Source organism: Rissa tridactyla, chromosome 9 (assembly GCF_028500815.1).
Source record: "Rissa tridactyla isolate bRisTri1 chromosome 9, bRisTri1.patW.cur.20221130, whole genome shotgun sequence".
Lineage (NCBI taxonomy): Eukaryota > Metazoa > Chordata > Aves > Charadriiformes > Laridae > Rissa > Rissa tridactyla.
The window spans coordinates 39,859,778-39,930,313 of record NC_071474.1 but is presented as its reverse complement, the minus strand read 5'-3'; the positions used below and the strand labels follow the sequence as shown (position 1 = coordinate 39,930,313).

Genomic DNA, 70,536 nt, shown 5'->3' with positions numbered 1-70,536 from the left:
TTGTGCTTGTTGAGGGTTTACAAAAGGCACATGCAACAGGAGCGGCCTGTTCCTTTCTCATCTTCGACAGGGAGTGGAGGTAAACTGGCCCCTAGAACAAAATCCTGATTTTCAGTGAAAAAATTCACTGGGGCTTCTTATCACTTCAAGTATTTCGACCTGTCTGCAGTTTTTTTGTACTAGCTCGCATACCTCAGACATTCCCAAGAGGCTTGTTCAATCTGATAAGGCTTTGTTCACAAGAAGCTACATATTTATTTACCGAAGGGAAGACAGCCAGAAGGGTTTCTGAGCAGATACTGCGTGAGCAGTTAAGCAGAGGCTATTACGACAGCTTGTGTAACAGCACGATTGACAGACAGGTAACACTTCGCCAGCCGCCTGCGTGGGGAGTCGGGATGGGGAGCGCTTCGCCCCAGCACTGTCTGAGACGTGGAAATCACCCAGCCTGCTCCTGCCGGGGTTTATGGGTCCCAAAAATTACTTCTCCTTTCATCTTTCCTCTTTACTGCAAAACTGCTCTGTTCAGGAAATGTTAAGTCTCTGTCCTTTCTAAGAAAACACGCAGAGATGGCGGGCAGTCATGATATAAAAGCGCTCAGCACGGAGATGGAAAAAACCCATCCAAAAAATGGGTTTTTTTGAAAAGAAAAAATCCAAACTAAGGCCTGAAGTCACTGTTAATTCTTGGCAAAATTCCCCACCCACAGAAGCACAAAGGGTTAAAGCCACCCCTCAGGCAAAACTCTTTCTGGGCCACCAAGGCCACTATATTCAAATGAAAAAAAAAAAAAAAAAAGAAAGTTAAAAAAAAAAAAAAGTGGGAGGTGTCCCTGCCCACGCCAGGCGGGTTGGAACTAGATCTTTAAGGTCCCTTCCAACCCGAACCATTCTATGGTTGTAGGAAATATCTATGGGATTTATATTTGTCTGTTACTTAGCCAGGGCAGCACATGAAGTGTTTCATAAGATGCTGTTAAAGGATATGTTGGCTCCTTGCAGTACCTATTGGATTACGCATCTTCAGAAACAATGTAAAATGAAAAAAAAATAAAAAAAATTTAAAAAAATCAGAAAGTAAACTATTGCTTCCATATGCGAATGGAAAATAATTTAATTATGAAATGAAACGGCTGCACAGCACTGCCAAGAGGGCAAGCAAATGAGAACTTAACCAAAAGAGAAAATTGTCAGTCTTTCAGTGCTTAACCATTTTGCTCTGAACAGCAGCAATTATGGAAATGTGCAGAAGACTGTTTCACTGATGATAAATCTGCAATATGTCAAGCAATATTTGAAGATTCATATTTAATTACTGTGACTGCACAAATTAAACAGTGGAAAAAAGTTGTCAATGATGTTTTTTAAAGTAGGGAAATAGATCCAATGCCAAAAGCAACATGGTTAACGTCGGTAACTAAAAGAGAGTGTTTCCCTCTAGGCTAAACCTTGTGATAAAGGAAAGATGTCACTTATTATGCACTTTTGAACATGTCTGGCAAGGTTAAGAGGTAAATAGGCAGAATGATGATCTTCTGGGTTGGTAATGGTTTTCTCAGCCACAGATGTTCTCTGAGCACATTCTTTGTGTTCCAGGTTACTCATAACTCTTGATCAACATTTGTCGGGGGCTTTTTTTCCCCCTCCGGAAACCATTTTAAGGTAAATAACTTCAGAAAACTCCATGTTCCACTAGTGGCCAAGGCAGGACAGAGCTTCAATGAGTTCATCTCATAAAGTAAGCGCACCCCGGCCATCTACCTTAGCGGTGTCTGCGCTGTGCTCGCAGCCGGTGCCTGGGAAGCGGTGGGTCTCTGCCCTGCTGACCAGGTGTGATTTGGCACGAGGCAGCTCGGCTGCCCAAGCGAAGTGGGGGCTCGCAGGGTGTTTGGAGCTGCGGGTTGACCAGGGTGGACAAAACAAGGACAGCACGTGCTTTAGTGCAGTCTGCAGAAGTTGAATCTGCGGCAGCATGCGTAACGCCTCCTTGCAAACCAGGGAAGACGTTTCCAGAAGCATCTTCTGGATCAAAATGTTGGAGGTCCAAATGCAACCCTTTTCCTGCAGCGTGCTGGCTGGCACGGGGGACAGTCCTCCGCAGCCAGCTGCCGCCTGGCCACACCACAAACCAGGGTTCGAGCAAGAGCAGCGTGGTGTGTTGCTCCTGTTTAATCAGAGGTAGGGATGCGTCGAGCTTACAGGAGTTTTCCCCAGCAGCCGCTCGGTCCCCGTGGTGCAGATTTTGGCTGCAGAGTGCAGGGGATCATCCCACCTCATCCTCTTACCCTCAAGTACTGGCCCAAGTGACATGGGTGTAAATGCCAATGCTCATACTGCTGCGCTGTGGGGCCTTATGTGAAATTTTTTGCCCACATTCCTCATGTGTAAAATAAGCAGAGTATTTTTTTTGTTTGTTTTTAAGGATTACCTTTGTAAAGTACTTTCAGATATAACACTGAAAGGGCTGTGTAAGAACTAAGTAATAAATAATACTAGACACCAGGCAATATCCCACTGTAAAAATGCAGAAGAATTAATCCACTGTGCTTGAAAACCCCACCCTGAATTGCTCTCAAGGACACGGAATTTGGTAGGATGCATGAATGGGAGCGGTTCTACAAGAAGATGCTCTGTGTGAAGTGGATTTTGTTCTACGCTCTGCCGTAGTTGTCATGGCGAGTATTCATATTTCCCATAGCAACGGGACCGGTAAATAACTGCATAAAAAGCTGCATTAAGTGACCAGGGCACAAGTTAATTCTCTCATCGGCATCCTTCACTTGAGCACTCTCCTGTAGATGAAACACTTCACTGAAAAGCAAGCTTTTCCTTCGGTTTGTGACATGTTTCCTCTTCATAGTTTCGTTATGATTCACCCACCAGTTGCTATGCTAGTGACACTATCTGCGCCACGTACGTACTACTGGTGTCTGAATTAACCGAAGGAGATGATGACAGGGCAGCAAACCCGCAGTGAGTGCTGGTTTTGTAGCACTTTGTGCAAGTGCTGTCTAATGCGGGTCAGCCGAAGTTCTGCAAGTGAAAGGACTGAAGCTCTACAGGAAACAACGCACTTTTTTCATTTATTTTTGGAGTCTCTGTCTCTTGTTTTTCCTCAGTTGAAATGACTTGTTATTCTGCAAACTAGCACCACCACCAGCATTAAGGGTGGTCAGGTGTATTAAATGGACAAGGGGAGGATGAAAACTGGGGGGAGCTGGGAGATGTCACTAGAGCAGCAATGATGCTCCAAAGCAATGATGCTCCAAAGCAGGACAGTCTTTCGCTTTAATCAAAAGAAATTTGTTGTAAATCCACGTTGTCCTAAACAGTGGTTTGCAGTGCTCTGAGAAGAGCAGAACCATGTTGTTTGTGTACTCTGCTAAACGCAAAATTGGGTACAAAGGTGGGTGGCGTCCGTGAGAAACACTGCAACTGGACAAAAGTCAGTTAGTTAGTGCAAAACAACTAGGAACCGTTTTTCTGCAACGAACCCCCTCGGGCTCCTCTGGCTGCCCGCAAATGTGCTGGGAAGGTGCTGCTTGGCTGGCCACAGAAGGTGGATGCTCCTCTGGAGGAAGAAAGCAGAAAGGGCTTCTTGATGTGGAGAGGACCAGCGGGATCTGTTGCTAAGACAGTCAGGGGCGCGATGGAGGGTCTTGGGGTCAGGATGAGAAGGCTGGCAGTACTTAACTGCTCGCATGGTCACCCCCATATTTAGGCCAAGAAAAGAGACAAATTGTCCAAAGAAAAAAAAAAACTCCAGTCCATTTCCCAAAGGTCGTGCTTCTTCAAAATGTGTCCTGAGTTTCATGACGAGCACGTGCATTAGACAGCTCCTCTCTTCACTCCCAGCCCCTCATTCACAAGCGCTGACCAAAACTGACCTTGATACTCCTGCTTAGATGAGCAAATTCTGTCTTGCATATTCATTTTCCATAGACACATAAGAAGGCGATCAGTCACTTAGAGCTGCATAATAAAAACTGATTTCATCGGGTCAGTCAGGGGTTTGTTTCCGCTTATTAGGACTGACTTTTTGCAACACTGCTCGTAGACAAAAATCTGTCATATAATAGTAGTTTCCAGTGTCGCAGTGCATTCGTTGATGGTGTTCAGCACCTCCCCTGTGCCCAGAAAAACCAAGTGCATTTCTGTGAGTAGAGAGTGCGGTAACATCCCACACAGTTCTGAACATTTTTTGACACGTTTCAGTATCATTCAGTGGCAAAACACAGTGATAAAGTCTCACAGACTTGCGTTTTAACTTGCTTCTGTTTAGGTATGAGCACAGCGGCACAGCATCAGCAACACGTGATGCTTTCGGTCCGTCCTGCTCCCAGGGTACAATCTCTGCTGACTACCAGGCCACTTGTTTTATGCATTCATGAATTTATTTAGAAGGTTTCTGCGTTTTTGAAGAAGGTAGAAGGAAAACAGTGGAAGTTACCTGTGAATTCTGTTGACTTTGGTGCACTTGGGATCAAGGACATGCATTGTTTTCTTTCCTGTGTATCCTAAAAGACCATTAAGGGAGGTGTTTGGAGAGCTGTGGCCTGGGGCTTGTGCTCGGGGCTCCTGTCCTTGTTAGCATCTGGGCTGTGTTGCCAGTGGTCCCTCGAGACAATCAGGCTGCTCGGTTCTTCTAAAGAACCGCTGGCACAGCTTGTGCTTAAGAAGCCGCTGCTTGACATTTCTAATTTGGCTGACTGTCAAACTATGCCCGGTCTTTCCTTGGTGGTTAAGTACGTGCAACTGTTTGTGGTGAGGGAGTTTGCATGGTGTCAGATACGTACACAGAGATAAGCGTATTGTTTTTTCAGTCTTTGCCAATCGGGAGGTCTTCTAAACGCAAACGCCCTATCTGCTGTCTACTGGGTTCTGCCACGGTCTTCAATAGTCTTGATTTTAATGTCGTCTTGGTCTTGTACAAGCTGCAAAGCTGGCAAAGGACCGCGCAGGTCACTTTGCCTTGGAGAGGAAAATTTTACTTTCCTTACAAATTAAAATCAGGCAATAGCTTCGCTCAGCACCCCGTTGCAGGTGGTTTTGCAGAGGGAGGTCTCCCCACCAGCAAGGCCATAGGAACTGCAGTGCTCCATGCCTGCAGGTCACAGCTATCCTAAGCCACTCTCCGTCCCAGTTTCCGAAGAAGATTAGGATGTAGTTGAGAGCCCTCTGGCTGCAGACCAGTCCAGGCAGAGCACAGGAGGTGAATGTCAGTATCTGGGAGACAGGCGGGAAGGTGTGGATGGAGGCAGCTGGTCCCAGCACAGCCTGGTGGGCCCTCCCAACACACGTGTCCTTTGTCACCCACATCTGCAACTCGGCGGCCTGGTCAGACCCTGGGTTATAGTAAGAAGATCAGGTGACAAGGACAGCTTCCTCTCTGCTGCGTTTGGCCAGGAGCACGTTGCTTCTTGTCTTGGAGTCAGCCGTTGCTGCTCTAAGCCATGATGTTGAAAACTCCATCAGATGACACTGTTAACATTGCATTTGCTCTGGGTAAAGGCCAGAGAGGAGAAGTGGAAACTTTTCAGTGCAAGGAATAGTTGACCTGCAGAATTCCCAACTGCTATGTATGGGATCAAGTAACGAAGAACGGGCAAGGACCAGAGAGAAGATATAAAGTGTTACCACCTTGTATGAATAAAGCTTAGCATCAGCAGAAATATTAATATGAAATACCCATGTTTATCAATGTGGATTTAATGCGCTAATTAGTAACAACCATGATTCATTAGGAAGGACGCACTTGCAGATGATGGGCAGTAATTCTGCACTGACTTGCCCATTCTTCCTCAGTGCCTTCGTCCATGGGTGATACTACGCCTTTGCCGTTGCCTGGTGCTCCCTCTGCCCATTTGTCCTCTCACTGCTGAATTCAGGGGAATTTGGGCTTTTAACATAATTATTATTAAGTTTCTATTTTATGTCTCTGTTCATGAGGCCCCTCAGTAGCTGATTATACTAATCAGAGGTGATTATTGCCTGTACCCACTTAACCCATATTTAAATGCAGCAGCCTGAATTTGTCTTCAGCAGATATGAACCCAGCATCAAAGAAAATTAATTCATAGGTACATTATCCTTTGGGATCGAGCTAAAATGTGGTCAAAGAGCTTCAGAGACAGTATATGCTTTCATGGAAGGATATGGGCAGAAGAAGGTAGCCATGTCCTTGTTCGTGCAAGTTTTTTCCCCCACTTCTTTGAGTTAGGCAGAACAACAGATCACAAGAATACTTACCAGAGAATATTTTACTGCAGTTAACAGAGAACACTTTTTCCTTTATAGAAATAGTAGTTATTGCTGAAAGTATGATCAGCCACATTAAAAATATTCTTTTACTCTTTTTCCTGGCCAGATCTCTGACTTGGGCACCTCTCAGCTTTTCAGATAAATACATTTATCTGGCCATGCTATTACTCCAGCACAAGGAAATACAGGGCCTTAGATACTCACAAAATTTGGATACCAATCTTGCCTCAGCAAGAACCATCTTAAACCGTTTACTACAAAATAAGGTGCTGGATGATGGAAATGAAAATATTCCAGTTGGTTCTCAAAAGCTCAGGTGGAATTTTGTCCTAAATGGTGATTTACTCATATATATTTCTAATTGTTTTAAAGCAGTTGCATAAAGATTCGAAGTGGCGCACAAAGATGCTGGGTAGGACGGCAAGCAGCTCCTTCCAGCCCACAGGGATGCAAGATTTTATGCTGGGGGGGAAATCCTGTTCACACTGGAGTAAATGTGGTTTTTGCTCTGCCTTTAATGGAGTTTCCGTTCCTTTTTCTGAACTTAAATGAGAATGGGATTTTACCCATCTTCTCACATGATTGTGGTGCAAACCTGACTTTTATTTTTGAGTCCTTTTTAAAGGGGGGAAATGAAGGTGAAACTGTATTATCCCAGAGAACAGATGCATCTCCAGAGGGAGAAGGACTCTAGCAACTGCAGGGTGTTGGTTGAAGCCGAGATGTGAGCTCTAAGCCGGGTCCCCGCAGTGTGGCAGCAATGCCAGCCGTGCTCCAGGGCTGGAGAGGCTGCTGTGAAGCCGACTGTGGTTCTCGTACAGGTGGCAGGGTTGTGCCTGCCCAAAATGCACTTCCTTCTCCCCACCACAAGCCGGGGGGTGGTGTTCAGGATGAGGAGGTCACAGTACCACAGAAGGGAAAATGCACTGCCGTTTCCAGGAGTTTTCCATGAAACTTTAGAATTCACAAACATAAGGATAGATAAAGAATTGCAGGGGCAGAGTTTCACATAGGCAAACTCTTCCACATTATATTTTTATGTTGCAAGTAAATGTGACTAAAATATTCCAGAAACCTCTAACTATATTCTTTACTTTAAATCTAATAATTATGTATTCATCTCCCAACTTTGATTTTGTTAAATAACCAATACCGTAATTCAGAGGCAAGAATTTAATCCACAGAAAATTCTGTCCTCGGAGAAGATCAAAGCAAGTCCCGTGGTGTTAAGCACACACCTACAGCACTTGATCCTGAAAAAAAATCAAGTGTGTGTTTCAATCAGCCTATCCCTTCTTACTGGTTCCCATGCATTTACTTAAGCCTCTGCCCGGACATTTTCAGTGGCAGGACCAAGGACCAGTGGAGATCTCCACGCTGGGACAGCAGAGGGCTGAAAAAGGAGCAAGCAAACGTGTGAGATCACCAGCGGGCTGCGATGGCAATGCCTCGACACTCCTCTGCATCTACAGCCCTGCAGTGAAGGACTGAAAGTCTCTTGGGTGATATAAATACGCAAGATAAGTGCGTACACCAGAACACAAAGGTGAAACGGCCCTGTTTATCAGGCACAATTAAAATGAATAGAGGATGACTAATAAAGAGGCAGTTTAAAATCTTTACATGACACAGTGTCAAGGCAACAGTGTTGTGCAATAGCACTGACACAATTAACGCTGTGTCCCTGCCTTGGGCTCCCGCCGGCCTCGCCTGCACGCTCCCATGGCAGGGCTGGGTGGGCTCCTCCGCTCCATCCCTGCCCTACGCCGCCGCATCCCGTGCTCCCAGCGGAACCTGCACAGAGCCAGCCTCTTCGGATCAAGGCAAGGGTGGGTTGTTTTTTTTTTCGCTTTGTTGCCTCTATTCTTCTCTTTCCTTTTGGTTGGCATTATCCCAAGCCTCACAGTTGGGATTGCTGCGTGGAAAGCGAGAACATCACGTTGAATTTCTGGGCACACTCCGGAGTGAGACGAGGCTGAGGTGCCTGATCCGGTACCGGAGCTGGTTCTCAGTTTAGCACCGCGCAACGCAATCATTTCCTGGCTATGAATTTTTGCAGTATGTAATTTAAAGGCTAGTTTGGACAACCCTTTGCTCCAGATGAAAGGTTGTGCACGGGAGTGTGATCTTGCAAAATACAGCTCAAGCTATCTCTCCATTTCTTCATTTAATTATGTTACTCCTTCATAGTGCCTGCCAGGCTGCGGGATTCTCCGGTGCACTGGGTGAGTGCAGCAGGCACCGGCTGGTTTATATGTGCATATATGTATTCTTTGCTGTTCTTATTTTCTGGCCAAACCCGGGTTTCTCTTGGTTTTGTTGCCGCTGGCGTGTCTTTGCAACATTGTTAAAACCTAATAATATAAACAATTCTGAGGCTATGCCAACCATCGCAGAGTACAGCCAAAGCTGCCCAACGCTGCAGCTTGCTGAGCAACGTGTGAGGGTTTTCTTGTCAGAAATGTCTGTTTCCCTACTCTTCTTTAACTTTTTGAAGGATCTTAGTGGAGAGCGTGTTCTTCTAAACGAGATAATTAAAGTCATTGACATGAAAATTCTCAGCGTTGCTATAGGAAGAGTAGCCCCTGCACTCGCCCAGCCTGCTGTCTCTACCTGCCAGGGGCTGCAGGGGAGTTGATTGAAACACTTCAAATAGAACATGATTTCTGCTCAGAAAATCATGTTATTGCAATTAACATGTAAAGTGGCGTCTCTGAGTGGTTTGCTTTATTAGAAGAGAGCGTTGACGCTGTTTGCTGTGGCTGCCAGGCTCACAGGATGGGGGGTGGCCGTGGAAGTGTCCCAGGTGCAGACGTGGCCGGGCAGTGCCAGCACAACCCGGGGCAATGGCTGTGGCACTTGGTGCCTCCCGGGGAGACCTGCCCCAGCCACAGCCCAGCCCCTCTGGGGCCACATCCTGCCTGTGCTGCCCACAGCATCCGTCTGTGGGTGCTTAATCTTACGTGCCTCAGCTGCAGAGTGCAGTACCCTCTTTATTCCTGATCTAACTCCCCAAATGTGTATCTCCATGCCCACATACGTGGGCAATGCCATCCTCTCAGTGACCGTCACTCGCATGAGTGACTGCAGGCTGCAGAGACACACCTTAACTCCAGTAAAAAAGGAGAGAAACACCACATTCAATACCTATTTGTACCTTGCCTAAAAGAGGGCAAGAAGGATTTTTCCCACATGAAGGAGGGAAGGGTTGCTGTGTTTTGCATGATGAGGCTGCGTGCCTCAAAAACCTGCTCTCAGTGGGAAAATGAGATTTGCCACTTGTGGCAGTCATCACAACCACGCTATTTGCTTTGCCTCCGATAAGAAAGAAAATAAGAAATATTAACTGTGGGCAGAGGTGCCCTTTCTCTTGTCTGTATCAATAACGGCTGATGTTCCTCAGGGTTATTGCTATAACAATGTCACTTCCCTTTCCTCAGTGGCATCAGGTTTATATTAAAAGCCTCGTAGCAAAGCTTTTTGTCCAGTGTCCCCCTTAGGTTCTGCTTTTGTCCCCTGTGCTGTGCTTTGGGGAACTGGTTTGTGTGGGGGACAGGGCCGTAGAGGCGGGCTGCCTGCCTGCCCCCTTCCTCCAGCAGAATGAAGGCTAGGAGAAGAACAGGAGTTTTGGCTGAGCCAAAAAAAAGCCAGGGGTCAGGTGTGCCAGCTGTGAGAAAGGGCTACTGGGCAGGAATGTGCTCCCAGCAGAGCACATCTCCCAGCGTTGCACAGGCTGAGGAGCAGCCTTCCAAGAGGCGTTGGGGCGGGGGGCGGAGGGGAGGGAGAACCAAAACCAACACCCACCCAAAATATCTAACTTGTTAGTTAGAGAGAGTTCACTCAGTTTTGGAAGGGGATTACATGATGCAGCTGCTTGCAGCACCCTGGGGCGTGGGGCAGGGACCCAAGCAATGTCCCCAGCCCCACGTTCCCCCAGGTTACCCCAATGGTGACATAAAACGTGCTTTTCCCACTGCAGCGCCCCAGCCAGCGCTGATCCGCTCCCAGCAGTACCTTGAGAAGAGAAAGGAGAAAGCTACAGGCCAACCTTGATGCCACAGCTTTTGGTATCTACTGCTTCCAGAGACAGGAGAAGCATAAATCAAATCCCCGGCAATCAGCATTACCTAACGAACGAGTGAAAAGCGGCCCCACCTCCGCCCCTCCGGAGCTACCGCGGCCGGGCCGGCGGGACCCGCCACCTCCTCGCCCGGAGCCGGGCACGGCTGATGTCGCGGGCGCCCACTGTCCCTGAGGAGAGAGAAAATAATTACCGGAGAGAAAGGGAAGAAAGAATGAAAGAAAAAAAAAAAAAAAAGTCGTATGAGGAAGGAAGCAGCAAATGTTAAATCAGTGACTCATGGCATGGGATGACTAATGCCGTCAAAGCGCTGCTCGTGTCGGGCATGGAACTGGTGCCGAACCGAATTGCCGGGGAGAGCAGGGAGGCTGCGGGACCCGGCGGGCAGCGGGAACGCCGGGGCCGCGCTGCCGCCGCCCCGCTCCCCCCCGCGCAGCGCCCGGCGAAACCCGGGGAGGGGAGGGGAGGGGAGGGGAGGGGAGAAGGGCCGGTGCCGGCCGGGCTCCGCGGCCGAGCCCTCCCGGGGCTCGCTGCCGGTGCCGCTGACCTACTTTCCGCCGGCTCCTCCCGGCGGAGGGTACCGGCGCCACCTGCCCTGCCCGGGCTGCGCGCCTCCTGCGCCCCTTCTGCGCCCGTCCTTCGCTCCGTCCCGGCGCTGCCCGCCCCGGTGTCGGCGGGGAGGGGAGGAGGAGCGCGCCTGTGCAGTGCCGGGGGGACGGGCTCAGCCCGCCGCCGCGTTACACAACCGCCCGCCGCAATCGCCGACTTTCACAAGTCCCGCCGCAGCTCGCCGGTAGCCCGCACCCACCGGGCGACCACCCACCTCCCCACCGCGCCAGCCCTGCCCGCCCTCATGCCATGTCTCCTGCGGGCAGCGGGACCCCGCGGCGGGCGGTAACCCCCGGCGCCGGGGGGGCACCGCGCCGGGGCTGGGCATGGCACTGAGAGCGGCTGCGGGACGCGCATCCTCCGACACGGTACGTACCCCGCTGCGGCGGGGACACGGACGCCGCGGACCCTTCGCGGGGCGGGGGGGGTGCCCCTCGGGGGGGAGCGGCGGGACGGGCTGCCCTGTGCCCCGGGAAGAGCATTTGCCGCTTCGCCTTGTCCTCCTCCAACACCTCTAGGACCGGTCCCAATTAAGTTTTGGAGAGGAAAATTTACAGCCGCCAACTTAAGTCGTCTGATTTCCACCCCCCAAAAAAAATTCCGTGTGTCGGGAGGACGGGCACGGGAGTGCAGCCCGGGCTCCCCGGTGGGTTTCCCGGTGGAGAGGTGAGGCGGGGAGGGGGCTCCGGTGCTGCCCCCGCGGCTCCCGGGCCGGGGATGCTGGAGCGCGGCCGGACACCGGGCTCATCCCGGCCCCGCAGGTGCCCGCGGACGCCGGGTTACGGAGCGGCCCGGGAATAGCACGACCGAGAGCTGCGGGGCGTTGAGGTTGGGGGGGACACACACCGCTTTGCTGGGGGCTAAAACGGGGCCTGATGGCGGTTTTCTCGTTCTGTCTTGAATTTCTGTCGTTCTGGGAATGTGTTTGGCTGAAAACACGATGGGGGGAGAAAAACCTCCAAAGTGAGTCTTGTGCCTAAATATAGCATCTAAAATCCAGGTTGAAAAGTTACTCCTCCCACCAGGGTTATTGTGTTATTTGATTTTACAGACTGTTTACATTATAAGCGGGGAATTATGAAGGCTTTGAAAGCCCCCCGTGTGTTTCAGCTGTGGATTTGTGAATGATAACTCCAAGCCTTGGTCCGTCATGGCAGAAATTGCAAACCGATTGCTCTGGGTAGCTTGCACTGGAAGCACAGTTCAAAGCTGAGCCCAGCCTGATTCATAAACGAGGTGTCATATGCACTTTAGAGAGCACTCGTCCTTTGTAAAATGCCACAGTCCCCAAAGGCAGGGGGAGGCTCTTGAGCCATCTGCAAAGCTGGTCCCTCCTAAGTGGATTTTGGAGGAGTCGAGCAGACCAGTTCCATTTTAGGGGCAGAACTGGCATCGAAGTGCCAACTAGCACTGAATGAAGTTGTCTTCTTCAGCAGGGGAGCAGCCCTGGAGATAACGTACCTGAAATCAAAGCTGTTAAAATGTCCGGTGCTTTGCCCGCCTGCGAGGCTGCAGTATAACCTGGGAGGGCAGGGTTGTTTATTAGCCTGAGTTTATTTTGTCGTGTGCAGTGAAAGCAGGGGTGCTGATTTAACTGATGGGACCTGACCTTCTGGTGTATAGATGGGAAAGTGTCAGGAGTCACTTCATTTTTAGACAGAATGAGGGTGCTCCCCTCTCCTTATTTTGCTGGATCGCTACTCGCTAATCCCTAGCTCTGGAAATGGGAACTTGCCTTAAAGAGCCAGCTAGCTCTTCGTGTTTTGATACACAGGCTTTACAGTCTTCTTAAGTCCTGCCAATGTTGTTTGGAGCAGCAGGTGCTTTCAGGAGTATGCAGTGTGAACCCCTTGTACTGAACATACTACAACATGCGCTGGTTTGCTTGGGAATTTGTGTAATTTTTATAAACTTCCTAGGCTGCAATGCCTCACCATAGTTAGCCAGTCAGAAAAATATAGTTGGATTTGTTGGTTTTCTAGAAATTGTATTAAAAAAAGAAAAAAAAAAAGATAATTTTCCTGTAACGTGCTGATCGGAGTAAACCAGCGTGTCAGTGATGCATCGCGGAGGAGCGGAGCACCCCGTGCACTGATGCGCTGTAACGACAGCGCTCTGGCTGACGAAGTTCTGACAAATGCAGAAAGCACTAATGAGGAGAGGAAGCTGGAGAGAGTTAAGCCAAAAGTGGAAGTTTGTACGGAAGGGAGGCATTCGTATCTCTTGGGCTAAACGTGTTTACCACTGAATCTTCAGAATATTTCTGGAAGATGGAATAGGAAAAACGCAAACTGCTTTAGGAGTGGTTGCTTACTGCTCATGTATTCTGTTCATTTAGAACTGTGGATTAGACTTACTTGATCTAGAGGAAAAAGTAAAATTGGATTGAATTTTTTTTTTTTATAAACTGCAAACTTCAGTGAAATTTGGCAGTAAGGGATGTGGTGGTTCCTGGGTTTAGCCACTCAGATTACGTCTGTATTAAATTATTTCGCTGGTTCAAGACACACATCAAGTACTCAAAAATAGTTTAGGGTTAAAGATTAAAATTAGAAAATGAGTAGTTCATAATTAAAGTCTCATGGTGTTGGATGCAGCATTACATTTCAGAGATACTGATGTCAAATCCAACTTCTGCTCATTAGTAGTATCCAAAAATTGGTAGAATGTCTTTACAGTTTGGAGCTAGGGCTTGTCTATGCACAGAAGTTGCATTGTTTTGCCTTAAATTACGCAACCTCCCAAGATTCACATGTAACGATACAAAGGTTTTGATGCCAGCGTAGCTCATTCCTTCAAGACCGGGCGAATAAGCTATGTGCCTATACCAGAACAACTGAAGCCAGGCTTGTACTGAAACCGCTATGGGTTCTAGTGGAATAATATGACTTTAACCAAAATAATAAAACCTAATAGAAACCCAAAATAGTATGGACCAGTCTTTGCTGGTATTGAAACGATACACCTCTGTATCACTTCAGTTCCAAACCTCTATTAAGGAAGTCAGGCAGGTACAAAAGCTGTATTTATTTGTTACGACCTGGATGACACCCTTCTTTCATGCAAATCTTTGTTGACCTAAGGCCATGCTCTGCTCGATGTGTCCCACGTTGTCCTGCTGCAATAGTGACTCTGTGCCCGTTGGCCCAGTGGGACTCACCTGGCCAGTAGCCTGTGTGCCCAACCAAGAGTGCCCCTGTGCAGAAGCCCTGCAAAAGCGTGTTTATTATTACTCCAGCCCCACTTGAACCCCAGTTTTAAGTGAGGTTGAGGTGGTGGCGAGGCCTCAGCAAGGGCTGTGCACCCAGCTGGGCTGGCTGGCGTCTGCTTGGCCTCAGAAACCCCAGATTCAGCCAAACCGCAGAGGTGTGTACAATTAATGAGAGACTTTGACCTACTTCATATTCCATTATTGGCTTTGGCCTTGTCTACATGCGGAGATTACACCAATTTAGTTTAAGTCCATTTTTAAAGTGATTTGATTAACCTGATGTGACCTTGCGTAAGGACATTCTTATTTTGGTTCAAATGAACTTATTTGGGTTCAGCCAAAACCTGCGCTTAGTCAATTTATACAGAACTGAAATTAGCCGTGCCTAAACTGAAAGGAGAACTCATGTCTCTAAATAATGACACAACTTTCTCATGAAAGCAGAACCTTCTGTAAATCTGGAACAGAGTGTAATTACTAACAAATCTGCAGGAGACTGAAAGCTATTCATAGCAAAGTTTAAAAAAAAAAAAAAAAAAGAAAGAAAGCAAACAAGCAAAACTCAGATATCTTAGTGAGACAAATGAAGAAGTGACAATAATCCCAGTCCTGGAATACTAAAAGCAGTGGCACGAGGTTTGCAGCAAGGCTCTCCCGTGGCTCTTCAGCTGCAGAAGAGGGGAAGCATTCGTGTCCTGTACCCGGAGCCCCTGTGCAGTCAAAAAATTAAAAAGCGATGCATGGAACTATAGGCCTGCTGATGTGAATGCAGTGTACAGTGTCTCGTGACGTATTTTGTAGGAAAGAATAATCAGACATGGAAATAATGAGGAAGCAGGCTAAATTACAACAAGATTTCTATCAAAGATGGATTGTGCTGGACTAATCTAACATCTTTTTTGTATAAGAGATTATTTAGGTGGGGTAAGGCAGGAATGTAATTTATCTAAAACCAAGCATTTGATACCATGCCCCACGGGGCTTTATTGCTTAAAATGACGATGGTGGTCCAATACAAGAATTGAAAGGTGGAAAAAGAGCTGGTTAAGGAAAAGATACACAAGTTGTGTGTGAATAAAAGTTGTCTGAATGGAGAGGGGTATCCAAAGAAAGTCATGGGGCTGGAGAGAGATTAGTGCTGTCGCTCCCTTGGGACCAGGCTCACGCCTGTTGAGCGGAGCCGCTCTGACCTGTGGGCAGGATTTGGGGGTGTGCCCAGGAGCTGTGTGGGATGACACAAAGTTGGGAGGTATTGTCAATACGGAGGAGGATCGGGTCATCATATGAAAGGAATTTAGATGACTCTGTTGATCGGAGTGATAGAAATAAAATGACATTTAATAGCGTCGAGTGCAAAGTCATGCAAAGTTTTAAGCGTGGAGACCAGTAACAAGAATTTCCAGTGTGAAACAGGAGCTCGTCAGCTGTCTGTGACAGAAGGGAGAGATGTGGATGCGCTGGCTGGTCGGGAGATACCTGCAAGCAAGCAGTGAGATAAAGCCATGAAGGAGACCAATGACATCCTTGGATATCAAAGGAAAATAATAGGAGAGATTCAGGGAAGTGTGATATTATCATCGTACAAATCATCATACGGAGTGTCGGTACAAGGGCTTTCCGTTGCTCATGGAGTAGCCCATCGGGATTTTGCGTAGCTCTGGATACCCCAGCCAAGAAAATGTTAAATTGCAACAGTAGGAGGGCTAGAGATGTGGTTACACAAATGGACCGTCTGTTGTATGAAGTTGTATTGTATGAGGTTAAAGAGCATAATTTGGTTAGCTCTGGCCAGCTGAAAAAATGAAAGGACAGGTTACAGTAGGTCTTTTTCCACACAGGTGGGACTAAAGAGCAAGAAGGCAGAAAAACTGAGTCAAAAGATAGCATCCACAGAAGATCAAATTGTCTGAGTTGGTCATGAATAAGTTTGGATGGGAAATTAGAAGAAAGCTTCTACCTACCTAAGGATTGAAGTTGTGTAATAGTCTTTCAATTAGGGTAGTTTTGAGATAGATCTTGATAATCTTATGAAAGAGGTTATACAATTAGATTAGAGAGTTCCTGGAGATAGGAAATTAAGTTTGCAGAGTTAGTCCTTTGGTCTCCAGTATAGTCATATTTTTAATGTAAGGTTGAAAGGAGAATGGACCTGGTTTTGTTTGCACTGCTAACCCCATGCATCAAGGCTTCTGCTCTTTTCTTGGGAGCCAAGGCAAGAATGAATTTTCCCTGTTGCTGTAGATTTGAATCTTTTTACCCCCCCATGTTTACCTTCCTCTCAAGCACTACACATTGGAGGGTGCATTGCAGAGACTCACTCCTTTTAGCGTTAGATGGACACAGTTGCCTGCAGTTTTTTCTGGCATGCTCCCTGGTTTAACCTGTTCATCAGATTTGATGCCAGAGAGGCATTTTTCCTTCGGGTTGTGTTGCCAGTAACTGTATTGCATTTCATGGGATATTTTCTGGGATCCGCTGCTAGTGTTGTTTCATGATTTTTGCGTGGATCCAAGGACATGCAGTACTGGCAGAGATCTTCACTTGCCCTTTGCTGTGTCACAATGCAGTTTAATCTTTTGTGGTTCTGATGTGTATCGTAAGTTTGTTGTAGGATGTGAGGAAACATTCTGGGGCTCCTGGTGCACCTCGGCAGGTTGAGGAGATGTTGTGAAGTAGCCATTAATAGTGTTGTTTTCCAAGACCGGAGTGCTGGCGTTGGTGTCCCCGCCGTTCCCTTTCCACCTGATATTCCTAAAATAAGTTGCAAAGCTGGACTTAAAATCAGCTCTGCTCTGGTGCAGGTCAGAGCAAAATTCTGTAAGTTGTGCAGGATAACCTCTTGAAGAAGTAAGAGATTGCTAAGCATTAGTGATGGATTAGTAATTTTAAAAACACAGTTCTGTTATAGGAAAGTTGAATGCATGATGTGCATCTTATTACAAGAAAGAGAGAAGCAAAGAAAAAAAAAAGGGGACAGAAAACAAGCAGGCAAGCAAGAAGGAAAACAGCTTGACTTAGCCTGAAGCAGAGATCACATACCTGATAAGCTGCCTGTAAAGAGAAATTGAAATATGGAAAAATGACAGTGCAGATGAGGATAATATTGAGATGGTAGAAGAGGAAGTGTGTTAACCAAACTCCATGGAGCTGTTGAAATGCATTGAATCATCTGACTGTGACTTGTGTTCTTAGGCAAACACAATTGTATAATTGATTAATTTGTCGACATTTCTTTAGTGCATAGCGCTATGGTAACCAAGAGGCTCGCTAAACATTGTCACAGAGAACACTGTAAAATATATCTTTCCCGAAGAGGGAGGGAGGCAGAGCAAGACCTTGGAGCTCTGCCTTTGGAAAAATGATACACACACACACAAACACACCCAAGCGCACACATCAGCAGTTGGAAATGGCCTCCCGTTGATGGTGGTGGAAGGAAGACGAGCATAGGAGGGTTTGTTCGTGATGTGCATATTCTGGGTATGATTGAAGATGTGACACTGGCTAAAAACTGCCTTGAACACTAGCGCTACCCGCCTTTTGCGGAGCAGATGGACTGGGGACAACTATGCCCCCCTCCCACCAGGTCCTCAACGCCCAGGAGTCCCAAGCGGACGGGGAGAGCAAGGGGCTTGGTCTTCCCCACACCACCACTGACACGGCGTTGGAGGACTATGCCACCCTGCACGTCACCCTCGTCAGCTTCTGGGACCTCAGTCTCCCAGGGCTGCTTCTCAGGGATTTGCTGCATAAACCAGAAAAATGTGGAGTTTTACAGTGAGCACCGAGTACCCCGGGCTTGGCCGGTAGCTGTGTTGTACCTGCAGTTGCCCCCGGGGCTGCTCTCTGTGCCCTGGCTCTGGGCAGGGATTTGGGCAAGCCCCCCTCTTCCCCATGGCAGGGTCACGGCTCAGCTTACCCTGGACCTCTGTCACCCCACCACTTGTGTTCCCCCTCACCCATAGGTGACCTATAAGTCAATGTGAGGTGCTCTGTTGAGTGCCAGGTATAGAGAGATTGATTAATTGATTGACTAATAGATAATCCATTCTGTGATAAACGCAAAGATATTTGTAGGTGTGTTTATTCTTGTTTACAGACTGCCCGAGCTTAGGCAAGATTTTCAAGTATGTAGCAATGGCAGGAATCATATCCATAAAAATGCTAATCTCCTCTCTTGCTTCATCTGTTCAGCCCACAAACACACGCATACACACATGCTTAAAAGAAATTAATAAGGTTTGTTTACTCTCTTCTGGGCTCAGCCTACTTTAATCTTGTTTTAACGCACAGCACAGCGTGGTTATTGCTTCAGGACAATAAAGTTTTGGCCATAAGCAACATACTAAGTAAACCATTTTTTGGAGAAATAAATGAATGATAGATGAGCTGATAATAGCTCCCATTGCCGTTAATTATTTTGCATAGACATGGCAGCATTATAGGAAGATTTTTCAAGCGACCGCAGAGGTTTTATCTGGAGGGGATGAGATGAACCCTGGCCCTGATGAAGGCAAAGGTTCAATTTCCATCAACTTCTGTGCAGCGAGAACCTCTCCCAGAGCATCAGCTGAAGAGAAAAATAAACGTCCCTGAGAGTCAGCCCTTGGGTTTAGGCTGTTTAAGGCTCTACTGCACAAACTGCAAATCTGTTTTTATGTATGGAGGAGGATGCTGTGTGTTTGGTCCACTGTTGGCTTGTCACAGCAAACACAGCAATTAGAGAGGCTGTAATAGCTGGGGAGGGTTACACCCCTTGCTGAGGAAGTTTGACCATAAACCTGTTCGTCCTGTCCCTGAGTGCAACGTACACTGGCACGATTTACAGTAAATTAAGAATATTCACTCCGATCAAACTGTTTCCAACCAAATTTTATGAAGTGATGCATTAAGTGTGTGTGTGTTAAGCGAGTCCTGTGCGAAAAAAAAAGGTGGGACTTTGGTTGACTCTGCATGTGTTAAAGATGGATATCAACAGTTTGCTTTTTCTCTCAAATAGAATAATTGGCAAAATTGGTTTCGTTTTGGGGCAGGCTTTTAATGGAAGGGGCGCAGTAGGAAGTATTAATAAAACAAACTCTTTGTGCTAATCTTAACACAGACATTTTCTATTTAATCTTGCTTATTGCAGAGGGCTGAGCCTTGTCATTAGTGGAGAAAATGTGTCAACACAGAAAAAGTGAGTTACTTTATTTTCTTTCCATCATAAGCTCTGGGGTTTGCCTCCCGCATGGCAGCGGTGATGGGGAGCTGTGTAATTGCAGAGGGAGTATGGATTGGCCTGTGGGTGCCAGTCCTGGGACAGGCAATTCCCATTGCTTGTTCTGCTGGAGCATGGACTTCCGTGAATCTAAATCACTTTCTTTATCTGGGGCATCTTCGCGTCTCTTGGGACTTGGGTCTTACACTGCAAGACCTCCTGGTATCTATGTGTCACCGGGCCCAGAGCAGAAGCCCATTATTTGGGGAAGTTTGCACAATTCGGGAATCCGTGCTGAAAATTTTGTTACGTGGGAAAATTGTCTACAACTCCTTTTTTTCTACTTTCTGGAAATAATTTGGAGTTTGAAAGGAGGGGGTCCCAGAAGAAGGTTATTATGGTAGGGGAGCATGTATGATTCTGTAGTAGTCCTGGTGTACTGTCTGGGAAGGGCAAAGATCCATTACCTAAAATGGGAGAAGAATAAATGCAATGGACTTAAAGTGCCACTAAATCATTTGGAAACAAGAAATGAGCCTGAATCAGAACTTTGTCTTATCCAAGGCTCATGTTTCGAATCTGGAGATGAATTCCTTATCTTGGGTATATTCATAGTTAAAAAGGCAATTAGTAGACCTATCAAGATGTAGAGTGTTAGACTGATTAGTTTGTTGGTGCTAAGCTGTTGTGACTAGAGCAGAATCTCTGCTTTCGCTTGAGGGATGGAAAAAAGACTAACGCAAAGAACACCTTCTGTGTTCTGATTTTTTTTTTTGAAGGCAAGCATATGAATATTAATAAGTGATCCAGCTGGAATAGCATCTTTCTTAAAAATTGTCCTTAGAGATAGTGTATTATATTAACATGAATTTGATTGCCCAGTAAGTAAAATTTTATAAATATAATCTTATTTCAAAAGCTGCAGTGCCGAGCAAACTATTCTGGGATTTTCTAATACAGTCCGGTTTGAGTTGTTTGAATAAGAAGAGATATCGGTGAATAAATCAGATAATGAGCTGCTTTACATAGAAGGCATAATGCCTATTTATGATGTACGGAAGTCCTGAGAGAGATGAATTGTCTGCTTGATCTTCTTTGGATTGTGTTTGAAATCTACTTTTATGAGGCATTCCTGACTGTTCCAGAGATTACTGTTCAGACACTTATATAGACTTCGTTTATATTTGATTTACAGCTCTACAAGGTCCTTTGCAGGCCAATGTTCTGTTTCTTCAGTCGTTTTTATTTGGTTCCTTGACCTTGAAGTAAAATTTGCAGTGATTATAGGTGTTGCCAAAAGTTTTCTTCTGACCTAGTTGCTCTTGTCAGAACTTGGGAAGCACTATTATCTCAATGGATGCGCCTTGCCAGCGGGAGCAGTAATACAGATCATCACCTTTGTCATTGGCATCTTTGGCACAACGTTGAAGAGCTTTGCAGTTGACCTGAGAGGGGCCGATATTTCTCCCTTGCTCTGTGCAGTAACTAAGAGTATGGAGTTTGGAGCCATTGCGATAAATACTTCTTTTTCCTGCTTCTTCAATAAGTTGGAAAAGAAAGGTGGCTGTGGAAAAGAAAGATGGCTGGATGAATTAAATCCGATTAACTAAACATTAGATTTCTCTCTTTGTTTCGAATAGCGCATTGGCATTGACTGTTTATCCATAAAACAGCTATTTTTTTTTGAGCAAAAATGTGGAATTTACTTTTGTGTCTTTCCTGACATGAACATCATGTTTTATTAGGGAATTATTTCAACCAGCTTTACTAGCAGCTGATTTTCCTCCCAGCTTTGCAACACTTGCAGCAGCTTCAATCAAAGAGCCCTGATGGTGAAACGTTGCTGGAAGGATGACGTGCAACACTGGAGTCCGGCAGAGCAGGATTGCTGCTCTGCAGAGAGGAAGCAAACATCTGTGAGATATTAAAAACTTTTGACGGGGATAGGAAGATAATTCTCAAGATAATTCCGCGTCAAGCTCTGCTCTAGCGTCTGTCTCCTGCCAGGCTTCCTAAGCCCCAGGTCATAAGGTTAGAGAAAATTGTGGGCTGATTGTGTCATCCTTCACCTGTAGATAGAGAAGTTCCCAATTGCAGCCAATCGCCACCAGACCCGGGCAGCCTGTCGTCACCCTCCTATTAAGGATGACTGTTTCTGAAACATTAACATTCATGTCAGGTCTAGATATGGATCAGCACAGGCTTAAATCATTGTCAGGAGCAGATGTGAGATACCTAATCAGTTATTTCCTAAGGAAAATGAGTTTGATTGCATGAATAGTTGTAAATATTTCATTCAGCAATTCAGCTACTACGGCGACGGTAAACAAGCTTCTGAGGCTGAAGAGAAGCATTTTGTGGTTCTGTACTTGATTTCTTATTCATTTAAACCTCAGTGTAGAAGAAGACAGCTTGGGTATTTTGGATTACTTTTGTGACAGCACTGATCATAACCAGGGGCTCGCTTTGAAGAGAGCCCAACGTGCTTAACCCTAATAAACACGGCCACCTTCATCCTGGTTTACAACGTGCCGCATTTGTCTACAGGATGGGCACAAAGCTGCAGATTTTGCCACGGGGACATGATCGTGGCACAGATCTTGGCTTCAGTAGGAAGATGACAGCCCAAGCACCAAAACCTCCATCCTCTGCCTCGGTTTTGCACCTGCCCACCCGATGCCAGGCTTCGGTGGTGGCCGCAGCCCTTGGCTGGGAGCTGAGCTGGGACTGTGTGCTCTGTGCCCCTGTCGTGCCATTGCTACGCGGTAACCCCGCTGGCTCTCTGAAGCACGGGCTATACGTAAGCAATAATTCAGGACACGGCTTTAATTTCTTGTTTGTTCTGCAATTCTCGCTTGCTGAAAAGAAAACTGAATTAATTTGGAAGAAACTTTAATGTTCAGTCAGGACGGGTGTAATACTCATTTCAGTGAAGTCGAGATAGGGATTTTAGTACTGATCTTTTGCGGAAGGGCTGATGAGAGGAAGAAAAGGAAGGAGGAAGTTAACTTTTCTCTCTGCCTGATTGAATGCTTTCCCGGCTTGAGTTTTGGCTAAACGATTGTATAGTTTGCTTGTGATTCTTCTTAGGACACATGCACAAAAGCAGTGCATGAAAGGAGGAGGTTGGGATTACAGATGATATTTGCCTCTTGAACATGATGTGAAATTCTGAGGAAACTGGGGCTGCCAGCTAAAGGTCATGGGTGTTTTTAACTTCTGCTGCTGGCCTCATGCTGCTGCGTAGATGTTTGTCAGGGAACTTGCTGGCCTTGGTGGTATTACGTAGTCAGATTATCACAGAAACAAGCTCCCTTTTAACCCATGTGTTTTTTATGAGCGTACATTACGGTATGATTCTTTTCATCAGCTGGTTTTAATGTGTATTTTCTCAGCCAGCCTAATTTTGTTGTGTTAAATACAGTATGGACATTGTTAGCCTATGGATATATGGTTTAAGGCGCTTTGGTCAGGAAAGCCCTAGGTAATAAATTCATGTTTATCCTAATTCTGGAAACACAAACAAATCCCACTGTTTTCGCCATTTCAAGAGTTACACAGATGGTTAAAAAAGGAGGCATGTGCCAATGGATCTATCTAAACAAAGGGCCAAGCTTTTCAGTGCTCTTTTCACTCTGTCCCAGGTGAGGTGTGATCTCCCTCTGCAGCCTTTTCAGCTGGCCCAGTCTCTTACTTGAAACCCAGGACTATAGATGTCTATAGGCACATATCCACCGTCCTTGTCAGCCACATCCGTACAGCCAGGGGTGCTCAGCAGGGTGGCAGTATCCATCACTGCTGCCATTAACTACTTACTTAGTAGAGGAGAGTTATCCTTCGAGAGAGATGGACCCATGTATTTAATTTGCTGGTTGTATTGTAGTCTTGATTTTGACTCATACTAGGAGGATTCTTAGTACTGGACCATCACAGATGTGCAATAGAGCATATTTTAAAATTTTACGCGTGCTTGCACAATTGTAATCCATAAACAGCATTAAGAAAATGAGGAAAAAAACCCCAACCATATGTCCTTAATTTCAGAGATCCCCACCCTTGTGGGACATGACCAGTTCTCTGTCCCGTGTCCGTCCTCTACTGTCGGTGAGAATTGCCCCCTGCCCGTGCTGCGGGTGACGAGGGACCGTGCGCTCTGCAGCGCTGGTCACTCTGCGAGAGACCAGAGCCTCTTTGAGGGTACGATAGCAGAAATGTTGCTGTTTGATCCCTTCCCTTTCCCCCGAGTCTCTGTGTTTACTCAAATCTTTTTTACATGAGCATTATCTGGGAGAGACACATCTTTTCCGGTCTTCAATAGTTAAAAAAAAAAAACCCAACACAAAAACTTCCAAAGAGAATCCCCAAAGCAAAGTGGACATTCAGTCATGCTGAGTCATATTTTGTTATTATGGTTGATTATCCATCCAGCCATGCAAATAAACTGCAAGGGGGGGAAAAAAGGACGTGTGTGAATATCTTATCTACGACAGAATGAGGCCTTGGGTCTTTGTGCATAATTTGTGCAACAATAATGACCTAGTATGAAAGTGTTCCAGTGACTGACATATTTGCAGTCTAAAAAAGATAACAAAGTAATAAGAGAGAGAGAGATCTGTGGATGTTTATCTTCCCTTTTCTTCTTTCTGAAGGAAAGTTTTGCTTTCTCGTTATATTTCTAGTGCATATCAGCGGTACCATGCAGAATGATGAATATGATTGCAGTTAATTGTTTAAATATTCTTTTATTCTTGAAGCCTTCAAAACAAATAAGCGTCTTTTGAGGAGTGAATTGAGAAGTGATGTGGGCAAGATAGTGCAAAAGAGAATATTGGATGTGAAGTTAAAAGTGTCTCAGAAAAGAGAAAGAGAAGTAGGGAGGGGGTGTTTTAAAGAAGAAAAAAAAAAACAAACGGTGATATTATTAACAATACCAGTAACATAAGTAAGTGGCAGCAGTTCTTAAAAGAAATTTGTCAGCTTCAATAGTTCAAATCCATCCTTGGTGTAACAACAGTGGAATTACACTTGGATCAACATCTTTGCTGTTGCATAAGTCTTCTAGCGTTAGTTAATGCAAATGCTACAAACGAGCACAACTTTGTCCAAAATGCATTTGCTGGCTATATTTATCATCTGTCTTCTTCATAGTAAACAAGAAGAGACATCTGTGGAGAAGGTCTGGTAGCCACAGAAAATATTTTGCATCGTAGTGTCTAACTGGTGCCATTATGGGCTATTCTCAGCTCAAAGAGGCAGCTGAGACACAAATGTACATTTAGTGTTTGGGACCCTTTGCAACCGTATTATGGATTTGCAACGCAGGAAGTAAAACAGTGGATGGAAAAGAGTCACTTCAAGACAACTGTGAGTGATTTTGGAAATTCTGAGTAATGAGATGAGTTTTCTCACCATAACACTCGAGTCCAGCCCTTAATCATACACTCGAAACAAGTGGGCTCAGACCTTATGAAAGGTGTTTACTTATTCAGCTTTAAGGCGCAGGCCAAGAAATAACTTGATCGGATTAGCCGAGTTTGAATAGGAACGGCAGCAAATAGAATCAAATGAGTGTGAACGATGCTGCTGTGCCCTCTATTAGAAAAATATCTGCCAGCTGCCGTTGTGGAGTATAATCCTGCAAGATGCTGACGCCTCCAGTTCCCATTGCCCAAGGGAGCTGGGCCAGGGCACTTCAGGCGAGCGGCTCCCATTACTCACCTTAGTCAAACAATGGTTTTTCTCTGAAATCCTTCTTTTCCCTGTTATATAAAGGCTGATTCTTTTCTGCCTCCTCTTTCTTGAAAGGCTCTTGGTGCTTACAGGGGCTGGGTGCATTGCTGGTTATTCTCAGCTGCAAGATTACAGAGATGGCAGCGGTAAGGTCAGTGGGGCATGAACACGGCTCAGCTGGAGAGCAGATGTGAGTAGATCATTTAAGGCAAGCAGCTGAAATTCTCGGAGCCAAATGAGGATAAGACAAATTTTGAAATGTAAGGGCTTTGTTTAAATTCCTTTTGACTGATGTGCACATTATACCTGGAATGCTCCAGAATTAAACACACCAAGAGGGTAAAGAAGTTTCTTATGCTTGAACTTGGACGCGTGAAGCCAAAGATGTAAAATGAGGTCAGTTAGCTCAGCTGCAGTGAATCCTTTGATATTCATTTAATGGATAAGTAGATAAAACTCTAAGTAAGCTTGCATGGGAGACTTTGAATTTTAACTACTAAAGCTTTTTATAATTTTCTCACAGGTCTTTTACATAGGCTGGACATTAGGAAGCATTTCTTTACCGAGAGGGTGGTCAAACACTAGAGCAGGTTTCTGAAAGAGCTGGTCGATGCCCCAAAGCCTGTCAGTGTTCGAGACGCATTTGGACAATACCCTTAATAACATGCTTTACCTTTTGGCCCGGCAGTTGGACTAGATGATCATTGTAGTTCCCTTCCAACTAAAATATTTTATTCTATTCTATAGAGCAGTTTTACTGTTCAGACAGCTAGGGCTGTTCCACTTCTGCTGCAGTACCACCGCGGGGCTCCTCAACCTGTCTTCTCATTTCTTCTCTCTCTGAACCAGAGGTGGTCTGCCTCTGGGAAATTTGTCATTTTGGCAGTTTTTAGGTTTGAGATTTGAGCGGAAGTCAAGATGTTGAACTCTGGATCAGGAGCTGAATTCTCCTCTGGTATAGGGAGGCTTTCAATCTGGTTCAGACCTATCTCTAATCCTTTTGTCGTAGTATTTCCTTTTTCTGAATAGCTTCCTTATGTATTGAGTTCCAGAAATTCCAGGCTGGTGATACACATGGGAAACAGATTGCAACAGAGAGCAGATTAAGTTACTCAGGTCTAGGATTACTGAGGCAGAACATTTTTTTTCTTCGTGTTGTTTGAAAAGGGAGAAGAATCTTCCTTTTTTCATTTATAGGAAGAAGTTTGAGATCAAATGACTCTGAGCTGCCCTTTGATTGGTCAGTCAGTGATCACTTGAGGAAAAAATAACGAATTGGGTTTTTTCCCACCTCCTTCATTTGAAAATCGGTTGTTACCAGTGCTGCGTATTTAAGGGAGTTCTAAGACTATAGTCTTAGATGCTTCAGGAAGCTTATTTTAGGAGGGAAGACTTGACTGAATGCCAATAGACGGAGCTAATCACGAGGACATCTGGATTCACTTCTTAACTCTGCTGCGTGACCTTGGGTCAATGATTTAGGTCGAGCTTTTCCAAAATGTGCATTGTCTGTAGGTGCTTATGCTGGGTTTCAGCATTACTGAAAATTAGGCTGTAACTGCATTTACTCTTTCAAATTCAGCTTCCCAAAACTGGGACGCTCGTAAAAAGAGACAGAAGTAAAATGCGTGCCCCCGTTTCCTCACTTGTACAACAAGGGTAACTGTGTTTATGGAGTGCACCGAGGCTTCCTGATGTAAAGGCATTAGAGGAGAGAGAGGATGGCAGCAAGCTGCTTGCAAAGCATCAGAAAAGTAGACGTTGTTCAGCACAAATCAAAGGATGCTGAACAAGAACCAGACTTCCGAGGCCTCCCATTTTACCAGCCGAAGGGCTCCCCAGGCAGCGCAGAGGACCAAGCAGATCTAAGGAAGCACAGAAATGACAGAGTCAAGGATAGCCGCCTGTCTGCAGACTGTCTGTACAGCCCCCAGCCCATCAGCTGCCTTCCCACGTGTCGCCCAACAGCAGCAGAGGAGCCAGCTGAGTTGTCCTTTCTTGGAGGGGGGATCCAGGGATGTCGCATTGAGTGTGGCCGGGGCAGCGGAGGTGTATTAAGCCGTGTGCTTCCAGGAGGTTCTGATTTGTGTCACATACAGTCAGTCTGTGCGTGCTGGAAAGGGGCAGACCTACTGTGCAGGTGTGGATCAGCTATGCTAAACATCTGGTCATGTAGCAGAGGAGTGCTGACAGTATGAGGCTCCTTTCATTAAATGGGCTGGGGAGTTGGTAGACTCTTCTGCCTTTCACGGGTGGTAGGAGTGTACAGCACTTTCGCAGGTGCATCCTCCAAGATCGACTCGGGTTGCTGTCAGGCTTTGAAGTGAGCTGAGGTACATTAACTGGGCAATGCCAGGGGAGTGCTGTACGTAGACAGAAGGTGTTCGAGTTTGAAGGAAAATCCTCCAGTCCACAAATAGCTCCCACCATCTGCTGGTCCTGCAACCTGTGAGCAGATGGACTTTGAAGCCAAGTCATACACAGCATTTTTCTCCTTGCTGGAGCAGAATAGTTTGGAAGTGTGGTCCTGGAACCACCTAGGACCCACTCCTGACCCAGTTGAAGGCCCCTGCTTTTACAGTGCAAGGCAAGCAGCCCTCGGGCCTTACGTTTATTTTTGCATTATGAGTTCAACCCCCAGCACAAGCAAACACAAAGCACAAGTGCTCATCTCCTCATCTGTACCACCACCAATTAACTTTATATACAAGACTGGGAAGGGCAAAGAAGAAACAAAGCAAAAAATGTATTGTTTGAGGAGAAAAAGAGAACAGCGAAGGACATGAATGCCACTATTACCTCTTTCAATGAACTGGTGGTTGTGGGGGGTGTTCTCTTGCTGAGAAAAGTAGAGGAGAAGGTATTTAGTTTAATTAGATAGCTGATTTGCTTTGTTGCCTCATGATTACATTTATTCTGTGCACATGGAGAGCGTAAGGCGTAAAAGTAGGTAGTTTAATGACACATAGACTTTATGTAGCTGTCTGCTTGGGATGAGTTCCACCCATAGTAAATACAAGAGGTAAGAAATTGCAAGAGGGATTTCAGGGTAACACATCCAAAAAGACAGCTTTGACGTGTTTGTCCTAGTGTCTACATAGTTGCCAAAACAAAATCCGAAACTGAAAACGGACCCAATGACCTCGCTAGATGCCATAAATACAGTTGATGCAAATTATGTCCTCTTCGTGGGAGTAACGCACGGCACCTCCCCGGGAGAAGCTCCAGCCGGTGATCCCTGAACACCGAGCACAAGGTGTCCGGGTGCTCAGCGCCCGCGTCCGGGGCAGCTTGGCGGTGGGTGAGGAAGCCGGCGCTGTCAAGTTGGCAGAGACTGGTGGTTTCTTTTAAAAACGTTCCTCGCGGGTTTGCTATGATAGTGTTGAAACTATTCTGAATGACACCCTGAAATTCGCCAGAATTTCCACAGTGGGTTTATGATTAGATGTTGTCCATATTGTTTAAGCTGCAGAATCAATGGCTTTGAGGACTTTTTTTTTTTTTAGCTTGTTGAGCCACTCTTTTCATCGCTGAAGTTTATTGGGTTAACCTTCCCACGCACCCCCCCCATCCTTTGTGATTTGCCAGAGAAGTGGATGTGATAGAAAGTGGCCTGAGGCAGGAGAGAGGGAGCCCTGCTCACCCTCCCTTCGCATGCACCCAGCAGGAACGGTTACCTAACTTCCAACATCAGGAGGCGAGCGGGGCAGGAGTCATCCTGAATGTCACCACTGCTTTCCTTGGTAGAAATTGCTCTCCTTGGTTTTTTTGGGGGGGTTTTTTTTTTTGGTTTTTTTGGTTTTTTTTTTTTTAAATTGCTCTGAAGTAAAATGTTTTTTTATATATGTGTGCCTGTGTACCCACCCACCCACATGCATTTGCACCATCAGGATCAGCCATAAGCAGAAGCAGAGCTTTAAGATCATTTGTATTTGATGGAAGGTTTGGAGAATATTCTGTTCTGACTGTTAGATTTCAATAGCGCTGCCTTCTCTTCAGCTCTGTGTGACTTTCCTGGAAATAGTCCCATGAAAACGCACATCTCGATTTCTGCTGAAGGATTAACTGTGGACAACTGCCTCTGCTCCCATCCTACACGAGGGAAAATGATGTTATTATTTGAGGATTATTTGGCTTTATGTCTGACTGAGTCAGGTGTGTTAAAGAATTGTTTACGGGTTAGATATCATCATCTCATACCGCAGCACACATTTACCTTCATTTGGCTACAAATGAACACAGGTATTCATCCAAGACTGCAGAAGAAGTATTATTTGCGTTTTTATCCTACCCTGCTTGTGCCAGGAGAAGTGCAGTTTTGTACCACTGGGAATCAGCAGTTCCGCCTTTTGCCATGTTTTGAGACTTTTAAGGGGCTATTAGACATACTGATATAGTTAATTAAATGCATGCCCTTCTTGTTACGGAAACCCTGAAGACATTTTAAATAATATTCTACAATGTTGTATCTTTACCCTGCAAGGTTCAGTAATTTGCTGGAACAGAACAAACTTGGCCAGCTATTTTCTCCAGGATCTGACAAAAATCCTAGAGGACAAAATGTTCCAGTAATCATCTTTTCTTTTCAAGTGTCTGTCAGTTTTTAATCCTTTTCCCCCTTCCTTTTGTCAGAAAACGCCATATCCTGGTTAAAAAGACCAAAAAACAAAAAAAAAGAACAGCACACCACCATTGTTCCTCCCTGTATCTTTCATTTCATTTCTGTGCTGAATCACAGTGTTCTGATACAGCCTTTTTTATGGTGTAATTGTTTTGTATAATCCATTTTCTTTGGGCACCTCTTAGCTTCTGTCTGAAGCTGTTTCTGCTATAATGAATGTAGTAATAAATCTGTCACAAGTAACAAGCTAAATTTAGAGCTCAATAAACCAGGGGAGAGTAGGCCGTAGAGGAGTGAGCACATCGAGATGCAGTAGTTACAATAGTGGCACAGAAAGTCCACTTCTGGCAGGTTAACAAAAGAGGACAGAATATTTGGTTCCCTCACTGATTCACCGCCCTTGCCCGTGCTCCAGAAAACAAAGATGCTCTGTTACAATATAGGTGCAGTCCCGGCACGTCACCCTGCCTCGACACCCCCAAAGAGGGAAGGCGTGCGTTAGCTGCCCCAGACGAGCGTGCCGGACAGGACCATTTCCCTCAGCCATCCCGGTGGAAATGGAGGTGTGGGGCCGTGTTTCTGTGAAGGATGGAGCTGAACTGAGGGGGATCCCAGTGCCTCCAAAGAGGCAAAGGGTCTGAAACTGGAATTAGGAGCTATGAGACAGGACAGGAGCCAGTGCTCCTAGAGCTGGACCAAGGCGGTGTGGGAGCTGACCATGTTGAAGACACCCATCTGATTCCCACCAGCGTGATCCCTAAGGCAGCGTGTCCCTAAACAGAATTTGGCAGTCCTGCGTGCCTCAGAGCTGGGCAAGCCAAGAGCTCCCACAGCTGAATGGCTGATTGATTGTCAACACTGAGATCGTTATAACATTTTTTTTCTCTTCTGAGAAGAGGAAAGTGAAGGACGCGGAGAAGAAAAAGCAATGGAAAGATGAAGGCAGATGACATAAGAGATAACGAGATGGAGAGAAACTATGTTCAAGGAAGATCCAGTTCTCTGAATTGCAAACCAATGGATGTTAAGTAACGGGGATAAGTGAAAGAGCAGGAAAGAACGAAGAACAACAGAAGACAAGGCACAGCATGGAAGGGAAAGGGTAAAATGCAAGCAGAAAAAAAAAATAAAAGCAAGCAGGTCAAACAATGCAGATAACGTTTTGGTTTTTGCATTTCTGCATGGCGTCTTCATGCTGATCTGTGCTGCGGCAGCGGCGAGGCAGTGCCCATGGGGTACTCCGGCAGAGGGTAATGCCGTAGCCCTGCAGAGCTCCTATTGCGCCTGTTGCTGGCTCACTGGGACAAAGCCTGTCCAGAAGTATTTGTCCCAAAGGCGGGTAACTTTGTCACTGGAGTCTGCTCAATAAAAGAGAAAGGCCATTCTCTTATAAAGCTGTGGGAACCGCTGCCGTGGCTTCCCCTCTGCTCCCCGCCACGGCTGATGCCGGGGTGGCTCGGCGGCGCAGGACGGGCTGCGGGGCCTGAACGGAGGTGGTGAGCGCTTCTTGTGCTGAACAGCAGCACTGTTTGGTGTTTCAAATGCCATTCACATTAGCATCTTATAATTGAAGCAGTAGCACTTTACTTGAAAAGGTTAAATTCTGCCTTTTAAAAATTAGATCAGCTGTTTAGCTGTCAACGACAGCCATGCCCTCCTCTTGCCTCAAGAAGAATAAAACATTGGCGTATTGACATATAAATCGTATTGCTGGAGAAGGCATTAACGCTCTTATTTATGGCTGCATTGTGCCACAAAATGCTGCGTCTTGTAATTGAGGGCTCTCTGCCGAATTCGTTGCATGTAAAATCTGTGGAAATTATTAGCACAGCACATTTCCATAACTAAAATGTTTCCTACAGTACAGATTTGAAGCCTCCCTAACTGCCGTACGTTACTCAAATGCAAAATTTTATGAAAAATTTAATGGAAGTACAACAAAGTTTTTACGCACAGAGAATATTTTTAATTAGAGCAGTTGATGTAGTTGGGAAAAGCCATCAAATTAGCTGGGTTCGGGGACCTTTTTTAGGTGACCAATGAAAGCTTTATTTGCCACTGCTCACAAAGAAATGTGCAGCGTGACACTCACAGAGTGATCTTTGTGTCACCTTACCATCAGTGACATCACCAAATAATTAAAATTAAAGCTGTAATGAAGCATTCATAGGAACTGTTGTTTCCAGGGGGTAATTCTTACTAATGTGATGTTCCATTAAGAGTTATTCTAAGGTAATGTTAATATTTTGATGATTTGCAGCAAGCCGATAAATAAACATTTTCTTTAGTGAAAACTCTGCAGTTTTAGATAGCTCCTGAAGCCAGACAGTTCTGCAACACAAAGAATTTTAAACAAGTTCCCTCTCCCATTCTCTCTTCAGTAAAAAATGTGCGAGAATATTGCAGATAGCATGGAATAGCGCTTTAGCTATTAGCTGTGTGTCTGAGAAGTCCATTTGTCTTGTTAAGGCTGTCATACTACATTACCCTTTCTGTAACCCTGGAAACAACTTCAAATACCGTGATATTTGAAAAGTCTAAAATATAACTTGCCCTTAAAATGCTATGAGTGTTTTTTTGAGACTCCCTGTACACGGGAAGAAAAATCTTTTCCCTTTACAGAGGTCATTAAGCAGCGATGGATGTGCGTTTCTTTGTGGGAGAGCTGATCCTCACCTGTCGCAGGCGGGGTGAAAAACAATGCACTGGCAAGTGTCCTCTCTCTTTACCTGCCCATCGAGTTCAGGAATCCGTCTCTCCAAGTGCTGCAGGAGAGGATTTTCAGGAGGCAATAAATAAATTTTGATCCCTCTGGTTAATACAGTTAAGGTCAAAGAGATTCTATTTAGAGCCATCTAAAATACTCTTAACATGCAGACATACTGCTGTCAGTAGTGCTAAGTGCCTTATCTTGCTGAGGAGTGTATACAACCCTTATGAAACTATTCTTAAGTATTCTGGTTACTATATTTAGCTCTGGCTCATAACAAGACAAAAAGCACTTAGCTAAATGTAGACCTGAAGTGCTTAATCCGGTTAAGAATATTTTGTCCTTAGGTGTCTTCTGCTAAGGCTTTTTGTAGCTCGCCCATCCTGCTGCATCATGCAAAAAGGGCCTGGGAATTCTTTTATGGCCATTTATTCTGTCAGAGCCTCGAAGGCTGGCGGTGTTGACTGAGGACATCTCTCAAGTTCGTTGGGGTTGTCCCACTGGGACTGTCCTGGGAAGCCTCGTTCCTCTGCCCCTTGCAGCTCACATCGGCCGTGCGGCAGCGGGATGTGATAGCTGCTGCTGGAGAGTGGAGAACTGGGGCTTTGTTTCCCAATTTAGAGCATTAACCGGACTGTTGTCTCCCTCAGTGACCAAACAGCTTCCCTCAGCTTACTGCTGTTCAAGCTGGCTGGTTGGGCAACCGCAAGTACAAGGCAGAAAACCTGCCAGGCTTCTCAGGAGTTTCCAGTTGTCAGACAACCTACGGGCAAGGCAGTGCAAAGATTTCTGCTTAAAGCTTTGCACTCAAAGCTCGGGAAGGATCCTTTTGTTTGGCTGAATTTTTGCATACTTAAGCCCATATAGAAAAAATGTTTCCTGAAAAATTGTGATAGATCTGTTTGTGTACTCGCAAGTGGTTTTTTTAGAATTTAACCCGTTGCTTTAAAAAGAATCTTCTTTATACCTACGTATCTCAGAAATTATTATGAGTTAGCAAAAGTTCAGTATGAGTCATCCTTCTAGAGGAAAAGCGACTGTGTGGTTTTGATAAACCAGCGCTGACCGATGAGGAGCAGTGACCAAGATAAGCACCTCAGCTCTATGATAGCTCACCAGGGTAACAAATAAGCTCACGTGCTCCTTTCGACCTAGGATAAAAGCTTGTAACGTGACCGGCATACGACGACCGTGAGAGCAGAAGCGTAGCAGATCCGCCCTGTTTAAACTTGTTACCTAGCTGTTGTTTGCAGTTGCGGCTTCACGGGGGATATCAGGAGTTGCGTGAGGTTTTCCCTGGAAGTTCATGTTCCAAGCTGAAAGCCATCACTTCATCCCAACTGCGTTTTTTTGCCGAATCACTTACCACTGAAACACACTAGGTATTTTATATGTTACTCCTGTACTTCTGTTGTGTCAGGAGGTTCAGGCCTCTTGCAGGTGACTTCCATATTACATTTACAACCACCATATCCCACTTTATCTGAAACATTTTTTTTGAGCAAATGGTCTGACATCATTCCATTTAGCTGCAATGAGCAGGAATTTGGCCCGTGGTCTCACGTGACCTGCAGAAAACCTTCCCTGCGAAGCATTCTCACCGTATCACTGCTCAGGATCCGAGTTGCTCGTGGTGTTCAGCAGCAGCCCCACGTTGTCAGCCCCTTCCCCGTCTGCCTGCGTGTCTGATGTGTGTCTCTTGCAGTCGTTCTTCAGCCACCTTCTTGTGTTTCCTTCCCTTTGCGGCGTTTTCACTAGCTAGAGAAACAAAGAGGCTCTTGCTAGTCCTTTAGACGGTCAAAAATGTGGGGGAATGTTTGCTTGTTCACCGTGGTTGCAAATATGTAATCCCTGGTAGCGGCAGGGAGGTTTTTTGCAGTGCCTTGAGCTGATGCTGGAACTAATGGTAATAGGAGAAACAGCCATGAACGTGGGCTCAAAGCAGGGAGGTCACTTCAAGGGCATTAAAGGCTTGTTCAATTTGGAAGCCCAGCATTTGGCTGTTGTTGAAGATATTACTGTCAGTCATGGACGGTTTCGTTGCATCCATATCCTTCCTGAGAATGAGCCTCATCTGAAGCCAAACAAATTTCAACAGTGATTGGTTCAGGGAGATGGGCACTGTGGTGTCGGTATAGCCAAGAGTTCAGGGTGTTCATTAGTAACCATTTAAATCACAAACAAAACGGAGATGTGTGTCCCATCAGCAGCAAATCTTAGTGGGAGGCCTTGAATCTGTCCACAGGTGGGTGGTTGTGGCTTGCACTGAGTTTAGGTGATCACATCCATCTTGAAGGAGGTTTTTGATTGCAAGATTGGATAGACGAAGTATGGATCGTTCATACTCACCAGTTTTCATAGCACGCATGCCAGGTAAACTGTCATACTTTGGAAGGTCACTGATCAATCCTCAGTGGCCCCAGGCTAGCAAGGTCATTCCTCCACCCTGCTGGGCTACGTGGCTTTTTGGACACGAGAGGTCAAGTTGGCCTTCCCAGGCTTCTTCTGCAGCAGCAGGTGGTGCACACAGAGCCAGGAGCCCCAGAACACAGTCCAGCTCCAGTTCCTGGAGGCTTTGCTGAGCTTTCAACAGTTGTACTTGAGCATTTAGTTTATGGCGGTAGCCGTTTTCAGCTTGAAGTGATTGCTGCAATCTGGGCTAAGTCTTGCCTGCAACTGTGTTTTAACTGGATTTGCTTTTCCTTCCAGGATTAATTTTTCTCCGTCTCTATTTACATGGTGATAAGAAGTGCTAATCCTACTCCGTCAGTCTGGACTGATGAATCTGAGGAATAGAACAGGTAATTTCTAATTTGGCTCATAGCTCTCAGTGACTCAGGCAGTGAGAACCACTCCCTCCCCATGGAGTGCATTCCTATTTTGGGACAAAAGAAATCATACAGTTTCTTCTGTCCAGGTCATCCGCAGGGAGGGAGATCCTTGCCCTGGAGCAGGAAAGGGAGGGTAAATTTTTGTAGCTTTTACTGTGAGCAGCATCTTTGTCTTCCTGTCGGTTGTGGGTGGTTTTATTTGGTGTTACTTTTATAGCCACCGGGTTGTTTGAACTTGGAATAGTCTTAAAGCAGGGAAAAACATTTGGACGTACCCATTGAAAAATGCCCCTCGCGTGGGGTGGGAGGGTTTCACCAGTGAAAGGCCTCGCTAGAGATGGAGGCAGGTTGGTGCTGATGTCGGGGACGGGTGCGATCTCCTCTTTGAAGGTGTCTGAGGTGGGTGCAAGCCAGCAGAGCTGACCCAGGTGATGCAGCATGGAGTGATGGCAGCTGGCTTGTCTGCATCTGCCTGGCGCCCCGTCCCTCAGACTCAGCCCATCTGAGTCACAAAAAGCAAGTTGCCAGTGAAGAAGTTACCCTTATGTTGAATTTTCCATCATTTCATAGGGCTTGAGGGTACCGTGTCCTTACTGGAATTGTTGCCAACTTACCTGTGCTGCAGGAACACTTTAATCACAGAATCACAGAATGGTAGGGTTGGAAGGGACCTCTGGAGATCATCTAGTCCAACCCCCTGCCAGAGCAGGGTCACCTAGAGCAGGTTGCACAGGAACACGTCCAGGCAGGTTTTGAATGTCTCCAGAGTTGGAGACTCCACAGCCTCCCTGGGCAGCCTGTTCCAGTGCTCTGCCATCCTCAAAGTAAAGAAGTTCCTCCTCATGTTTAGGTGGAACTTCCTATGCTCAAGTTTGTGCCCATTACCTCTTGTCCTGTTGCCGGGCACCACTGAAAAGGGCCTGGCCCCATGCTCCTGACACCCACCCTTTAAGTATTTATAAGCGTTGATAAGGTCCCCCCTCCGTCGTCTTTCTTCCAGACTGAAGAGAGCCAAATCCCTCAGCCTTTCTTCATAAGAGAGGTGTTCCAGCCCCCTAATCATCTTTGTAGCCCTTTGCTGCACCCTCTCCAGCAGTTCTCTGTCCTAATAAAGTAAAGGCAGCAGCCCACAATGACTGTTCTGGTGCAGGGACATGCAGAACCCAGGGAACTCTGGTCACATTCCCGTCTTTTCACTGGCTAGTGCCGGGTGAGGAAGCTTTAACTTGAAGCCTTGGGTATGAATCCCAGTGGCAGGATGCAGCTCAGATGATGTGGTGGAAGTCCACCAGTGCAAGCAGCAGTCATTGGCTGCAGGGTGCTTTGGATGAACCCATCTATCATATCACCTCTTAGACGTCCTGATAGTACCCTGCTGTTGGCTAATACTAATCCTTTGGGGGATTAGCACAGTTTCCTCCTTCCTCCTATGCCCTTCCACTGGGAAAGAAATCTCAGATGCATTTCAAGCCTTGCAATGCTTGAAGTCAGCCGGCAGCCTGTGGGATTTCCCAAAACAGGATCGGGCACACGCTGCCTAGTACAGACATCAGAGTCAAACTGGCTCTCGCACTGGCAAGGGAGGTGCTGATTCCTGTGCAGAGTTCAGTGCATCGGCAGAGTTCCCCGTCCTGTGGCAGAGGGCAGCGCACAGGCGGACCGAGGGTCTCCTGGCTCTTCCTTCCTTCCCTCTAGATCATGCTTATGGTAGCTGTATGTTTGGGCATATAGCAACGGTCTCACTTCTGAAACCTCAGTAGCTGACAGAACAAGCAAGAAGCTACGTAACGAGAGTGGAGTTTGGGAAAGGGAAGAATGAAACGTCCAGGAGGTCGTAAAGTACAAACCAGTGAGCTCCCTATTCTGACATCATCAACAAGATCAGGGAATATGTCTCAGTAAGTCCTTCTGTCTTTTCCTTCCAGAGCCCTGTGTTGTGTAGACGAACTGATGGATGAAGATGAGAAGGACAGGGCAAAGAGGTACGAAGGCATGCACAGAGCGCTGACAGTGGAAGCTCTCTCAGGGGAGAACTGTTAATGCCGTGTTGGCCGATGCCTGAAAAAGTACTTGGGACCACTGATGTCAGAGGCAAAACCCCCAGGCAGTTTACAGGCTATATACAGCAGAGCACCAACAGCATAATTAAGTCACCATTTTCAAGCTTTTCATAGTGTGTTTGACCACCCCTACAATGGGTTAATCAGCTGAATGGTCCTTAAATTACATCGTCGTGCCCTCAGAATCTCGTGTTATCCTATGGCTATTTATTATCCTGATGTAAGACTCCTGACCTGTGATTTTACTGACATCATGCAGTGCTGCCCACCCGGGGCAGAGTTCCCCGTGAGACTTAGAGAGCAGTCCTGCTTTAGCACAGGTATGAGTTAGTCTCCCTTCAGAGAAGCGTTTGGCTCAGTTCTAATTAGTCATCGTACCCGAGTGCCAAATCAGAGGTAGCTGTGAACGCAAATGCTGGATCTGGGAACCTCCAAATGCCAGCCTGAATATGAATGGAAGTGCCTCCTGCCTACCACACTCGGTCTAGATCACAGGAGGCATGTATCATCATGAATACGCTTGTAAAGAAAATTAATTACTGCTGGAAGAGGTTGTATGAAAATAGGTTTATCTCAGATATGACCATTGGAAAGAACATTTTGGAAGAAACTGAATGGATTTGCTTTCTCCTTTATTGTTTTAATGGAGGGGAAAACCCTAATAAAACATTCTTAAATTGTATTAACGCAAGCTGGAAACTTGTCTGTGGTTTCTGCAGCCAGACTCTTTAACGTTCCCAGTTTCATATATCGTGGCAGCAGATTTTCAAAACCAGATACAAGAGCATGTGTTTCATTCAACTCCGTTCTGCAGTTGAGATGTCTCTGCATGGCATTTTCTGTCTGTAAATTACTTTTGCAAGTATAAGTCAGGGAATAAGGAATCCTTCGCACTTTGACCTTTATAGTGTGTGTACTAACTGCAAAACAAAAGTTCATAAAAACGAGGTGGGCAAAACACAAGCGTGTAGATGCCAAGGCTTCTCTTACTGGAGAAATTTCACCCGTAACACCTTCACCTCATTATCACCGCTTCTGAAACAATGGGAACCGCTGCTGAAGTCTACATACGGGTATGGTCTCGCTCAAATGAATGTAAATCATATTTGTTACCTCCTTGCTAATGGTGAGCTCAGTCCTGCTCAAGGTGCTTACACCCGAGTTTGATTTTAAACAAATGAGCAGTCCCAGCAGAGTTTAGATTCTTGTATTTAAAGTGTTTTCCTGAGACAGGGCCATTTACCTCTCCCTGGGTTGAGCTGTGTGTCCATCATTTTACTTAGCGGCATTTATGTTTCTGTCACCCAGGGCATCACGCAACAAATCTGAAAAGAAGAGGAGAGACCAGTTCAATGTCCTCATCAAAGAGCTTTGCACGATGCTGCAGGGCCACGGCCACCCTCTCAAGATGGACAAGTCCACAATACTGCAGAGGACCATCGACTTCTTACAGAAACAGAAAGGTACCGGAGGGCTCTGGCTCTGCACCTGCCCAGCAGCCAGTTTCCACGCCGATGATGAAAACTGTTTTTTTCCAAGCATCCAAAACCTCCAGAGAGGACATGAACCTACGTGAGGGGCAGCAGCAGGCATAGCAGCTGGCCTCAGGACATGGGCTAGAGTTTGAATACGGTGCTGACCAGTTTATGATATACTTGAGAAGATGCAGCGCTGTATGCTTTTTAATGTAGTGACATCGCTTCATTTCCCTCGCTGGCTGCCGAACCCCTGGCACGCTTCGTATGCTCTCAAACAGAGCATGAGGAAGAGCTGAGGAACAGCACACACTGCAAAAGCCAGAGGAAAGGGGTTTCTCTGCCCTGTTCCCTGGTCTCCTGGGGTAGGACATGGCTGGGTGCAGCCTGTCCTGCTGCCTACGCACTCCCGTGAGCCTTCCCGAAACAGCTCCGGAGTCACAAACATCCTCTGCTCACGGTGATGCTCAGCCACTCTGAAATTAGCCCATTGACCTTAATTTTTTTGAAGCATTTCCTCAAACCGCCGAAAAAGTCTCCTCTTCCTTTTCTTCATTTCTAATGCACTTGTGTCGTGATGGCGTGGAAAATGACTGTTACATGCAAGTAGGCTTTGTGTGGAGAATGATCTGAGGATGATTCTTCTGAAAGCCTCTTAAAAGAAATCTAGTGTTACTTGAAAATGAAAAAAAAAATCCAACTAGCATGAGTCATGTTGCTTTTTTGATGTTTTTCTCTTTAAGAAATCACAGCACAGACAGAAGCCTGTGAGATTAGACAAGACTGGAAGCCTTCATTTCTTAGCAACGAGGAGTTCACCCAGTTGATGTTAGAGGTAAGACGAAATTAAAGCTGCATAGATTAGTGAGAAGTAATCAGTTCAGTGAAGTAGTTCAGGGATACAGTTCTTTTTCACCTGTAGGTCCCAATGTTAATGTTAATGATTTCTACTCTGCTGGCACATGGAATCCAAACCTGACAGAGACCAATGTTGTGCTAAATGCTTTGCAGACACAGAATTAAAAATACGATTGCTTCCACTTAAAGATAAACAGCTTTTCATTTAGGAATGAAGATGAATTTGGCCCAGATTTGGCCTGGTGAGAGAGGAAAAAGAGAATTTCCCTTCTCAGAAGAGCTGCTAGAGCTAGCAGTTTTAGCAAAAACTTGAAAGGACCTGACAAAAACGGAGCCGCTCTCTTCCTCCCGCATCCCATTAGCCAGGCAGCATTTGCTTTGCTGCCGCTGCTGCTGCTGCTGCGCGGTGCTGTACTTGTGATGTGAGCTGTATCTTTTGCTTGGATCGCCTGGATTCGGGAGAACAGCTCTCATACTCTCACCTATGAAATGCTTAGCTGATTTAGAAACATCCCCCCCGAGCCTATATGTTTTTTCCTTTCTGAAGGATGCTGCTTTGGGTTTGTGCTGCACGCTCCTCTGGCGAGGCCATCTCCTGCCCTGCGTGGGCAGCCGTTGCTCTTTGCCCCATGAAAATAAGGGTGTATGCTGGGCTGAGCTGGGAGGTGCTGCAGTGCCTTAGTTGTTCCTTTTCATCAGGACGTCGTGACTCACCTCCCTGGAAAAGTCTGTTCATTCTTTCTGGGAATTTCTCTCACCAAACAAGCTAGTTTGTTCCAGCTGAATCAAAACAAATTTCCCTCTTAGAAGTGGCGGGGGAAGAGGGCGCCCTTTAATAACTGTTGGCTTACTGGACTATGTTAGACCATTGACTAGTTTACTTAAAATGTTTTTTTCCAGAGAGGGCTTATTTTCAGCAAAGGCAGAGTATGACTTGTAAGAAAGACGGGGACAGACTTTTTAGCAGGGCCCATTGCAATAAGGCAAGGGGTAATGCTTTTAAACTAAAAGGGGGGAGATTTAGACTAGAAATACGGAAGAAAATTTTTACAGTGAGGGTGGTGACACACTGTCCCAGGTTGCCCAGAGAGGTGGTAGCTGCCCCATCCTTGGAAATGTTCAAGGTCAGGTTGGACGGGGCTCTGAGCAACCTGATCTAGTTGAAGATCTCCCTGCTCATTGCAGGGGGGTTGGACTAGATGACCTTTAAAGATCCCTTCCAACCCAAACTATTGTATGATTCCATGATTCTATGTCAGTGAGGTGGGGAATAACTGGCCATGGGGGAAGATGGTGAATGCTGCGTCTGTGGCTCCCTGTAGCTGCAGGGCTAAGATGCAGAGCAGCCTAACAGTGTCTTTAGGAGAGCTGGCTTTGTGCACGGTGCTAACCAGAGATTACACCTCCCAGGCCTTGGTAAGTGTTAGAGAAGAATAGGGACAGACACTGGGTCAATGGTGCAAGAAGATATTGTGAAGAACAGGGAGAACACCCAAAGAGGAAAGCACATGCAGCGACTCAAAAGGGACAGAGAACTTTGACTCCAGGACATAAACCATTGTGAATAAGAAAGGGGAAACAAAACAGACTTAAAAATGTTGTGTCACTAGCCTAACAAATGAGTACTTTATGCAGAATAAATAAGTTTTTAGATCTTGTCCCATATTGTCCATTAATTGCTAAAAATACAGCATTGTATCATTTTTCTGTCCCTGCTTATCCATCCATCCATCCATCCATCCATCCATCCATCCATCCATCCATCCATCCATCCACAATGCTGGGTTTGCCGTGATCATATCTAACACCTCCTTACGCACTTAATTGGTTAACTATTGTGTAATTCAGAACACATAATGAAGTGACTGAAGTCACTAGGATTGTGTGGGTGTGGAAATTCTAACCACCACTGTCTTGCTTCACGTTAAATCAATACTCACTGGGTGAAAAATACAAGTCAATTTACTATTAATGAGCAAATAAGAATATAGAAGAATGTTGAATTAGACAGCATGTGTAATTTTTATTTTTCTGCACTGAACTATCATTTCCATAATTGATTTATGTTAGTTTTAGGCTGTTAGCATCACCAAAGAATAAATTAGCCTGTTATATTTTAAGTTGTTCCCTTGCATAATTCTTTTTATTTTTTTTTCTTTTTGCTTGCTTTTTATCATTAGGCACTAGATGGCTTTCTCATTGCTCTTACCACTGATGGGATTATTATTTATGTATCTGATAGTGTCTCATCTCTACTTGGACACTTACCGGTAAGTTCTGACAATGCGATATGTTGAAGAATCGTTCCCCTGCCTTAGTGCAGCCTCGATGCTGCAGGGCTGGGGCTTGGTTTTCTCTAACCAAAAAGCCAACAGACTCTCAGGGAGTTTCTCAAGCTCCTGTGAATAAGAGATTCTCCGCCAGGGTCTGCGAGTTAGCAAAAAAAAGAAAAAACCTAGGCAAAATCACTGCACTCGCAGCGCACTGCTTGCAACATGTCTGAGGGAGGGTTTGGGCAGTGTTTATCCCACCAGGTATATGGAAAATCTTATGCTTGTGAAATCTGTGCATGCCGAAGCTCTTCTCAGCTAATTTAAAGATGATTTCGGGACCGAGTGTACGCTTTCCTAATGTCATTGTGGTTTTTTTCTACTTTGAGCCCATGGTCTTTAGTAACAAATATGTAGCCTCAGAGTTTTCTGGGAGAATTTCTAGACATCAGTTGGCTGTTGAGTACCAGCAGGTTCTGCTGGCCCCTCAAAAACATTTTTTATTTTTGTCTGGTGCCAGGCACGTGGCACCAGCGACGCCATGTGAGGGCGAATTGGAGCACACAGTTAACCTGGCTGAATGTCCTGGTGTGCAGAGAAACAAATACGTGCTGACATTTCGGTAGGACCCCTTGAGTCAGGATGCGTAGGTTTGTCAGCACTGAAACACTTGCAGGTCGAGCTGACTTTGCCAGATGTTCAGCCTAGAAGACAAATGGAGGATGTGAGGAGGAGCTGCCTCGCTTCTGTCTCGTAATTCCAAAGGGAAATGTTTAAAATTTTCATTTTGATACAATATTTCTCATCGTGTTGTATTCTGGTGGTACCAGGGATTCTTCTCCAGTTTGCATCTGGCTGAACCTCTGGAACCATACAGCCTTTTGCAAATAGCTAGCAAGCCTGGGGTAAAATAACTTAAGGGCTATATTGTGCCCTAGATCCATCCACAGAATGACTGGGCTTCCTTGTCTTGAGCATCCACACTAGACCAGCAGCATCTGTGCTCCGCTGCGGGATGCAAAGGCGTGTGGTTGTGTCAGGCTGTACTGCTGAACATGACAAAGCATTCTTTTGTATCAGTCAGATTTGGTGGACCAAAATATATTAAACTTTCTGCCTGAGCGGGAGCAGAGCGAGGTGTACAAGCTCCTTTCTCCACATGTGCTCATGACCGATCCTGTTGCAGCTGATTTTCTAAACGGTAAGCTCTGCTCTTGCCTGTCGGTCAGGGAAATTTGCCAAAGGCAAACAGCTCCCGGGGGAGCCTGCACAGGGCTCTCCAGCTATGTAATTCTCCTGCCTGCCACTTCTGTTTTGCTGCAGTTAATATTTCTGGTTTTTAACGCAGCACATCTTCTAATGTTCCTACCTGCTCCCAGTACTTGGTCTTTGATTTGGACAGTCTTTGTTTTACTGACTGCTTTGCACCACAGGACAGTGAAGTTGCCCTCAGTAGATATTCTTCCTAGGGCAGGATGCTGGACTGAGCCTGTGAAAGGAGTGAGGGGCTTGGGGAAAGGAAAGGAGTAGTAGAAATCCCCAAGGGGTTTGTTCCTTAGGAAGTCTGCATGTCTCAGGACGCCTGAGAAACCCTAGATGGAATTTAAGCAACAGGCGTCCTATCTGAACGGTCCATCCGGATCTCTACTGCTGGTTGCTGTCCCGCCCCCAAAATGTCCCTTTCCCCCAGAAAACGTCCCCAGCACCAGAGCGGGCAGCAGCCTCTTCCAACATCCACATTTCACCCAGCCTGTGTAGGGACCCCCCCCTTTCCCGGTGGGTTCGCCATGACTGGGCAATGCCTTCCCTCTCGGCGGCCCCATCGGCGTCCGTTGAGCCGGGCAGCCCTCGCCTCGTGCTGGTGCTCCATCCTGGGATTGGTTTCCCTCTGACTGGAGACCGCATGGCCTAATCCATGGAGTTCAGTCCTCGGGCAGAAAACTGAATAAGAGCTTGGCACGATGCCCTCCACCGTTAATGGAAGGGCTTAGGGTGACTTCAGCGCCCTTTGGATCTGGGTCCTCCCGAGCAGAGTACTGCAATATCGCTTAACAGCTTTGCTTGAAATTGTGCATGCAGGAAGTCAGGGGAAAACACCGCTGACCGATATTGCCAGGGCTTCACCCCCAGCGTAGCGGGGTGGCTGTAAAGCCATGGGAAAAAGGGTGAGAATACATTTCCTTAAGCGGAACCAGCTGATCATTGCTCTTAATAGTTATATATTTACTTACAGTTATCAAGAGCATCCCAGCAGGGTGTGCTGAGATACCAGAGCAGCAGGGTTGGTTTAAGCACCTAGACAGATTCAATATATGGAGAGTCTGCTAAAGGGCAGACTTCTACTAACATTGTGTATGCCTCCCTCTCTTTCTCTCATTTCAGCAGAAAAACAAATAGAGTTTTGCTGCCATTTAGCAAGAGGCAGCTTAGACCCAAATGAACCCCTGATGTATGAATATGTGAAATTTGTAGTGGATTTTAAATATTTTACTCATGGTAAGTTACTCCTCCAGCCTACCTTTACCTCTCTGCCTCTCTTCTTTAAATTGTGTGTTGAACTGTAGCCTCCTAAAGGCCTTGTTTCAGCTGAAAATGCCCCATAATGGGCAGGGATGGAACGACCTGTGGATAAGTTGGAGATACTTTTCATGTAAAAGTGGGGGGGAGGCTGTTGGTCAGAAGAGTGCACTCTTCTGCGTGCTGTGCTTAAAGAAGTGATACCAGACTGATCCGACCTCCTTTTGACCCGCTGCCAATTGTAAAGCAGCCTACTTATTCAAATAACCAGGAAAATATGCCATTCTGTTTCACTTGTGGCAATAAAATGACACTTTAAAAAGATTAAATAGTTTGAGAAACCTGTAAAATCTTGAATCTTGTTGAGCTGGAGAAAGGCTGACAAGAAGACTGTAGCTGCACATTGTGAGCTGCTCAAAACTGTCTTATGAAGCTTCCCTGCAAGCCAGGGGTAGGTGGTTACAACGCTGTAACTCGGAGCCTAGAGGGTCATTCTTTAAATAACATCAGCGTGTATCAGTGTGGCATCAACCTTGTGGGAAGGAGGAGTTTGTTGCTTGGGTTTCATCAGTCATTGTACCTGTCTTGACATGAAAAGAAAGCTCTTCTTCCTCTTCTTCTTAAATAAATTGTCTGGTTGTGTCTAGTGCCTACACCCTCCTGTAATGGCTTTGAGTCAGCTATTGCACGAGCTTTCAGGTCAGCCACGGAGGAGCAGATTTGCCTCGTAGCTACCGTTCGTCTTGTCACACCGCAGTTCTTAAAGGTGAGAGCTCTGTGCCGGCAGACAATCGTAGAATCACAGAATCATCGGGGTTGGAAGGGACCTTTAAGGTCATCAAGTCCAACTATCAACGTAATGCTGCCAAAACCACCACTAAACCATGTCCCTAAGCACCATCTTCCCTTCTGTGAGGGACTGACTGGTGCTCAGAGCTGCTGCTGGTGCCACGAGCTATGTGCTCGGCTGTGGCGAGGGGAGCCGTGTTACAGAATCACAGAAGCACAGAATGGTAGGGTTGGAAGGGACCTCTGGAGATCATCTAGTCCAACCCCCCTGCCAGAGCAGGGTCACCCAGAGCAGGTTGCACAGGAACGTGTCCAGGCGGGTTTTGAATGTCTCCAGAGACAGAGACTCCACAGCCTCTCTGGGCAGCCTGTTCCAGTGCTCTGCCACCCTCAAAGGAAAGAAGTTCCTCCTCATGTTTAGGTGGAACTTGCTATGCTCAAGTTTGTGCCCATTACCTCTTGTCCTGTTGCCGGGCACCACTGAAAAGGGCCTGGTCCCATCCTCCTGACACCCGCCCTTTAAGTGTTTATAAGCGTTGATAAGGTCCCCCCTCAGTCGTCTTTCTTCCAGACTGAAGAGAGCCAAATCCCTCAGCCTTTCTTCATAAGAGGGGTGTTCCAGCCCCCTAATCATCTTGGTAGCTCTCTGCTGCACCCTCTCCAGCAGTTCCCTGTCCTTCTTGAACCGGGGGGCCCAGCCTCTCCAAGAGCACGTTCAGCAGCACAGATTGCTTGTGCAGAGGGCTGGTAAATGAGAGAGGACACTGCTGTGTTTGGGAGTGGGAGGTGACAGAAGTATGTGTTTTGGAATGGCGAGATATAAAGCGGGAGGTGCTTCTGAGAAGAGGCGTTTGTGTGATGGGGTGTCCTGGGGCCGTCAGTGCAGGGAGCACCAATACAAGGTGACCAGCTAAACCGCTTGAAAAGTTGCAGCCTTTAAAGAAATACATCCCACTGTTCCTTTGATCTAAGAAGGCCACCCGCATCTTGTGTCCTGTGGCACAGCGCAGCGATGGCAGGGGTCACAACTGTAGAGGCTTCTTGCTCAAGAGGCCATTAGCCAGCTCAGTCTGAGGCTGGACCTGAGGTACTGTCATCCATCCTCAGATACCAATATTTACAAAAAGCTGGGGGATTTTGTCTACAGACTGCAAGATGAGGCCCTTGGACTATTTATCCTAGCTCTGAAATTCAGCCCAGGGTAAATTATGCAGCCACTTTTCATCAGTTTATGCATCTGTAAAACAAGGCGTATTCATTCCTTAGAGGAAAATAAGTCAAGTGCTTTAAAAGCACTGTGTTTTGCTAGGGTTTGTTGTATCAAGAAGATGCATCCTTAGTCTGCGTAGAGGGCTCTTTTTGTCGTTTCACAGAATTAAATGTCTGAATGTGCCAACTGTTTTGCAGGAGCTCTGCAATGTTGAAGAGCCATGTGAAGAATTTACATCGAGGCATAGTTTGGAATGGAAGTTTTTATTCCTTGACCACAGGTAAGAGATTTGGTTTTAGTCACTGAAGAATTAACAAACTGTCGCTTAAAAATCAAAAACTCAGTGGAGCTATTGCCTGAGATCCCAAGTAGAACAGCTCTAATTAAATGCAGATGAGGAAGTAATAATACTCTGAACTTACTTATTAGGCATCCTTAAATGCTTTGCTCTTTTCCACATTTTAGGCCAGTAAGAAGCCATATGAAATAGTGGGAAAATGTCAAGAACAATGTCTAACTTCACCAAAATATTAAGTCATTAAAACTGAGCAGTGTGGGTCCTGTTCAATGTATTGGTTTAGCGCCTCTGTTTTCCAGCTACAGCTTCCAAGAACCCTTCTAAAACTTTTGCTGTGTTAACAAACTTTTGATTTTTCACCTTGGGAAATGATGGAATTTATAAAAATAAAAGAAAAAGCAGTGGATTAGATGGTGTAATTGCAGATTTGTTTTTGACAATGCCATATGGTGGGCCAGGATTCAGCTTGGTGAATGAAACAGACTGGAACCACTTTATTAGGCTGATTAATATAGGATTCATTTTCTTCAAAAGACGCTGGAGGGTTTTGTTCATTCTTTTACTTCTCTGCATTTGACATGTACGCGTAAGCACATCGCAAAATCCTGCCCTTTCCATTATCCCTCCCTTTGCAAGCCATGCACAGGTAGTCATTACTAGAAATAGAAGACTGGTAAATAAGGCTGTAGGGGAAAAAAATATTTGGGAGGAAAAACCCCTAAATATCACCTGCACATTTAGAGCAAGAAAGAGAGAGAGCAAATTTGAATGAATAATAATTTGCATTTGGGTAGTAGACAAGACGCGCACCTCACGCATCATACGCTGAAGCCCGGAGGAACTGACTGTGCAACAGCCCTACGATTAATGCTGTGTGGTTTGGGACAGTCGGCTTATTATTCATGTTGTCAAGATCTTGCTGGAGTGACTTTTTTTAGACTTTGATTGGCCTGTCCAATATAATGCACATTTTCGGAATCAGGTGATTAATGTTAAGATTTGTAAAAGATCCCTAAGACCCTTACTTCTGTCTCACCTTGTTTTCTTATATCTCACTGTCTGATGAAGGGCTGTGTCCCAGCAGCTCCTATGGATAAGGTGAGCAGGAGCTGCTTTGAAACCTATCAAAGAGCCTTTTGATGAATCTGGGTTATGACTCAGAGAGGAATCTCTCTGCGCCGGGTGCTTGCAGCCACTCCGGTCCCACTGATATCCCCGGTGAGGAAACCATTGTTACTGAGAGTAAATAAAGCTGATGGAGATGCTGAGGTGGAATTTGGGACAGCCCCGGATGCGAGCGGTGAGGCCAGACCCAAGAAGGAGCAAGGGATCGTGTGGGTTGTCTCATTTAATCACTAATTCAAACCTCTCTCCACCGTTGTTGGGCATTTTGCTGTTTCTCACTTATTTGTGTCAGCGCACACCCCCTGATGCTGAGGTGGGCCGTCAGCAGGGGCAGAGGGTACCCAGCATCAGCTGCAGCCCGGACCTTTGCTCTCATGACGACAACGTAAATTGGGGTAAAGATAGATAATGCAGAAAGCACTCCACAGACCTGGATAAACATTAGAAAACTAGGAAAATACCTGTATTCTGGGCCTACATGTAAATACGTGCAGAGGAAGAAAACCTGTCGACTTTGATAATGATCTGTTTCTCTTCTGCGTTGTGGTCCTTGCCTTATTTCCCCTTCCTTTATGAAGAGACTGCACTCGAAGGGCTCTCTGAAGACTGTGCGTTTCCATTTGCATAGCGAGTTGCAGGCCTCAAGGCTGGAACTTCAACTAAGACCCTTTTAAATTGTTCCACAAGCAAGGCAGCTCCTTGTCAAATGACAGATGAGGAGCATTTTGTGGTTGCTTTCTCATTTAAGGAATTCTGGTGAAAGTCAGGGAAGCGTAATACTTTCCTGATCAGCTTAAATGTGTATCTGATGTGCATCTGAAAGACTTAATTGTCTCAAATATAAGCATGTCATTAAAGATAGGAGAGACACTGGTGCGTTCTGCCAAAGAGACAGCAAGAAAGGACACTTTAATAAATAGACATATTATCATCATTAACAGAAATCTGCATCACATGAGGAAAAGGAACATAGTGCTCTATGAAAAGTTGTTTGAATAAATAAGACTGATTCTGGTGGAGACCACAGTGTACTAAGCGCACGCCGTTTCAAGAGCTTTGCCATCAGAGAATGTGGAGGACTGGCTCCTCCAGCCAAGCCCTTGTGCTGGGACTGGGACCTCCTGCTGAGATCTCGATCCTTCAGGGATGCTGTTGAGCTTTCCAGGGATCTCTCTCTTTTTTCCCTGTCTCCCATTTGGTGCCAAACTGCTCATCATTGTGGGGAGGAGAGAGGTGATAGACCTGTCTGGGCTGTCTTTAGTCAAATAATTTATGCCCACCACGTCTCTCGAGAGTACAAATGTGGAGGTGGGTCGCGCAGCCAGGGCAGGACAACTTCCCATATTAATATTTGGAACAGTCAGGATTGATCCATCCAAACCCAAATGTACTTACACCTAAATAATTTTTTGCTCGTATTCCTGGCTGCTTTATGGCATTCACCTTCCTTAAGAGGGTCACTTGACACACCAAGAGAAAGGCAGCGGCGGTGACATCTTCCTCCTGCCCTGGTTTTGAAACGTTAGCCATTTCGCTGACACACCGCCGCCTTATTCCCGCGGAACACACTGAACTTGGCGGGTGAGCCTCTTGCTAGCAGCACATCCAGCAGCCAAAACAAATAGGTGGAGCCAAATTAGCACATGTCCCCTGCTTCAGGGAGTACACGCAGTGCTTGAGCTGCTGCAAGCAGGAGCGTACTTGAGCATTAGGGGACAGAAGGTGGCATGCTGGTATAGGGAGAGAGGCAAAAATAGTGGTTTTCTCCTCCCATTTCAGTGTTGTTTCACAATCATAAGCTAGGAGGCTCTGGTGGAGGCTGTGCGTAAGCTCAGTGTTGTTAGGAAACCTGCTTAAAAAAAAATAATCTCATATATTGCCTGGAAAATGGAAAATCTAGAGTTGACAGCAGAATAGTCAGGTAAGTCATTGCAATGTGCCCATCTAAATACTTCCTCGATTCCTTCTCCACCTATCATAGAAATAACCATCCTTAAAACCAGCGCCATGCCTATTCTTATCTTTACTTCCAACATAAAAACATTTTTTGCTGGTTATAATTTCCCAAGCTTTCCCACAGGAGCAATTCGTTTTTCTTTTACCCAAGCTGGTCCTGACACACTTTGCAGTTTCCCACTTACTCTTTCTTCTACAGTTACTACCCAGATGACATTTACATCCAACCTACTGGATAATTCTACTCGAGCTCCAAGTTATTATGCACACGCACAGCCGTAGCGTTTCTCAAGCTGCGTGTCTCCCAAGCATGCTTAATGAATTGAGTCACTTGCGTGCGTACATGCCTTTCTCTACACCCACATAATGAATAGGCTATGAAACAGTAAACACACACCTTTTCATTTTCTCAATTTTTACCTCTCCCTCGCTGGTTTGGGTTGGTTTTTTTGTGCTTGTGTATGAAAACACGTCGTTGCGTCTATGAAAACCCACTCCTGATTTCCCTGCCAAGTGAACGTATGAGATGGTTTTGGTCACTAGTATCGCAGCGTATCTGCCAGGATGCCAAAGTGTCAGGTTTTGTGCTCACTCCCTGCCCTTTGCTTCCCTTCTAGGGCTCCGCCTATTATAGGATATTTACCCTTTGAGGTTCTGGGAACGTCAGGGTATGATTACTACCACGCAGATGACCTGGAGCTTCTTGCTAGGTGCCATGAACACTGTAAGTTCCTCTCGCTCTGCAGCGTGCCTGTCTTTGATCTCGTTTGTCACTCGTGCAAAAACCTTTTATTCGTCGTCACAAAAGGCATCTTTATCTGGGGTACAAGGGAATTCCGTCTTCCCATGACAGACTGTCACAGCTGACGCTTACCTGGGAGGTTGAATCCCTGCAGAATTCACTCCGATCGGGAACTGATTGTGTAGGTCTCCCAAATCGGCAGATGCCCTGTTTGAACACGGGTTGTCTGAGAGTGGAATGAGATTAATAGATGGGAAGTGAGAACTATCCACTCTCTGCTCCCAGTTTGTGAGGGCAGCCCCAAACCCTGGGGTTTTTCCTTGATTGTCACAGTTCACGGGGTCTTGTTCTTCCTCTGGGCTCCGGAGTCAGCCAGGAGGCTCAGCTCACCAAAACGCCTTCTGAAAGCCACATTTGCATCGCCTGCCTGTGCAATTAGGTGTTGTGAACCTCACTTAACTATTAGTAAAATGCTTCTGGAGATCCAGACTCTTTTTTAAATGCAAAAGTACTGAATACAGGCTCCCTGTGGGTGAAGATGGCTCATTTTTGGTCGATCTGAAAGTAAAGCAGAAAAGTCAGTTCAGGCTGATATATGGACACCGGAGAATGTCTGTGAAGTTCATCTTGGTGCAAGGTGGAATACTGTGACCTGCGAAAGCCCATGAGGAGCCAGGTCAGAAGGAGCGTGTAGCCCGAGTACTGCGGCAGTGCAGCCCGTGGCTGAAGCACCATGTCCTGCTGAAGGCTGGAGCTGACCTGAGGAAGGGCAAAAGGTGGCTTCAGACGTGGTCTACTATTAGTTAGTGTGCTTTTCCTACCGGATGAGCATGTGAGATGTTTTATCCCTGTGGCTGTATTTTTCCATTTTGTTAACGTGCACTTCAGACTGAGAAACTGATGCAGGGTTACGTCTGTCCTCCAGCTGGTTTGCATGGCCAAGCACTGTAATGAAAAGTAACCGCGCGCTTTGTAAAATGCATCTAGGTGATCAGATATTTTGCCAAGAAATATTACTTATAGGCTTCCTGTTGGGCAAACTCTCTATTTGTCTCTCTGCTATCTCCCTTTGAAAGCAGAGTGTTTTGTCAAAAGCAACGAAGGACACCCCAGAGAGTGGAGAAAGTGGGATGCTGTAATTACTGTGAGATGCAAACCAGCGCGATTCAGGGACACCAAGAAACTCCAGAGCCCCCTGGCACACTGGAGCTAGACAAGCTGCTTCATCTCTGAGTTGCAAACCACTCCTATCTCTACCATGTACCCTCTACCACTTACACATATAAGGTGCTAAAGGACCTAGTAGAGAATGGAGAAAATTACTTCTCTGAATGTCAAATTTCCCTACTTTTCTGCCCTGTCAAGCCAAAGGGCTGGTACAAAACAGTGATGGGGAAGCGGGTTCCCACCTGAGCACCCAAAGGAAGATGTGAGAGGGGCTGGAAGCAAGTTGTGGCGAGTGCAGCAAGCTTGTAGATGGGAATATTAAAGGAATATTTTAATTGCTCTGAGGTACGGTGCTTTTTAGTGCTCTTTGCTTAAAAGACCGTTCAGACAGAAGTGAGCTGCTTTAGCAGACGATGTCCCTTTGGTAATATGTGTGTGCAGTTTAACGTAGACACTAACTATATTGCGAGTGGGGTCAGATCATTCAGCAGAGAATCTCTTACATATTAAAAGAGTATTTGCATAACACACCTGAAGGAAAGGATCTTTTAATCTTACTGTGGACAAAGTAAGGTGTTGGCAAAGTGACTTATAGAAGTTGCTTCAGGAAATCTCTGCCAGGACTAGGAGCTGAGTGATCCCCAGCATGGTGTCTTGGCCAGAAGACCTTTGCGAAGTGCTTCATCTAAAGCCCATCACTGTTAGTGGGATCACTAAAGAAGTTAATTCTGATATTTAACAAAGTAGAGGTGTGCAGGTGAGTAAAAACACTTGGGTTACTGTGGCTTGGTAAGTTCCTGTTCATCAGGTTGACCGCCCTGGGCAGGCATCTTGCCTACTGTGCAGTGAAATGGGTTTGCTTAAACCACGTTTGTATTTTACTTTGCATTAATTATGGGTATTTTAAGTGAGCATGTTTCATTTTGTACTCCCAGCAGTCTGGGAACAATTAACGCGGTTATTTAATGTAGTTCCCCTTATTATGTTCCGGTTGTATTACACCACTTGAGATTTTTCTAGACATACCCTGATAAAACGTACCAGCTCTGGTGTATTTAGGGCATCTCTCAGAAGAAAACTCTCAGACAAACTGCTAAAACTCCATTATTATTTTGTGCCATGATTAGGATCCTGACTTCAAGCCTCCGGTCTGTGAAATGCATTCTTGTATACTTGTGAAAGGCCAATACTTTGTTTAATTAATGCTATTTATGCTTATTTCAGAGGAGCCCAGGAATAAGTTACAAGAATACAGCTAGTTATATGGTTATCCCAATTATTAGTTATAAGAACAATCTCAAAATAGCAAAGTGCACTCTGGAAAACCAATAGCAGAAGAGAGCCCAAACAAAAGCTCAGTACGTGGTTGTGTGTCATCTGCCATCTTTATAAAGCCACAAGAGCCATTTTAGTGCAGTAGCAGACCACAAGAGGGGAATGGGACTAAGTGGTTTTTTCTAATCGCCTTTACACCATGAAATGTCTGTTTGCTATAAATTGCTTTCTTTTTCATTTGACAGTGATGCAGTTTGGAAAAGGCAAGTCCTGTTACTATCGGTTCCTGACCAAAGGCCAGCAGTGGATATGGCTGCAGACACACTACTACATCACCTACCACCAGTGGAATTCCAAACCCGAGTTCATCGTTTGCACTCACCTGGTAGTTAGGTAGGAGCAAGTGCCAAACGCTTCACAATGCATGTCATGCTCAACCATTGTTTTATTCTAGTCCTGTTTTGTGTTAGACAAATATTTGCTGTGCATGTTGACACACTAAGACGGTATGTAATTCTATAAAACTATTATGACAGGGAGCATGGGGAAAAACATAATATGTTTTCATTACTCTTTTTTTTTTTTCTTGGCAACTGGGCCAAAAGCCTGGAAGCCACCATTGGACAAGTCTATCAGTGTGTTACATTTCAAAGAATCACAGAATGGTAGGGTTGGAAGGGACCTCTGAAGATCATCTAGTCCAACCCCCTGCCAGAGCAGGGTCACCTAGAGCAGGTTGCACAGGAACGCATCCAGGTGGGTTTTGAATGTCTCCAGAGACGGAGACTCCACAGCCTCTCTGGGCAGCCTGTTCCAGTGCTCTGCCACCCTCAAAGGAAAGAAGTTCCTCCTCATGTTTAGGTGGAACTTCCTATGCTCAAGTTTGTGCCCATTACCTCTTGTCCTGTCGCTGGGCCCCACTGAAAAGGGCCTGGCCCCATGCTCCTGACACCCACCCTTTAAGTGTTTATAAGTGTTGATAAGGTCCCCCCTTAGTCGTCTTTCTTCCAGACTGAAGAGAGCCAAATCCCTCAGCCTTTCTTCATAAGAGAGGTGTTCCAGCCCCCTAATCATCTTTGTAGCCCTTTGCTGCACCCTCTCCAGCAGTTCCCTGTCCTTCTTGAGCCGGGGAGCCCAGAACTGGACACAGTACTCCAGATGCGGCCTCACCAAGGCAGAGTAGAGGTGGGGGATGACCTCCCTCGGCCTGCCGGCCACACACTTCTTGATGCACCCCAGGATGCCATTGGCCTTCTTGGCCACAAGGGCACATTGCTGGCTCACGGTCATCCTGTTGTCCACCAGGACTCCCAGGTCTCTTTCCACCAAGCTGCTCTCCAGCAGGTCAGCCCCCAACCTGTACTGGCGCATGGGGTTATTCCTCCCCAGGTGCAGCACCCTACACTTGCCCTTGTTGAATTTCATAAGGTTCCTCTTTGCCCAAATCTCCAGCCTGTCCAGGTCTCTCTGTATGGCGGCACAGCTTTCCTGTGTGTCAGCCACCGCCCCCAGCGTTGCGTCATCAGCAAACTCGCTGAGGGTGCACTCTATCCCCTCGTCCAGGTCATTGATGAATATATTGAAGAGGACTGGACCCAGTACTGACCCCTGGGGAACACCACTCATCACTGACCTCCAACTAGACTCTGTGCCCCTAATCACGACCCTCTGAGCTCTATCTTTCAACCAGTTTTCTATCCACCCCACTGTCCATTCATCTAACCCACTCTTCCTAAGCTTCCCTATGAGGATGCTGTGGGAGACCGTGTCGAACGCCTTGCTGAAGTCAAGGTAGACCACATCCATAACATTTCCCTTTTATCCCTCGCAATGACATGGCCGTAGGAATAATTAAAGCTGTTAAGAATCAGTCAGCTTTATGGGCGTGAACGGGATCGTACTTTTCCTACAAAACCTTTTGATCAGAGCTTTAAAGGTTTATGACTTGAAGTTAGCTGCTGTCCTGCTAGCCTTATTCCTCACCTGAAATTCAGCCCAGGATCCCCCCCTAGTGGGAAGCTGGTTGCGCTGGAAGACGGTGTGCATGTGGGGTGCTCTGTGATACGCACCTTCTGGAGGGGAATCTGCTGGATTCCCGCTGTCATCTCAAAAAAAAACGGTGTTAAGATTGAGAATATATTTACTGAAGGGCTTGAAAAATAGTGACACACTGGTTTTCTCTATTAACTTGCGTGGACATATTGCTCGCTGCGTCTTTCTTTACTGTCAGGAATCAATTTGTGAATTTTTTTTCTGGTCCCTCTTTTTCTCCCTCAAACATCTGGAAGAACAAACACTTGTAAATTGATATTCTGAAACACAGACTGGGAACACCTGACACCACTAAACAGGTGTAAGGGATCAGAGCTGTGTGCACGGATATAAAGTACATGTTGGGTGTTACCGTAAGCAAATGTTAGATGAAGGGATTGCTTCTGAGTTGTGTTGTTTTTGTTGTTCTTCAGGGAATTTGGCTTCACTTTAAGCTCTGAATTTATTATGCATATTGTTTCTTCTTTCTGCTTCCCCTTAATCCTATTGATATAGTCCTAAATAGATTTTGAAATTCAATTCTGTCTCATACAGTTAAGGTTTAGAATATATTATTGAAGCACACAAGTTAAAACGTGGTTTCAGGAAGCAAGGGATGGTAACTCCGATGTGGCACGCTGCACGGCGCTCTGCGCACCCTCAGAAAGAGGGGACCTGACCCCCTGCTCCCCAAGGCACTGGCTTTGGTCTCACCGAGCCACCGTGCAACACGCAAAAAACTGAGTCATGAGCATCAGCAGGTTAGAAAATGAACGTACATTACCTATGGCAGTTTACCTGCACAGAAGCTGTAGGATCATTTTTCTGCCTGGTTATGGAAAATGGGAATCTCCTTTATTAGGAAAATTGTACTGAGGACAAAGACGCCCATTTTGTCTTCAGTAACCAAGTGCACTTTGCTTTTAGATTAGTCTTGTTCGAAGGCATCCAGGGATGACAATTGCAAAGCAGTGTCTACGTTCATGCTTGGAATGATTAGTGCAATTAATCATACAGGCTCTGCCGTCCTGGGTGCAATGGGGCTGGGACGCTGCCCTGTAGTTTCGAATCTGTGGATATTCAGCGTGTGCGGTTATTCGCAGACCACAAGGCCGTATGATGATGTTCCTCTGAGCGCCTTGTACGTGAGAGAGCGTGTGTGTGTGTGTGTGTGCTGTGCAGAGCTTGTGACTCAACGTCAAAACTCCGTAGTGACCTGTGTGGTAGGATAGTCACAGTACAGTAAACAATATCCAGACTGAAAAAGTGGATTTAAAATTTATTATTCTTTTTTTTTAGTTATGCAGAAGTTCGAGCTGAGAGAAGGCGAGATCTTGGCCTTGAAGAGTCATCAATTGAACTGGCATCCTCTTCTCTAAAGGTACCACGTCCCTTCACAGTTGAATGAGTCGGTGTTTAAACCAAACTGAGTAATCGCTTACCAATCTTAGGAAAACAGCCGTTCTTTCTTCTCCTTCTCCTTTACTCCCACCTCCTTCCAGGCCTTCACTTGGGTTCTGACTCAAGTGGACCCTGAGAAGTTTCCCATTGCACGGCTCAAAAGTACCCATCTCGGTTCAGGCATCTAACTGCAAATTCAGCAGTTGCATTGCTGCTGTTCTGCTACTCGTTATCTTGCTGAGACTGTTCTGCAAACGATAGGTTAAACCACCTCAGTTCAGAAGCAGAAAAGTAGCGCTGGAGCTGGAGGCTAGATTGCTGTACCTGTCACCATTAGTAAGGCGCAGAGGATCCAAGGACAGAGTGGTGCCACATGGTACCTGTTTTGTTAGTCCCAGCTGGTCACTGATGCTCAGACGAAGATTGGAAGTGAAGGGAAAACACTCATTCCAGATTTCAGCTCCGTTTACACCATTGGGCAGGAGCGCATCAAGTGTAGGATTGTGACCAGAGCAGTAATTTCCATGGCTTGAATCAGTCTGGCATCCCAACACACCTGCCCAATTAACAAGGTCATTTTAATTACTTTTAAGTTCTTCTTCTCAATAGTTTATAAGTAAGACCAGTAATCAAAGTAATTTCAAGTGGACTGTTGTGTAATTATCATTCCATTAGCCTCATTGCTCTTCAGACATTATTTTATAGAAGCCGTTTATGGGATGTACAGGGGAAGCTGTCACAGAGACCTTTTTCACTTGAGCAAGGACCATCTTGCAAACCATCTGCTTCGCCGTCACCACAGCACACTTCTGTGTCTTTTTCCCCTTTCCACATGGTAGTCGAGATATTTTTCTGTAGATGTTAAGCTGCATCTGTTGTTGTAAGACAGCTGGAGAGAGGCAGAGCCATCGCTCCCATTGCTTGATCTTCTGGAGGGGAGTGGGAAGCTGGGGAGCACCCTGGGAGGCGTGCGGAGGGTGGTGGCGCGGCCATCGGGATCACCCGTATCCCGCAGGTGAAACAATCACCTACTACCCAACAGTCGTGGGCTGTTTGCCGTAAACCATCTGCCAGGTGGCATCTGTCATTTGGGTGTGACAGCTCCAAAGCTGTTAATATTCACTAATGTGGGCTGTTCCCCTCTGCGGATGTGCCGCCAGGCTCCTGCCCACAACAGCCTGCTGGGACCGACAGCTCCCCAGGCAGCGGCCAGCGGGGTTACAGCTCTCAGCGCCACCCGGTACCTGTCCCCCGCAGGAGCTGTTTGCTGTAGGTTCTCCTGGGGCTGCAGCTGATGTCCCTCTGCCACTGCTCCATGTCCCTTCCCAGCCATCTCTCTCCCTCTCCCCAGTGAATAAAACCATTCCCCAGCCAGCCCCTCCTGCCGCCTTCATTCGTTACCTCTGCCACCGCTCCCCAGTGTGCCACAGCCAACGAACTGTGACATCCCTGAGGAAATCGGGCAGAAGGAAGCTAATTATAAAAGCATATTTTCATTTGCAGACAGCTCCGGTGGCAGAGGAGCAGGAGGGTGGCACGCCAGAGCAAAGGGCACAGGCAGCAACCCCACGGTGTTTGCCGGACTCGTGGTGCGTGTCCCCCACCACTGCTCGCTGCCACCAGATGGGTGTCCTGGGACAGAAATGTGTGGCGTCACCCCAAAGCCAGCGGTGCCCAGTGTGTGATCCTGAGGGTTCTGTCGGCATGGGGAAACCTGAAGGCTTTAGGGTGAACATGGAGGGGCTGACCGAATAGAACCGTAGAATTGTCTAGGTTGGAAGGGACCTTCCAGCACATCGAGTCTGACACTGCACCAGGGTTTGGTGGTGTGGTCCAGGTTTTGCAGTGCTGGCCCTCTCCGCACCCAGTCTGTTACTCTCCTCCGCAAACAAGCAGTCGGGGAGGTGGAGGTCCCCTCCAGCGCCGTCCCCTCCTGCTGACCGTCTCGCCGCTTGTGCTTCTCTCCCCGCAGAGCCACAGCAGCTATCTGGACGTGGGGCACTGTGGCAGCAGCCAGGACGCCAGCCGGGAAGGAGTGTCACTGTCGTCCCACAGCTCCCGGCGCTCCTCGCACACCGCCCTCTCCGACTCGGCGTGTAGGTGCCAGCGCGGCCGTGGGCAGCCCAGCGCGGGGCGAGGAGCGGGCTGGAGGGCAGAGCAGCCTCCAACATACTGGGGTTCGGCTGGGAGTCCCCCAGTCGGGGCGGGAGGGGGATGCTCAGCACCGGGACCGACTTACTGTGCCGTAACAGGTTATGGTATGGGAGCGGAGCTGCGGCCATGTGCTGCCTTCTCCCTTTTAGCCCACTGCCAGTGTGAGAGCGGCTGTGCCTCATGTGCCACCCGCTGAGGGTTGTGGTTGTTTGCTGTGGCTCAGAGGAGAGGAGGTGACCCACTAAGCCAAAGCAATTTGATCAAACCACAAACCTCACTGACAAAACTTTTATTACGGAGTAATTTGGTCCCTGATGATAAATCCCTGCAGAAGGGGTGCAGGAGGCTGCCTGCCTTGCTGTCAGCTTCATCCCAGCTCCCACCAGTGCCCCCCCTGCCCTGGGGGCAGCAGCAAGGTGACGGCAGTGCCCGTGCGGGGCTGTGGGTAGGAGACCACTCCGGGGGCTTTTCTTGAAATATTTGCCAGGGAGAGAGTTAGAAAGCTCATTTGGAGACACCCATGGAGGGAAGGATGAAATGGGGCGTTAGCATCAGAAGGGAGCCCCGCGAGCAGGCGGGGAGCCAGCGGGACCACGGAGGGGCAGTGTGGGGACCAGTTTGGCAGCGTTTGGGCCACTGCTCATCTGCGTACGAGGAGTTCAGGCTTAGCCAGGGTACCCAGGCACGAGTGTGCTGTATCGCAGTAAACCACCTCTTTTCCAGCCACGTCATCCATGCGACACACGGACACCAGCACTCCCACCCGGCCGTCGGTGCCGGGGGGGCAGGCGGAGAAGGCAGCCCTGCGGCTGGCATCAGCTGGAAGCGCTCAGGTCAGTGGTCCCTGCGAGCAAAAGCCTTTCCGATGCTGTAAAGAAATGAGCATGACAAACTTTGATCTTGCCATCAGAGAGGCTGGATCCCCACCTCCGAGTGTACTGGGCCTGGCATTGGGATGTCCCGGGCTGCGGGGAGCGCTGCTGGCCGGCACAGCCGGTGGGGAGCTGCTAGAGGCTCCTCTGCTGCCTTCCTTCGGGATTCAATTTGCTCCTCCAGGCCAAACACCTTCTCACACTGCGAGCCTGCTTTCTGGGGGGTTTGTACACGTGAAATGGCCTTTATCCAAAAATGGATGCTGACACCGAGGATTTGCCGTTAGCAGGGGGCGTGCAGGAGCTTAAACTCTCCCTGCAGACTCATCCTCACATCTCCTTGTGGAGTGGTCTAATTCCCTGCACTTGTTCATCGCCGGTATGAGCTGGTATGGCACCAGCTCTGCACTAGAGGTGCTATGGACCTGCAGTAAGGCAAAGTTTTCGTTTCTAGGCCATAGCAGCTCCTCAAGCCCCTGGTGAACACCTCCCTCAGCATCCGGTGGCTCAGCCGGCAGTCCCCTCTCAGCACGCTGTGATGGTACGTGGTTTATTTTTGTCAAACGCACTGGGATGGCCAGGCAGCGGGGCAGACTCAGTGGCTCCGGTTCACTGCCCTTACCTCCTTGCTGGCTGGTCCCAGTGCGGCAGCATGGCTTCAGCGCCCTTTCCATTGCTGTTACTGAGGTTAACGGGCAACCAAATTATCGCAACCACTTAATTCAGCGAGGAGACAGAGCGGGTAGGACACTCAAGGGAATAGCTTAGAAGAAGGTTTACACTTGTCAAAGCCATTGGGGGCCGCTGAAGGCTCTTCTCTGAATTGCTAGCAGCTAACTGCAGGCTGGTACGGTGCTGGAGGGTTTTATTGCCCCGGTAGGGGCTTGAGTTAGGCCAGAAAAAGAAAAAAAAAAACTGCAAGAGAAAAGCTGGAGTCATAAACCATGACTATGAGGCCCATCCTCACCGAGCTTTGAGGTCAGTGTAGTAACCATTCAGACTAAAATACAGGGATTGAAGACAGACAATGTAGGTGTGAAGGATGGGTCCCAGGGTGGGATTACAACCTAAGCTGGGCCTGGCATTTGCCGTACAATTAGCAGCAGAACCGAAAGCCCAGCCTGGAGGTGTGGCGAGGGTTAGCATGCAGCGTCTGCCGCAGAAGGTGTCAGAAATCAGCAGGGTGTCACACTGAAGGGACAGGGGAGTCCCGTGCACAGACGCTACACCTGCGCAGAAATTCAGCAGACCGAGATGGGGAGCGAGGCACTGAGTATGAGCTGGTTGTGCTGCTGCTCTGCAAGTACAGTGCTTACTGGTTAGATGTGCAGTTGCCATTTTTTGTCAGCATCATATTTTCTATGGCAAAAAGCTGAAAAGCAGTCATTTTTCTGAAGCCAGCGTCACTAGGAATGTGAGTAGCAGGGCTGGTCCCACCCCGTGATGATCTTCTCTGTTCTCTGCAGCCCGTGTACCATTTCCCGACCCAGCTGGGGATGATGCATCAGCTGAAAGAGCAGCTGGAGGAGAGGACTCGCATACTGCAAGCTGACATCAAGACGCAGCAAGAAGAGCTCCACGTCATCAAGGAGCAGCTCCAGCTAGTGCAGGACTCCAACCTGCAGGTACCCGCTGCCCCCGGGGTGCCCAAACCCCCAAACCGTTTGCTTTTCCTTTGAGCACGCGGATCGGTAACGAAATTGTCCGCGGCAGAAGCATTTAGAAATGAGCTCTGGATAAACTGGTAGTTTGGTCTCAGATGTGTGAGTAGTGTCTCCTGAGAGATGAGTGGCGTCAGTATCTGCTCAAGTATTGAATCAGTAATTTTCATTATTTAGAAAAAAGCAATCCCAAGCTAATCTAAAGTCCCCCCTGCGTGAAAAGCTCAGCAGTTCAGTGGCTGGTTAACGCCACTGGATCCCCAGTGCCATTCCTGCAAAGTGCAGCAGGCGTAATGGAGCCAGAACGGTCGTGGCTCTGAATAAATATTTGAGCACAAGCTAGCATTTGATTTTCTATTATTCATGGTTCACTTTGCCCCTGGATTTAGAGATGTTGCTGTGGCAGTGTTATATATGTTGATAGAGACAGCCTGGGAGCCAGAGCCGATATCTCCCAGGCAGTTATCATGGTTTAACCCCAGCTGGCAGCTGGGACCACGCAGCCGCTCACGCAGTTTTCCCCCTTTTACCCCAGAAGGGCAGGGAGAAGGGGCAGAAAAGGAGGGGAAAGGAAATGAAAGAAAAAAAAAAAACCTTTGTGGGTTGAGATAATGATAGTTTAATAGAGCAATAATAGGAAAAAGAAAATAACAGTAATAATAACAATGGTAAGAGAATATACAAGATAAAGTAACACAACACAAGTCACTCTCACCACCCAGTGATCGGTTGCCCAGCCTGTCCTGAGTAGAGATCACCGATTCCTGCCCCCTAACGAACCCCCATTTATATACTGAGCATGGCATCTGTGGTACGGAATATTCCATTGGCCACTCCGTTATCCTGTCCATGGTCCCTCTCAGCTTCTATGGGAAGCTGCAAAAAAGCCCTTGAATAGTATAGACATCACCTAGCAACAACTGAAGCAACGTGCATTATTGACGTTCCTTTCCTACCAAATCTGAAACACAACCACAGCAACCAGAAAGACAATTAACTCTATCCCAGCTGAAACCAGGGCAGCAGTACAACCACCGCATGAGCTGCATCAATTCATGTGTCTCTTTTATTTAAAGATGCTGATGCAGCAGCCGATCCCTGTTGTCTTTAACAACGTGCAGCACCCAAGCCCCAGGAGGCCGCCGCCGCCGGGGACGCCCAGGCAGACCACAGCCAAGAAGTCGCAACAGCAAGGCCTTATGGGGACGAAGCACTACTGCAGCACCCACCTGCTGTCACCGCGCCAATTCCTCAGGGACCCCTGCGGCACGGCCACCCAGGTCGCTGGCTGCTTCCTTGTCTTCATCGGCCCCTTTCCTGGCTTTTAAATACTTGTCTGCCATGTACCCCCTCCCCATGGTCTCACGCATCTCCTCTGTGCTGGTTTTACTCCAGAGCTGGCATTATGAAGTCTGTGCCGAGAGTCAGTTGTGAATGATGTCATTCAACTGTAAAAATAAAAGCCAGGTAGTTGAAAAGCATTATACCCTGGGGACCACCGGAGCCATCCTAGGGACCAGAGAGGAACCGAGTGGGAGGTTTGGGCTCTTATTCGCTGCCGTTTGCGATTGCAACATAGAATCATAGAATGGTTTGGGTTGGAAGGGACCTTAAAGATCCTCTAGTTCCAGTCCCCATGCCCTGGGCAGGGACACCTCCCACTGGACCAGCTGGCTCCAAGCCACTTGAGCACTTCCAGGGATGGGGCATCCACAGCTTCTCTGGGCAACCTGGGCCACTGTGTCACCACCCTCACAGGAAAGAATTTCTTCCTAATATCTAATCTAAATCTCCCCTCTTTCAGTTCCTACTGTTCCTCCTACTTTTCCCATCTCCATGCTGGAAGCAGTTATTTTAGCCTTCTATTAGGGAGCTTTAAAATCTCACATGGATATCTGTGTCTTCATTTCAGGTGCAGCAGCAGCAGCAGCACCTAATGAGAGGAAACCAAGCCCAGCAAACGTGTCTGCCAGGGCAGACGAGCATTTCAGTCCCCCTCTACAACAACCCCATGGTGTTTTCACAAACACATCCCATTGCAGTGGCTGCACAGATGCCGGCTGACGGCAGCGAAAGGCAACCGCAGTCTGACTACAGCCAGGACAGGAGCCTCAGGTACGAACACAGCCCTGCTGGGACCGTCCTGATGTCGGTGACAGAAAATAGTACCTGGGTGGCGGGGAGGGCAGGCACGGCTGGTCTGGGGGGGGGTGATGGTCTCTAGGTGCGTAGGGATGTCTCCTCCTGCAGAGATCTGGATTAGTGGTGAGCCCGGTGTGTGTGCAAGCAGCGTGCTGTGCACACCATGCCCTACCCTCAGGCGCCTGAAGTCCTTTTCTCTCCATATTTCCATAAATTGTCCATGTAGCTCAGTAACCTTTGGACATCTGGTGCTGTCGGAGGCAGTGAACAGGAAAAACTAGCGGGAACAGCCTTTCCTAAACCTCTGTTTGCTTGCTCTGGATCTCCAGGGTGTCTTTTCTCCAGCCAGGACAAGTGCCGTGGCAAAGCCATTTTTCTTTTATACAACGCTGGTAAAGTTGTGTAAAACATATACAAAGTTGGTAATGTTGTAGAAAACATATACAACTGCCCCAAACTATTCAGCCACCTTTCAGGGAGGTATCTGCAGACATTGCCTACAGCATCCAGCTGTTTCGAAATACTGTGTAAGGAAACAAGATAAACCCTAGAAGTTTTACCATCTTTCAAACATAGTTCCTACATGAAAGATTTAGCAAGTTTCAGCTCACCTCTGCGAGCGCGTTAGGCAAGACGATAATGAGCATCCCATTTTTTCATTAGCTGTTTTTTCAGGGCGACGGTTTGCACGCTTTCAGGGAGGATTTTCCGAGATTTGTTTCTCGAGACTGAGAGGAGTTTGGCCCTCTCCCTTTTCCTGACCCTTCCTCTGTTTTTCCTCCCCCACAGGATGCTGCTGGATCAGTCTATCCAAGCCATGATGCCCGCCGCCAACGGCAGTGGCCAGCCCGCGCAGAGCAGTGCCAGCAGGCAGCAAGGAAAGTGAGTCTCTGCTGCCCCTTGTTCTCACGCCGCGTGTTAGCAGGCGCTTCACGGCGCTGACAATTATTTTGAAAAACTTGTAGGTGATCAAGCGAACGCAAACGGTCTCAGTCTTAAAAGAAACAAAAGCTCAGCTCGTTGGGAGAAAAAGTAATTAGAATATTTTTTAATTACAAAGGACTTTATGATTACTAAGATGCTGTGAAAAAATATTTTTTTTTAATCAATTTCTGGCTTTTGCAAAGCTTCAAATGCCTAATCAAGTCATGGAGAAGGTGCACAGCCTTAAAAACCTTAATTTTCTGCACTTCCAGACCGTGCTTGATGGGGAGGGGGAAATCTGGGGCCTGCTTTCACCAGGCTCTGCGTGGTTTGGCAAACCCTGCTCCAGCCTGGTTCCTGCAGCACCTGGGCTCCCCAGGGCCCACAGTGGTGGTGGGTCTGGGTCTGGGTTTGGATTCTCACACCTTGTTTTCCTCCTCGTGGCAGGTTCGTTGCAGAGCAGCAGATCTTGCCTCCCCCGATACAGATGCAACCGATTACCTGTAGCACCGTCCGACCTCCAGCCCCATCGCCCATTTTCTCCCCGTCGCTGATGATCCCACACACCAGCTTCACGTCCCACCAGGCAAACACACCGGTTCATCTCCACCAGTGGCCACAGCAACAGGTTCAGCAGCACCGTCTCTACCTTCAGGTACTGGAGCTGGAAGGGGTTTCTGAGGATGCATGGGGACGGCTTTGGGGTTGGGTTAGTTTTTTTGAAGAAATGGGGCTTACTTGGCTAATCAAATCTGGTTGGTGCACTCGCATGTCCTCTGTTCCCATTGTATCTGCACGTACCCAAGTGCTCAACCTTTCCAGGTTGGCTCTGCACCCATTCAATGCCCTATTTTCCAACAAACTCAGTTATCGCTTAGCGTCCAGAAAAAATATTCAGTTTTTCAAACACAGCTTGTCATCCAGAGGAGCTCTGGCGGGAATCTCGCTGTAGAGGTGAAACGTGGTAAGGGATAAGCTCTTTTGAAATCCTGCCTTGTGCTGTTATGTCTCAGGATAGCGAGGTTTTTTACCAGCTGCCGTCACTGCTTTCTTTTAATAAATGGCTGTTTCACAACACAAATCTCTGGAGAAGGTGATTTTGGTCTTTCCAAGCACATGTTCATCAGTGCATGCCAAACCAATGACGCTGCCAAGGAGAGCGGTTGTTGAAACTAATAATTAATTAGTAATACACTCTTCAAGACTTGCCTGGTTGGCAGAGGTAAGTTACGGTCCTCCAGGCAAAGATGGTAGAAAATAAAGCAGGAGGAGCAGGTACAGCTGAAAGTAGCCATGCAGCAGGACTGGATTTAGAGTGAGAAGTTAATCGTTGTTGTCAGCAAATGTGGACGTGAGCCATCCCTGCTTTGGGTAGCCGTGCTTGTGGCTGCACTGAGGTCCTGAGGACTAGCAATACGGACGGCAGAATGATGATGCTGGGGGAGATAAATAAGCTCCAGGGCAACAGAAAACCAGGCTTTGGTGCCACAGTGTCTTTTAACAAGGCTGAACCACCAAGTCCAGGTCTTTGGGGTACCAGCCACAAAGTGGTATATGGACAAGGTCACTCTACATCTTCTTCCTTGGTTGCCTGAAGATGGAAGTTGCACGTCCTGCAGATTTTACCTCATGTCCAAGTAGCTTTTGAAGGTCTCCATTCCTGCTGGGTTCCCCGTGGGGATGGTAGGATGAATGCGTCCTGCTTCCCCTCGGTACTTCCAGGCATCGTTAGTGGTGCTGATAGCACCAGCATCCCAAGCTGCTTGTCCCTAACTCATACCCTCGATGGGTAGAGGTTACCTTTAGGATTTCATACTCTTGCTCCTGGGTACGAGTCTCAGCATCAGCCCTGCATCAAGACAGGGAGCAGATGGGTGATGGGGCAGGTCTGACTTGTGGGATTTGTGTCTCCCGGCAGATGCAAGGACCCGAGCCGGTGCCTGGGGGTCCGACACAGCGCATTTTCCAGTCCCCCCACACCCCGCAGCAGAACCCCCTGAGCTGCTTCCTCCACCCGCAGCAGCAGAACCGCCACGCGCAGGGCCAGCCCTGCAACCTGCCCGACCTGCCCGAGATGCAGCTGCCGTGAACGCCAGGTCCACCTTGCAGGGACCACCTTGGCCACAGCCGCTCAGCACCCCGGGTGCACACAGAGAGAAGAGGAGGTCGCCGCCATCAGAGCATGGGACCGGTGAGGTCGGGCCCCGCAGGGAAGGTGGTGGCTGGAGGGACGGTCCCCGCCGGGGACGGATGGATCCGGGGGCACCTCGGATGGCCCTGGGGGCACCTCGTCAATTGGGATTTCCAGGTAGCTGTGATGCTGCTCCGGCAGCCGTGCGTGCTCTTGCCCAGCCCAGTGGTACAACTGGAAGGTGATGGCTTTCTGGCTGCAGGGAGGTTATTTATCAGGTCGCCACGAAGATTGCTTTGCAACCGAGATAAACCTTTTCCATTCAGGACTTCAATGCTGAAAGTCACTGTGAATTTAAGCCCAGCATGTGGAGCACATACACAGACTGTACCGGTCCGCAGGACGCCATTGGATTACCGTGTACATAACTCGTTTTGCTGTAGTAGGTCCATTGTGGATTTTTTTTTTTTTCCTTTTTTCTATACCTCAGTCCCGCAATTTTTTGTTTTCCAGGAGATTGGATAATGCTGCTAATTTACATAACACCACTTTTGCCTGAATTTCTTACTGTTGTTATACCAGCTCACATCGCAGCTAGTAAGATATTTGTCGTGTTTTATTTTGGTTAACAAGTGCAGATAAATTTATATGGTTTTTACTCCCTGTAGCCAAATATTTTTCAGGTTACAGACAAAGAATCCTTACTCCTCCTTTTTTTTTTTTTTGGTTGTTTTGTTTCAAGTGACGTAGTTGTATGTGTTTCTATACATGAAAACAAACAAACAAGCATAGAACAGCATATGACGGCAAACTTTGTGGGTTTGCTAGATCATGTTTCAATTTGGCGAACGTGAAACGTGTGATCACAATGACACAAGCGATGTTACAAGCCCGTAGGGTCAGCAATAAATTGTATTTTTGTAAATTGTCACTTTTTAACTATAATTTTATATTTATGAATGGAAAAACCAGTTTATTCCTCAGTGGGTGTATAGTTAAGTGTCCCTACTGTTTGTGTCTTTCCAAAGGAAAAATGAAATGTACATTTTTGGGGGCGTTAGTAGTTGAGTGCTAACTTTGGTCACTGTTAGAGCCCAAGCGTAGGCGATGGGTTAGGACATTACTATAAGCTTTGCAAGAAAAGGGTGAGTTAGGACGAGGTCCATCGAGCGGCAAAGCTCCATCTGGCAGTAGGAACAAGGTTTAGGGACGGGTCAGTTGGGAACCTCTGTCGAATCCAAGCAAAATGCACCTTTTTTTTTTTTTTTTTTTTTTCTTTTTTTTGGCGTTTGTTTGCTTTTTCCCTCGTACGAGCCACTTGCTCGGCTCTTCACAGCGGCTGGAGGCTGGTGCTTACGGATGGAGCTTTGGGACCCCAAGCAGCCCCGTGTTTCAAGAAAAGGGGGGAAGTGGGAAAGTTAGCATGCAAGAAAAAAATAAAAATAGGTATAGCTAAGGGTATCTATAGCTAGAGATATCTAGTGCTGTAGATATAGCTGTATCTTTAGCTAGCTCGCTTCCTCCCACCAGCCATGCATTTTCTGCGCTGCAGCACTGGGAGGATTCCGTTATCTCTGGGACCAGACGTGGGCGCATGGGCTCGATAGCAGCGGCGGGGGGGTCAAAAAACCCTGACTGTTTCAGCCTGACTGAAGCAGGTTGTGGCAGACTGAGTTTCCCGGAGAGCTCAGGAGCGAAACGAGAGGGCGGCAGATCTGCCCCGCACTCGGCTTTGGCTGCAGCCTTCGTGGCTGGCGAGGCCGCGAAGGCCACCCCCCACACAAGGGGCTGTTTCCCACCCGCCGGGTTTTTCCTGAGGAAGGGGACGGGGTTTTGATGTGCCGCATCGCCCGGAATGGCGGCAGGAGGACGGGCTGCCAGAGCAGGGTGGGAGCTTTCGTGGGGCCGGTGCGAGGCACGGGGCTGTTTTGCCCACCTGGGGCAGGGGTGGGCACGCGAACAAAAGCTGTGCGAGCCCCCAGCTTTTCACGGGGCACCCCCTCCCTTGGCAAAAGCATCGGCATGGGTTGGCTTTGACTGGGGCGTTTGGGCACACACCTCCCTGGGGTGCCAGCGGTGATGGAGCGTGGGTGGCAGAGCAGCCTCCTGGCCACCAGCAGCGTTTGGGGGAGCACAGTGGGCCATAGCATGGCGCCGTGGAGTTGCCCAGCAGCCCGTAGCCCTGGGGCTACGATAGCAGGGCGAGTGCCTTGGGAGTGCATTCCCAGTTGGACCCAGCCCAGCCGGCACACGCAGCCCCCGGGCACCACCTGGACTGCCCCCCCCCCAAATTTCAAAGCCCTATAAATAAGCGTGGCTACAGCAGAGCCGTGGGCCGGGGTCACCTCACTGCTGGCGGTGGGACGTGGAGCCCCTGCCTTTGGGTGCAGTCTGGAGCTGAACTAATAACAGCCCCCACCCTTGGCTCTTGGAGTCTGGGGAGAGCTGGGGGGGGGGGGGCGGGGGGCGGGCAGTGTTTCTGGCTTTGTGCTGCTGCTTCACATGAGGGGACACAGCAAGGGCCAGCACCCAGCCTTTGAGGTGGGAAATATTTTTTTATTATTATTATTTTTAAAAGCATTATTACTTTTTGGGTCTCCCTATCCCCAAGACAGCAGGGTTTCTCATGACGTTGGGGCGGGAGGGGTTGCTGTATTTTGGAGGGTTGTTTGTGTTTGTTTGTTTGTTGTTTTTTTTCCCCCCCCTTATCTTGGCACATAGTGTTAGTGGGGAGGCAAATAAACACATTTACGTTAGGACGCCACTATTGTGCACAATTTGTGGCCTGATGTGGCTGGTGGGGGGGGGAAAAGGCCGTGCATTTCCCTCCCTCGCCCATTAAACCTGCATCCCCCCCCCCCCCCCGCCCCAACCATGGCTGTTCTGCAGTGTCCCGTCACCGTACGTGACCCCAGGCACGGCAGGTGTCCATCAAATGGACCTCGGAGGTGGTGGTGGTTGGGGACAGGGGCGTTGGGGGTGTTCTTTTGAACAGGGCTTGGTAGGGAAGTAGCCAAGGCAGAGTAGCTTTCTGGGGTTGCTGTGGCTTTGGAAACAAGTCCAACAACAGAGGGCTGGGAACGGGTTGGGGGGGGGCGGTGGGTGTGCCGGACGGGGCTGTGCCAGGGACACAGCCCTTCTGATGGCAGCCCTGGGCCGCAGGGACGGGGAGGGCTGGCGGGGGGCACTGCCACCCCTCTCGCAGCCTCCCGGCAAGGAGCACAGGTTTGCGGGGATGTTTACATGTTAGATTGGCCTTGCTAAAACAAGAGACCTAAAATGCACTTTATCATGTGTGTCCCGTGTCCCTCCTCCCCCGCCCCCCTCCCCATTTATTCCCACTGCCCCCCCCCCCAGCCACTCGCTGAGCTGCTGGCGGGTGGTGGGTGTCTGCGCCATGCCCGGTGCTTCCGCAGGGGTAGAGCCGTGTTTTCCAGACATGCTCCAAAGGACAAAAATCCCCCAGTCCCTTTCTGGGACTTGCTTGGTCCCTGCTCCGTCTGCCTCCAGGCTGGGGGGAAGGCTGAGTCAAGGCCATGGGGTTTTTGCCTTATATTGTCACTCACTCATTCTCAAAAAAAATATACGAATAAATAAATCTCTTTATTCAGGTTGATTTGTATTTGTTTACCTCGGTGTTAACTAAGACCTGTGTTGGTTTTTTTTTTTGGGACCCATTTGGAATTGAGGGTTGCTGGTGGGTTTGGTTCACATCCCCCCCGCCAAGGTGCTTCGGAGAAAACACACGCGTTGGTGACAAGCAGAGGGCAGGACCGTGACCGATGCCACCTGCCTCGGGGCTGGGCTCCAGTGTCGGCGTTGACCTATTAGTCATTAATGTTCTGGGGCTTTCTAGTGCACAAGCACCTATATACAATCGCGCTCTCTCTATATATATAGATATACCGATATATGTATTTTTAATATACATACGTATGTATGTGTATATCTATATATAAAAATATATGTATAGGCCACACAATTCCAGACCTCTGAAAACACAGGCAGCTTTAATTAATAAAGTCTTGCACTTTTAGCATATTTGTACATATAAGCTAAAGCCTGGTGGGTATAATCAGGCTGGTTTGACTAACACAGTGAAAAGTGACTGTATATTTTGTATATACGCCATGTAAAAAAAAAAAAAATAGGAGAAAAAAAATCTTAGAATTGAGTATAAATCTTGGTTTATTTTATATGATGTTGAATATAGATACATTTATA

General features: G+C 47.2%; 1 protein-coding gene across 3 annotated transcripts; it reads left to right on the top strand.

Annotated features, from left to right (window-relative positions):
- The first annotated feature begins 10,985 nt into the window (after nt 1-10,985).
- PASD1 (PAS domain containing repressor 1) lies at nt 10,986-67,548 on the top strand. Of its 3 annotated transcripts, XM_054213934.1 has the most exons (23): nt 10,986-11,319; nt 19,294-19,341; nt 35,133-35,224; nt 37,180-37,236; nt 38,623-38,777; nt 39,533-39,624; nt 41,828-41,917; nt 42,998-43,118; nt 44,300-44,413; nt 45,082-45,200; nt 46,631-46,713; nt 50,430-50,536; nt 53,242-53,389; nt 56,327-56,408; nt 58,401-58,524; nt 59,306-59,415; nt 59,909-59,995; nt 60,921-61,079; nt 62,192-62,395; nt 63,028-63,230; nt 64,047-64,139; nt 64,629-64,836; nt 66,100-67,548. In XM_054213934.1, exons 4-23 carry the CDS (start codon nt 37,205-37,207, stop codon nt 66,268-66,270), a joined length of 2,502 nt encoding a protein of 833 aa, XP_054069909.1. In that variant the 5' UTR covers nt 10,986-11,319; nt 19,294-19,341; nt 35,133-35,224; nt 37,180-37,204; the 3' UTR covers nt 66,271-67,548. The 3 variants fall into 3 exon arrangements, with proteins under 3 accessions (XP_054069909.1, XP_054069908.1, XP_054069910.1); XM_054213933.1 differs by lacking the exon at nt 19,294-19,341; XM_054213935.1 differs by lacking the exons at nt 10,986-11,319; nt 19,294-19,341; nt 35,133-35,224; ... (1 more) ...; nt 38,623-38,777; nt 39,533-39,624 and having other exon boundaries at nt 41,859-41,917; nt 43,002-43,118.
- Nucleotides 67,549-70,536: the final 2,988 nt, after the last annotated feature.

Excerpts from the sequence above, each read along its gene's own strand:
- PASD1 (XM_054213933.1), top strand. The coding sequence starts at position 37,205 with ATGGATGAAGATGAGAAGGACAGGGCAAAGAG. Across the intron at positions 58,525-59,305 it reads CGCCCTCTCCGACTCGGCGT|CCACGTCATCCATGCGACAC; the intron begins GTAGGTGCCAGC and ends CCTCTTTTCCAG. Across the intron at positions 64,140-64,628 it reads GCCAGCAGGCAGCAAGGAAA|GTTCGTTGCAGAGCAGCAGA; the intron begins GTGAGTCTCTGC and ends TCCTCGTGGCAG.